This window comes from Zea mays, chromosome 10 (genome assembly GCF_902167145.1).
Source record: "Zea mays cultivar B73 chromosome 10, Zm-B73-REFERENCE-NAM-5.0, whole genome shotgun sequence".
NCBI lineage: Eukaryota > Viridiplantae > Streptophyta > Magnoliopsida > Poales > Poaceae > Zea > Zea mays.
Genome location: NC_050105.1, coordinates 38,383,509 through 38,455,033, shown reverse-complemented (window position 1 = coordinate 38,455,033; position 71,525 = coordinate 38,383,509). Strand labels below are relative to the sequence as shown.

At 48.3% G+C, this 71,525-nt stretch overlaps 1 protein-coding gene and 1 long non-coding RNA gene across 17 annotated transcripts; one reads left to right on the top strand and one right to left on the bottom strand.

Annotated features, from left to right (window-relative positions):
• Nucleotides 1-19,112: 19,112 nt before the first annotated feature.
• On the bottom strand, nucleotides 19,113-45,353 carry LOC100275449 (uncharacterized). Its single transcript, NM_001149516.2, has 10 exons — nucleotides 44,998-45,353; nucleotides 43,102-43,127; nucleotides 38,587-38,668; nucleotides 38,288-38,497; nucleotides 36,951-37,073; nucleotides 36,477-36,534; nucleotides 36,265-36,338; nucleotides 20,447-20,535; nucleotides 20,302-20,373; nucleotides 19,113-19,496 (listed from the first exon to the last, which is right to left on the bottom strand). Exons 1-9 carry the CDS (start codon nucleotides 45,091-45,093, stop codon nucleotides 20,304-20,306), a joined length of 828 nt encoding a protein of 275 aa, NP_001142988.2. The 5' UTR covers nucleotides 45,094-45,353; the 3' UTR covers nucleotides 19,113-19,496; nucleotides 20,302-20,303.
• Nucleotides 45,354-45,934: 581 nt separating this feature from the next.
• Nucleotides 45,935-53,807, top strand: LOC103641023 (uncharacterized). Of its 16 annotated transcripts, none has more exons than XR_004853125.1 (12): nucleotides 45,935-46,717; nucleotides 46,844-46,988; nucleotides 47,065-48,461; nucleotides 48,959-49,068; nucleotides 49,185-49,197; nucleotides 50,070-50,146; nucleotides 50,301-50,374; nucleotides 50,468-51,714; nucleotides 51,803-52,279; nucleotides 52,862-53,075; nucleotides 53,202-53,305; nucleotides 53,381-53,807. It is a non-coding gene; the product is annotated as an uncharacterized lncRNA (long non-coding RNA). The 16 variants fall into 16 exon arrangements; XR_004853129.1 differs by having other exon boundaries at nucleotides 48,959-49,197; nucleotides 52,862-52,938; nucleotides 53,014-53,075; nucleotides 53,381-53,649; XR_004853133.1 differs by having other exon boundaries at nucleotides 46,158-46,717; nucleotides 47,065-47,196; nucleotides 47,871-47,940; nucleotides 48,390-48,461; nucleotides 48,959-50,146.
• The last annotated feature ends 17,718 nt before the right edge of the window (nucleotides 53,808-71,525 follow it).

Genomic DNA, 71,525 nt, shown 5'->3' with positions numbered 1-71,525 from the left:
GCTAACTTAAGTACCAATTGAAATAAACATGAATACTAATTGAAATAAGCATTTGTGAAAATTTTGAATTGGTGGTGCGGTCCTTTTGCTTTGGGCTTAATATTTTCTCCCCCTTTGGCATTAATCGCCAAAAACAGAGAAGTTGAGAGCCCTTTTTACATTTTCTCCCAAATGGTAAAATAAATATGAGTGAAGGGTCATACCAATTGAGAGTTGTATGAGTAACGGCAAAGGGTAGATGATACCGTCAGAGTTGGAGTGGAAGTCTTGTCTTTGCCGTATACTCCATTTCCCTTTCAATGTAAGAATAAGGATAGAAATACGCTTGAAAGCATATTTGTCGGCGTTTCGAGACCGGGGGGTCCCTGGGCCGACGAGTGAGAATGTCACCGCGTGCCCCAGCCTAGATGGGTCGGCGCGAGGCCGAGCGCGAAGGGGGGAAGGAGGAGAGCTAGCGCCCTAAGTACATGCCATCGTGGCAGCCGGAGAGGATCCAGGTGTACAATGGGGATGTAGCAGAGTGCTAACGTGTCTAGCGGAGGAGAGCTAGCGCCCTAAGTACATGCCATCGTGGCAGCCGAAGAGGTTTTGGCACCCGGTTCGTGTGGTGTCGTGGCCGTCGGAGGAGCGCTGGAGCCTGGAGGAAGGACAGCTGTCGGGGCTGTCGAGTCCTTGCTGACGTCCTCTTGCTTCCGTAAGGGGGCTGAGAGCCGCCGTCGTCACAGAGCGTGCGGGGCGCCATCATTACTTTGTCTAGCGGAGCGAGCCAGATGGGACGCCGGTCTTGTTTCCCGTAGCCTGAGTCAGCTTGGGGTAGGGTAATGATGGCGCCTCCTGTTGACGTGGCCGGTCCGCGCCCTAGGTTGGGCGATGTGGAGGCTCCTCCGAGGTCGAGGTCGAGTCTGTCTTCCGAGGCCGAGGTCGAGTCCGAGCCCCTGGGTCGGGCGAGGCGGAGACCGTCGGCAGAGGCCAGGGCTGAGTCCGAGCCCTGGGGTCGGGCGAGGCGGAGTTCGTCGTCTTCAGGGGCTGAGCCTGAGTCTGAACCCTGGGTCGGGCGGAGCGGAGTTCGCCGTCTTCAGGGGCTGAGCCCGAGTCCGAGCCCTGGGTCGGGCGGAGCGGAGTTCACCGTCTTCCGGGGCTTAGCCCGAGTCCGAGCCCTGGGTCGGGCGGAGCGGAGTTCACCGTCTTCAGGGGCTGAGCCCGAGTCCGAGCCCTGGGTCGGGCGGAGCGGAGTTCGCCGTCTTCCGGGGCTTAGCCCGAGTCCGAGCCCTAGGTCGGGCGAAGCGGAGTTTCCTATGGTGCCTGAGGCCGGGCCTGACTGCCTCTCAGCCTCACTCTGTCGTGCGGCACAGCAGTCGGAGCGGTGCAGGCGACACTGTCCTTCTGTCAGGCCGGTCAGTGGAGCGGCGAAGTGACTGCGGTCACTTCGGCTCTGTCGACTGGAGGACGCGCGTCAGGATAAAGGTGTCAGGCCGCCTTTGCATTAAATGCCCCTGCGATTTGGTCGGTTGGAGTGGCGATCTGGCCGGGTTGCTTCTTGGCGAAGACTGGGCCTCGGGCGAGCCGGAAGTATGTTCGTCACTGGAGGGGAGCCTCGGGCGAGACGGAGATCCTCCGGGGTCGGCTGCCCTTGCCCGAGGCTGGGCTTGGGCGAGGCGTGATCGAGTCCCTCGAATGGACTGATCCCTGACTTAGTCGCACCCATCAGGCCTTTGCAGCTTTATGCTGATGGGGGTTACCAGCTGAGAATTAGGAGCCTTGAGGGTACCCCTAATTATGGTCCCCGACAGTAGCCCCCGAGCCTCGAAGGGAGTGTTAATACTCGCTTGGAGGCTTTCGTCACACTTTTTTGCAAGGGGACCAGCCTTTCTCGGTTGCGTTTTGTTCCGGTGGGTGTGTGCGAGCGCACCCGCCGGGTGTAGCCCCCGAGGCCTCGGAGGAGTGGTTTGACTCCTCCGAGGTCTTAATGCCTCGCGCAATGCTTCGGCTGGTCTGGTTGTTCCCCTCATGCGAGCTGGTCGTAGCCCGGGTGCACGGTCGGGTCCCAAGTTCTCGGGCTGGTATGTTGACGATGTCAACGGTTTGGCCGGAGCCAGGTTTACGAGAGCAGCCCCCGACCCTCTGCACAGAGCGAGAGGACGGTCAGGGATAGACTCGACTTTTTTACATACGCCCCTGTGTCGCCTTTCCGCAAGGAGGGGGGGAAGCGCCATGTTGCCCTCGGAGGGCGCCGAACATGGTGTCTCCGGTGAGCTGCTGGCGGGTAATCCAAGCGGACGTCCGTGCCCCATTTGTTAGGGGTCGGCTAGAGGCCCAGAGGCGCACCCAAAAGTACCTGCGGGTGATCTGCCGGACCCGGTCCCCTGTCGACGGGGTCCGAGGGCTCAATGCCTCCCTCTGATGGGATTCTGTTACAAGATCGTTCCCACTGGTCTCGGAAATGTCCTAGGGTACCTCGGGAGCGTAGCCTGAGCCTTGGTTATGTATCGAACGTACCCATGGTCATCCCTCGCTCTGTGTCTGAGGCGGCTGTGAACCCTTCGAGGGCCAGCCTTCGAACCCCTGATCAGTAGTGGGCGCGGAGCCCGAGTGGCCTGAGGCAGCCGTTGAACCCTTCCGAGGGGCTAGCCTTCGAACCTCTGACCAGTAGTGGGTGTGGAGCCCACGCGCTCTGAGGCGGCTGTTGAACCCTTCCGAAGGGCCAGCCTTCGAACCTCTGATCAGTAGGGAGGCTCGGAGCCTGTTTCCTTCACGGAGAAGGGTCCTTTTTGGGGTATCCCCCTTTCCCGGTCCCTGTTGTAAGAGAGAGAAAGAGGAAGAGGAAAAGGACACGAAATCGAATGACGTGGCGTACCTTTTTTTTGACGCGGTCATTATGGCGAAGGCGAAGCGTCGCTCGCTTCCCCTGCCAGAGGCGCCGCATGCCGCGGAGTTAATGCGACGGGGCGAGTGGTTCGCGGGGCGGCCGTTGCGCGTGCGCGAGCTGTTCGAGGAACGGAACACGGGCGCGCCGTCTTCACGCCGTGAGAGAGGGCTCTCTCACTGCCCCAGGATGGGACGTAAGCTTGGCTGACGACGTGACCGCTGCTCCTGCCTGCCACTGCCATTACTGCCGGCCCATTTTTGGCCGCATTGACCGTCGTGCCTGGCTGGCCCTGCTGGGTCGTACGCACGGTTGCCTCGAGTCGTGGTACTGGTTCCGCAGTCGAGGAGGCGTGGCAGTGATGCGAGTGGCGGTGCAGTTGCTTGCACGTAGCGACCGGTGCGCCAGTTGCATGACGCGTGGGTGTGGGCCCCCATGCTGGGTGCATTGGAAGTCGGAGGGGCGCGCCCACTTGGCGCGGTTGCATGCCGCCTGCATGGCTGCCTGCCCTTTCATCCGCTGGTCTGGGCGAAAGTGGAGGGGCGCTTGTAACCGCTGGGCGGTTGCATGCACCGCGCGCGACGGTTTGGCTTCTTCTGCCCCGGGCCAGCTTGCATGACGCGTGGGACCCAGCCCCCGCGCCGTAGGGGGGGGGACCTTGGAGCGTGCTGGAGAAGACTCAGCCCACGACGGCTGGGGACGCAGGCAGGGAGAGTCGCCTTTAAAAGGAGGGTGACCCCCTTGAAAGGCGACCATGTCTTCGCGCTCCCTTATGCATCGTGTCTTTCCACCTTCCGAGCCCCCGGATGGGGGACACCCGCAGTCCTTCCGCCTTGTCGTTGGAGGAACGCAACCCCGTGGGAGTTGGTACCTTTCAGCCATCGTTCGGCTTCAAGGATTTTCATCATGCAGCCCGGCTGCACCCCTCCGCCGGCGGTCACCCAAGACGGTGACCTCCAGTTCGATGGCGGGGGAAAGCAAGCCGGGCTGCGGCCTCTTCCCCTCCCTCAGCCTCAAGGATTTTCCTCACCGGTGCTGGGGAGGGGAGTGTGCCGAGTTGGGGTCGGCCCCTGCGTGGGTGGTGGCCCGCTCCTTCCCTCAGTGATCGGGGGGAAGGGCGCTCGCCGTTCGTGGCGCTGGCAGCTGCCGCGTGCCTGGCTCTCGGATCCGAGTGGCTTCGGAGCCGCTCCCGGCGCCGCCTTCCGCCACGGCAGCTGCAAGAGGTTCTTCCGTCGACGAGATAGCCGGGGCCGCCCATGGACCGACCTCCAACTCTACGGCCTTCTGCCCGTCCTTGCCTCATGAGTTTGGGCATGGGCGGGGGCCTCCTGGCAGCAGCATCCGCCCTGAGGTCATCGCTGCTGCTGTTCGGCCCCCCGGAGCAGAAGTCGTCATCGTCGCTGCTGCTGGAGCGGGTGACGGCGTGCCGTTCGTCGGTCTTCTGTCGCTCCGCAGGCCCCCCGATCGAGTGGGGTTGTTCGTACCTGCGGAGGTGGAACCGGAGTTCCGTTTGTAATGGCACCTTGAATGCCAGTGTTTTTGTTCATTGTGGCTGTCGAGGCCTGAACATGTATGTATCTTTGGCACGGAGCCGTGTTTTTTCCTCATTTTCGAGCACTAAGACTCGCCTGTTGGTTGTCTGAACCGCTTCACCAAGCGTCAGTCGCCCCGTGCAAAGGTGACGAGTGAGGTATCCGTATCCCGGAGGCGTAGAAGTCCCTCGGCTCGGTCGGCCTGTCCGAGGCTTCTCTTGCTTAGTTAAAGGAACCCCTCGGCCGCTCTTCGATGAGCCGAAGACAGGGGTAGCAGTGTCAGCACGGACAGAGGCAGAGTTGGCTCGAAAAGAAGACTTGGTCGGCCGGAGCCTGGTCGGGTCGTCCGTTAGCGGAACCGACGCCGGAGTTGATCTGCCGAGGCCTCGGGCCGGGCTGATGTCTTTGGGGGATAGCTGGCCGAGGCCTCGGGGTGATCAGCCGAGCCGCCTGCTCGAGCCGGATTTTTGGAGGAGACCCTGGCGGCGATGGCCCGGGCATGATGATGAAGTCGTCCTTCAAAGTGGAGATCCTCGGACCACGTCGCCGTCCGAGGCTAGGCCGGACCTCGCCGAAGGTGTAGTTGACGCCGAGGGTGCTGCTGCTCCCTTCAACCGTCAAGATCCGAGCCTGCAGGATCGGATTATCTTGTAGAGTGTGTTTTCTGCGGCCGCCGAGGCCCAAACACATCCTCGCCGTGTTGTAAAGCTGCGCTTCTTTTCCTCTTGTTTCGAGTATCTGGACTTTTTTGTCGGTAACAGAATTGTCTGTGCGAGCGAGAGATGCTTTTCACGGAAGGTGATGAGTGAGGTATCCGTATCCCGGAGGCGTAGGAATCCCTCGGCTCGGTCGGCCTTGCCGCTTACGCGCGCTCTTGCCCGTCCATGGGGTTCTGTCACCGACGCAGTCGAGAAGGCCCGAAGAATCGCTTCGGCAGAAGAGCTTTCGAGCGTGAAGACTTGCTCGGTCCGTGGAATCACTTATCCAAACGTGAGTTACTTATCGCAGAAGGTGATGAGTGAGGTATCCGTATCCCGGAGGCGTAGGAGTCCCTCGGCTCGGTCAGCCTTGGCTGCTTACGTGTACTCCATCGTTTTCAGGATCCACTTTCGAAGTAGTCGAAAAGCACGAAAGACATTCTGGCAGAAAGGATCTTTTTTCGAGGAAAAAATTCGACGCAGAGGGGGTTCCCCCCTTTTAGCCCCCGAGGGAGGGTCGGGCTTTGCCGAGGCAAGGCTGACCCTTCCTTGATGACTAAACTTTGCGTGGGAGCGAGGTATATGAACAACTTGAAAATATCTTAAGGGTAGAAGCGACGTAGCTGTTGGATGTTCCAGGCGTTGTTGTAGACCTCGCCTTGACTGTTGGCCAGCTTGTACGTTCCGGGCTTCAGAACTTTGGCGATGACGAACGGCCCTTCCCAGGGAGGCGTGAGCTTGTGCCGCCCTCGGGCGTCCTGTCGCAGCCGAAGCACCAGGTGGCCCGCCTGGAGGTCTCAGGACCGGACCCCTCGGGCGTGGTAGCGTCGCAGGGACTGCTGGTACCGCGCCGAGTGTAGTAAGGCCATGTCCCGAGCCTCTTCCAGCTGGTCCAGCGAGTCTTCTCGACTAGCTTGGTTACTTTGGTCGGCATAGGCCCTCGTCCTCGGGGAACCGTATTCCAAGTCTGTGGGCAAGATGGCCTCGGCCCCATAGACTAGAAAGAACGGCGTGAAGCCCGTGGCTCGGCTCGGCGTTGTCCTCAGGCTCCAGACCACCGAGGGGAGTTCCTTCATCCAACGCTTGCCGAACTTGTTGAGGTCGTTGTAGATCCGAGGCTTGAGTCCTTGTAGAATCATGCCGTTGGCACGCTCTACTTGCCCATTCGTCATGGGGTGAGCCACGGCTGCCCAGTCCACCCGGATGTGGTGATCCTCGCAGAAGTCCAGGAACTTTCTGTCGGTGAACTGGGTGCCGTTGTCGGTGATGATGGAGTTCGGGACCCCAAAGTGATGAATGATGTTGGTGAAGAACGCCACCGCCTGTTCGGACCTGATGCTGTTTAGGGGCCGGACCTCGATCCACTTGGAGAATTTGTCGATGGCGACCAACAGGTGCGTGTAGCCCCGGGTGCCTTCTGCAAGGGGCCGACGAGGTCCAGACCCCACACAGCGAAAGGCCAGGTGATGGGTATCGTCTGCAGAGCCTGAGCGAGCAGGTGGGTCTGCCTCGCGTAGAACTGACACCCTTCGTAGGTGCGGACAATTCTAGTGGCGTCGGCCACCGCCGTCGGCCAGTAGAAACCTTGTCGGAAGGCGTTTCCGACGAGGGCTCGAGGTGCTGCGTGATGGCAGCAAGCCCCCGAGTGTATCTCTTGTAGGAGCTCCTGGCCTTCGGCGATGGAAATGCATCGCTGGAGGATGCCTGAGGGGCTGCGGTGGTAGAGCTCCTTCCCATCTCTCAGCAAGACGAACGACTTGGCGTGTCGCGCCAACCGCCGAGCTTCGGCTCGGTCGAGGGGTAGCTCTCCTCGGTGGAGATATTGCAGGTACGGGGTCTGCCAGTTTCGATCAGGCGTGACCCCGCTTCGCTCCTCCTCGACGCGCAGTGCCTCACCCTCGGGGGCCGAGGGTACCTCGGGCTGAACCGAGGGTGCCTCGGGCCGAGCGGAGGGTGCCTCGGGTCGAGCTGAGGGTGCCTCGGGCCGAGCCGAGGGTGCCTCGGGCTGGGCCGAGGGTGCCTCGGGCTCGGGCGAGTCGTCGATCTTGACGGAGGGTTGATGCAGGTCTCGAGAGAAGACGTCCGGGGGAACCGTTGTTCGCCCCGAGGCTATTTTAGCCAGCTCGTCCGCAGTCTCGTTGTAGCGTCGGGCGATGTGGTTGAGCTTGAGCCCGTAGAACTTGTCTTCCAGGCGTCGAACCTCATCGCAGTAGGCTTCCATCTTCGGGTCACGGCAGTGGGAGTTCTTCATGACTTGGTCGATGACGAGCTGCGAGTCACCGCGAGCGTCGAGGCGTCGGACTCCTTGCTCGATGGCGATCCGCAACCCGTTGACCAGAGCCTCGTACTCGGCCACATTGTTGGACGCCGGGAAATGGAGGTGTAGCACATAGCGTAGATGCTTTCTGAGGGGCGAGATGAAGAGCAGGCCTGCGCCCGCTCCCGTCTTCATCAGCGACCCGTCGAAGAACATGGTCTAGAGTTCCGGCTGGATCGGAACTGTTGGGAGCTGGGTGTCGACCCATTCAGCCACGAAGTCCGCCAAGACCTGAGACTTGATGGCCTTCCGAGGGGCGAACGAGATTGTTTCGCCCATGATTTCCACCGCCCACTTTGCGATTCTACCCGAGGCCTCTCGGCACTGGATGATCTCCCCCAGGGGGAAGGATGACACCACAGTTACCGGATGAGACTCGAACTAGTGTCGCAACTTCCGCCGCGTCAGGATCATCGCGTACAGCAGCTTCTGAATTTGTGGGTAGCGGATCTTGGTCTCGGACAGTACCTCGCTGATGAAGTAGACTGGCCTCTGGACGGGCAATGTATGCCCCTCTTCTCGTCTCTCAACCACAATCGCGGCGCTAACCACCTGAGTGGTCGCGGCGACGTAGATCAAGAGGGCTTCTCCGGCAGCGAGGGGCACCAAGATGGGCGCGTTCGTGAGGAGCGCCTTCAGGTTCCCGAGGGCTTCCTCGGCCTCGGGGGTCCAAGTGAAGCACTCGGCCTTCCTTAAGAGGCGGTACAGAGGCAGGCCTCTTTCGCCGAGGCGTGAGATGAAGCGGCTCAGAGCCGCAAGGCATCCCATGACTCTCTGTACGCCTTTCAAGTCCTTGATGGGCCCCATGCTGGTGATGGCCACGATCTTCTCCGGGTTGGCTTCGATGCCCCGCTCGGAGACGATGAACCCCAAGAGCATGCCTCGGGGTACTCCGAAGACACATTTCTCGGGATTAAGCTTCACGCCTTTCGCCTTGAGACATCGGAATGTCACTTCAAGGTCGGAAAGGAGGTCGGAGGCTTTCGTCGTCTTGACTACGATGTCATCGACGTAGGCCTCGACCGTCCGGCCAATGTGTTGGCCGAACACATGGTTCATGCACCGCTGGTACGTCGCGCCCGCATTCCTCAAGCCGAACGGCATGGTGACATAGCAGTACATGCTGAAGGGTGTGATGAAAGAAGTCGCGAGCTGGTCGAACTCTTTCATCCTGATTTGGTGATACCCTGAGTAGGCATCGAGGAAAGACAGGGTTTTGCACCCAGCAGTGGAATCCACGATTTGATCGATGCGAGGCAGAGGGTAGGGAACCTTCGGACATGCTTTGTTTAGACCAGTGTAGTCTACACACATCCGCCATTTCCCCCCTTTCTTTCTCACAAGCACAGGGTTGGCAAGCCATTCGGGATGGAATACCTCTTTGATGAACCTTGCCGCCATTAGCTTGTGGATCTCCTCGCCTATGGCTCTGCGCTTTTCTTCGTCGAATCGGCGCAGAGCCTGCTTGATGGGTCGGGCTCCAGCTCGGATATCCAGCGAGTGCTCGGCGACATCCCTCGGTATGCCGGGCATGTCCGAGGGACTCCACGCGAAAATGTCGGCGTTCGCGCGGAGAAAGTCGACGAGCACTGCTTCCTATTTGGGATCGAGCTCGGAGCCGATCCGGATCTGCTTGGAGGCGTTGCTGCTGGGGTCGAGGGGGACAGACTTAACCGTCTCTGCTGGCTCGAAGTTGCCGACGTGACGCTTCACGTCTGGCACCTCCATAGAGAGGCTCTCCAGATCGGCGATGAGGGCCTCGGATTCGGCGAGGGCCTCGGCGTACTCCACGCACTCCACGTCGCATTCGAACGCATGTTTGTACGTGGGGCCGACGATGATGACCCCGTTGGGGCCCGGCATCTTGAGCTTGAGGTAGGTGTAGTTGGGGACGGCCATGAACTTTGCGTAGCATGGCCTCCCCAGTACCGCGTGGTAGGTTCCTCGGAACCCGACCACCTCGAACGTGAGGGTCTCCCTTCGGAAGTTGGAGGGCGTTCCGAAGCAGACGGGAAGGTCGAGTCGTCCGAGGGGCTGGACGTGTTTCCTGGGGATGATCCCGTGGAAAGGCGCAGCGCCTGCCCGGACCGAGGATAGATCAACACGCAGGAGCCCGAGGGTCTCGGCGTAGATGATGTTGAGGCTGCTGCCTCCGTCCATGAGGACCTTGGTGAGCCTGACGTCGCCGATGATGGGGTCGACGACGAGCGGGTATTTCCCCGGTCTCGGCACGTGGTCGGGGTGGTCGGCTTGGTCAAAGGTGATGGGCTTGTCGGACCAGTCTAGGTAGACTCGCGTCGCCACCTTCACCGAACAGACCTCCCGACGCTCCTGCTTGCGGTGCCGAGCCGAGGCGTTCGCCGCTTGCCCACCGTAGATCATGAAGCAGTCGCGGACCTCGGGGAACTCTCCTGCCTGGTGATCTTCCTTCTTGTCGTCGTCGCGAGCCCTGCCACCCTCCGCGGGTGGCTCGGCCCTGTGGAAGTGGCGCCGAAGCATGGTGCACTCCTCAAGGGTGTGCTTGACGGGCCCCTGATGATAGGGGCACGGCTCCTTGAGCATCTTGTCGAAGAGGTTGGCACCTCCGGGGGGTTTCCGAGGGTTCTTGTACTCGGCGGCGGCGACAAGGTTCGCGTCGGCGGCGTCGCGTTTCGCTTGCGACTTCTTCTTGCCCTTCTTCTTGGCGCCGCGCTGAGTTGACGCCTCGGGGACGTCTTCCGGTGGGCGGCCCTGGGGCTGCTTGTCCTTCCGGAAGATAGCCTCAACCGCCTCCTGGCCAGAGGCAAACTTGGTGGCGATGTCCATCAGCTCGCTCGCCCTGGTGGGGGTCTTTCGACCAAGCTTGCTGACCAGGTCGCGGCAATTGGTGCCGGCGAGGAACGCACCGATGACATCTGAATCGGTGATGTTGGGCAGCTCGGTGCGCTGCTTCGAGAATCGTCGGATGTAGTCCCGGAGAGACTCTCCCGGCTGCTGCCGGCAGCTTCGGAGGTCCCAGGAGTTTCCAGGGCGCATGTACGTGCCCTGGAAATTGCCGGCGAAGGCTTGGACCAGGTCGTCCCAGTTGGAGATCTGCCCCGGAGGCAGGTGCTCCAACCAAGCGTGAGCGGTGTCGGAGAGAAACAGGGGGAGGTTGCGGATGATGAGGTTGTCGTCGTCCGTTCCACCTAGTTGGCAGGCCAGCCGGTAGTCTGCGAGCCACAGTTCTGGTCTCGTCCTCCCCGAGTACTTTGTGATAGTAGTCGGGGGTCGGAACCGGGTCGGGAACGGCGCCCGTCGTATGGCGCGGCTGAAAGCCTGCGGACCGGGTGGTTCGGGCGAGGGACTCCGATCCTCCCCGCTGTCGTAGCGTCCCCCACGCCTGGGGTGGTAGCCTCGGCGCACCCTCTCGTCGAGGTGGGCCCGACGGTCGCGGTGATGGTGCTCGTTGCCGAGGCGACCCGGGGCCGCAGGCGCTGTGTTGCGCGTGCGCCCGGTGTGGACCGAGGCTTCCCGCATGAATCGGGAAGTCGCGGCGCGATGTTCCGAGGGGTACCCCTGCCTTCGGGAGGCGGAGCTCTTGGCCCGTCGGACCGCGGCGCCCTCCAGGAGATTCTTGAGCTCTCCCTGGATTCGCCGCCCCTCGGTGGTTGATGGCTCTGGCATCGCGCGGAGAAGCATTGCTGCGGCAGCCAGGTTCTGGCCGACCCCACTGGAAGCGGGTGGCGGCCTCACCCTGACATCGTCGGCGATGCGGTGCTGGATACCCTGGGGTAGATGGCGCACTTCTCCGGCCGGAGGTTGGCCCGCCCATTCCTGCCCGACGTCCCGGCGGATCGGCTCAAGCGCTCCTGCTCCCTCGTCGAGCCTGGCCGGCACCCCGCGGATTTGCTCGAGCTGTGGGTCATGACCCCCCACCGGAACGGGGACCACAGCTAGCTCCCGTAGGATGTCAACGTGAGGCACAGGCCTAGGGAGATCACCGTTCTCCGGCATACCAAGATGGTTGCCTTCAGAGGGACCCCCTAGATCGACGTGGAAGCATTCACGACTTGGGCCGCAGTCCTCGTCGCCGAGGCTGCGGCTACCGTCGGAACAGTCGGAAAGGCAGTAGTTGCATGCGGTCATGAAGTCCCGCATGGCACTGGGGTTGCCAAGTCCAGAGAAATCCCAACAGAAGTCGGGCTCGTCATCTTCCTCGGACCCCGAGGGCCCGTAGGTCGAGACGTTCGCGGTCCGGTCCCAGGGTGACCGCATACGAAACCCCAGAGGGTTTGGACTCACCTCTACGAGAGTGTCCGCCAAAGCGAAGTCGCTTGGCGGGTCGAGGCTGAATCCGAAGGGCGTGAGATGGGAACCGGTGGGTACCTCTTGGTCGACGGGAGGTGACGAAGTCACGTCAGGGACTGACTGCACCGTCGTCTCAGGTACGAGGGTGACGCCCAGCAAGCCTTTCGCGAGCGTGCTGGCGTCGTCCATTTGCTCGGAATTGGCGTGTTGCAGGGAGACGGCGCTCGTCTTCGTCTCAAACGCGAGGTCGATGCCCGCCGCGCCCCCCGTTGGGGCACCGGCGCCGTCGACTCGCTCGACAGCCGATGAGGTGCCGCCTCCTGCTTGGCCTCGGTTGCCCCGCCTCCTCCTCCGTCGGCGGGGGAGAGGGCGGGGTGAGCTCGAATGTTGCTCTTCCACCACACGGGGAAGACGTCGTCGATTCCGCCACCGACGGGCGGGCTGTCGGCCGCCATTGTTGCTGTCGCACGTCGGGGGAAGGAGTATCATGTCGTAGCTGCCGTCGAGGGACATGAACTCAAGACTCCCGAAACGGAGCACCGTCCCGGGCTGGAGAGGTAGCTGGAGACTGCCCATCTGGAGCTTGACGGGAAGCTGTTCGTCAACACGCAGCAGGCCCCTACCTGGCGCGCCAACTGTCGGCGTTTCGAGACCGGGGGGATCCCTGGGCCGACGAGTGAGAATGTCGTCGCGTGCCCCAGCCCAGATGGGTCGGCGCGAGGCCGAGCGTGAAGGGGGGAAGAAGGCGTGAGAGAGGTGGAAATCCCGCGGCCTTCGTGTTCGTCCCGTGCCCAGGTCGGGTGCGCTTGCAGTAGGGGGTTACAAGCGTTCCACGCGGGAGGGAGCGAGCGGCCTCACGCGAGCGCCAGTCCCGTCCTCTTCCCCGCGCGGGCCAACCTTCTGTAAGAGGGCCCTGGTCCTTCCTTTTATAGGCGTAAGGAGAGGATCCAGGTGTACAATGGGGATGTAGCAGAGTGCTAACGTGTCTAGCGGAGGAGAGCTAGCGCCCTAAGTACATGCCATCGTGGCAGCCGGAGAGGTTTTGGCACCCGGTTCGTGTGGTGTCGTGGTCGTTGGAGAAGCGCTGGAGCCTGGAGGAAGGACAGCTGTCGGGGCTGTAGAGTCCTTGCTGACGTCCTCTTGCTTCCGTAAGGGGGCTGAGAGCCGCCGTCGTCACAGAGCGTGCGGGGAGCCATCATTACTTTGTCTGGCGGAGCGAGCCAGATGGGACGCCGGTCTTGTTTTCCGTAGCCTGAGTCAGCTTGGGGTAGGGTAATGATGGCGCCTCCTGTTGACGTGACCGGTCCGCGCCCTAGGTTGGGCGATGTGGAGGCTCCTCCGAGGTCGAGGTCGAGGTCGAGTCTGTCTTCCGAGGCCGAGGTCGAGTTTGAGCCCCTGGGTCGGGCGAGGCGGAGACCGTCGGCAGAGGCCAGGGCTGAGTCCGAGCCCTGGGGTCGGGCGAGGCGGAGTTCGTCGTCTTCAAGGGCTGAGCCTGAGTCCGAACCCTGGGTCGGGTGGAGCGGAGTTCGTCGTCTTCAGGGGCTGAGCCCGAGTCCAAGCCCTGGGTCGGGCGGAGCGGAGTTCGCCGTCTTCCGGGGCTTAGCCCGAGTCTGAGCCCTGGGTCGGGCGGAGCGGAGTTCGCCGTCTTCAGACTTCCTATGGTGCCTGAGGCCGGGCCTGACTGCCTGTCAGCCTCACTCTGTCGTGCGGCACAGCAGTCGAGGCAGCGCAGGCGGCGCTGTCCTTCTGTCAGGCCGGTCAGTGGAGCGGCGAAGTGACTGCGGTCACTTCGGCTCTGTCGACTGGAGGACGCGCGTCAGGATAAAGGTGTCAGGCCGCCTTTGCATTAAATGCCCCTGCGATTTGGTCAGTTGGCGTGGCGATCTGGCCAGGGTTGCTTCTTGGCGAAGACTAGGCCTCGGGCGAGCCGGAAGTATGTTCGTCGCTGGAGGGGAGCCTCGGGCGAGACGGAGATCCTCCGGGGTCGGCTGCCCTTGCCCAAGGCTGCGCTCGGGCGAGGCGTGATCGAGTCCCTCGAATGGACTGATCCCTGACTTAGTCGCACCCATGAGGCCTTTGCAGCTTTATGCTTATGGGGGTTACCAGCTGAGAATTAGGAGCCTTGAGGGTACCCCTAATTATGGTCCCCGACAATATTAGTCTTAGCCTTGTTACAAGAAGAATAAGAAATATACATTTGTACCAAATGAAAGAGACATGATCAAAGGTATGTACATGAGCGATGTGTGCAATGTTTCATTCAAAGTTCCGAGAATCAAGTATATTTAGCTCATTCCTAAGTTTGCTAAATGTCTTTTCATCTAGTGGCTTGGTAAAGATATCGGCTAATTGGTTGTGGGTGCTCACATAAGCTATTTTGATATCCCCCTTTTGTTGGTGATCTCTCAGAAAGTGATACCAGATGTCTATGTGTTTAGTGCAGCTGTGTTCAACGGGATTATCTGCCATGCGGATTGCACTCTCATTATCACATAGGAGAGGGACTTTCCTCAATTTGTAGCCATAGTCCCACTTGCCTATGCTACTTACCATGGCTTTAATCTCTATCAAATAGACGTGAAAAGTGCCTTCCTCAATGGACCAATCAAGGAAGAGGTCTATGTTGAGCAACCTCCAGGCTTTGAAGATAGTGAGTACCCTAACCATGTTTATAATCTCTCAAAGGCACTTTATGGGCTCAAGCAAGCCCCAAGAGCATGGTATGAATGCCTGCGAGATTTTCTTATCACTAATGGCTTCAAAGTCGGTAAAGCCGATTCTACTCTCTTTACTAAAACCATTGCAAAAGATTTGTTTGTATGCCAAATTTATGTTGATGATATCATATTTGGGTCTACTAACAAATCTACTTGTGAAGAGTTTAGTAGGATAATGATTCAAAAATTCGAGATGTATATGATGGGGGAGTTGAAGTATTTTCTAGGATTTCAAGTCAAGCAACTCCAAGAAGGCACCTTCATCAGCCAAACGAAGTACATTCAAGACATTCTTACAAAGTTTGGAATGAAGGACGCCAAGCCCATCAAGACACCCATGGGAACTAATGGGCATCGCGACCTCGACACGGGAGGTAAATCCGTAGATCAAAAGGTATATCGGTCGATGATAGGATCTTTACTCTATTTATGTGCATCTCGACCGGATATTATGCTTTCCGTATGCATGTGTGCAAGGTTCCAAGCCGATCCTAAGGAAGTTCACCTTAGGGCCATGAAAAGAATCATGAGATATTTAGTTTACACTCCTAAGTTTGGACTTTGGTACCCTAAGGGATCCACCTTTGATTTAAAAGGATATTCCGATGCCGATTAGGCAGGGTGTAAAATTGATAGGAAGAGCACATCAGGGACTTGTCAGTTTCTGGAAAGATCCCTGGTGTCTTGGGCTTCAAAGAAACAAAACTCAGTAGCTCTTTCTACCGCCGAAGCCGAGTATATTGCCGCAGGCCATTGTTGTGTGCAATTACTTTGGATGAGGCAAACTCTCAGGGACTATGGCTACAAATTGAGCAAAGTCCCTCTCCTATGTGACAATGAGAGTGCGATCCGCATGGCGGATAATCTCGTTGAACACAGCCGCACTAAGCACATAGACATTCGGTATCACTTTTTGAGGGATCACCAACAAAGGGGGATATCGAGATAGCTTATGTTAGCACCAAAAAACAATTAGCCGATATCTTTACCAAGCCATTAGATGAGAAAACCTTTAGTAAACTTAGGAATGAGCTAAATATACTTGATTCTCGGAACTTTGATTAAAACTTTGCACACATAGCTCATTTATATACCTTTGATCATATATCTTTTATGTCTACGACTAATATGTTTTCAGGTATATTTCTATGCTAAGTCGTAGACTAAAAGGGAAATAGAGTTTTCGGCGAAGACAAGGCTTCCACTCCACTCTATCGTTATAATTTACCCTTCGCCGTCACTTCACATCACTCTCAAATTGGTATAATCTTTCACTCATATTTACTTGTACCAATGGGGAGAAAGTAAAAAGGGCTCACAAAGTCTCCGTTTTTGGCGATTAATGCCAAAGGGGGAGAGAGTATTAGCCCAAAGCAAAAAGACCGCACCACCACCTTTCGAAAATTTTTATTAATATATTTCAAATTGGAATGATTTTCAATTGATATATTTTCAAAATTATCATCTCAATTTCTAATTGATATCTATTAAAACCCTCTTGAAAACTAAGAGGAGAATTTCATTCAGGGGGAGTTTTGTTTAGTCAAAGGAAAAGCATTTAAAATAGGGGGAGAAATTTCAAATCTTGAAAATGCTTCTCGAAATCTTATTCATATACCTTTGACTATTTGCAAAAAGACTTTGAAAAGATTTTCCAAAAGAATTTGTAAAAACAAAACAAGTGGTGCAAATGTGGTCCAAAATGTTAAATAAAAGAAAGCAAACCATGCATATCTAGTAAGACTATAAATTGTTTTAATTCCAAGCAACCTATGCACTTACCTTATGCAAACTAGTTCATTTCTGCACTTATATATTTGCTTTGGTTTGTGTTGGCATCAATCACCAAAAAGGGGGAGATTGAAAGGGAAATAGAGTTTAACCTTTTTTCTATAAATAATTTTGGTGTTTGAATGCCCAACACAAATATTGTACTAACTAGTTTGCTCTAGATTATATATTCTACAGGTGCATAAAGCTTCAACACAAACCAATAAAAGATCAATGTTAGGGTTCAAAAGAAAGGAGCAAAAGAAACTGAAGAGTACCCTGGTCTGGCGCACCGGACTGTCCAGTGTGCCACCGGACAGTGTCCGGTGCACCAGGACCGTACAAGTCCAAACTCTTCACCTTCGGGTTTCTCCAGCGCACTCCGCTATAATTTACCGGACTGTCCGATGTGCCACCGGACTGTCCGGTGCACCAAGCGGAGCAACGGCTACCAGCGCAACGGTCGACTGCAACGGACACATGCAAACGCTACAGTGTGCGGACAGTTCGCGCAGAAGTTAGAGCAGCCGTCAGAGGCGCACCGGACAGTGCATAGTACCTGTCCGGTGCGGCACCGGACTGTTCGGTGCCACTAGAAGACAAAACTCCAACGGTCAAACCCTAATGGTTGGGTGACGTGGCTGGCGCACCGGACTGTCTGGTGCGCCCATCGACAGCAGCCACCCCCAACGGCTGTTTTGGTAAGAGGGCTATAAATACCCCCCAACCACCTCCACTCCAACCATCCAAGTATTCATCACTCTCCATTCAATACAAGAGCAAAGTGCAATACTCTAAGACACAAATCAAAGCCATTGATCCGATCAAAGTCTCCAATTCAATTCTAGTGCATTAGAACTTGTGAGAGGATCACTTGTGTTTCTTGTTGCTCTTGTTTGCTTGGCTTGGCTTTCTTTTCTTTCTCACTTCTTACTCTCAAGTGCTTTGTAAGCGAGGCAAGAGACACCAATTGTGTGGTGATCCTTGTGGGGTCTAAGTGACCCGTGAGATTAAGGAAGAAGCCTCACTCGGTCTAAGTGACCGTTTGAGAGAGGGAAAGGGTTGGAAGAGACCCGGTCTTTGTGACCACCTCAACGGGGACAAGGTTCTTTAGAACCGAACCTCGGTAAAACAAATCACGGTGTCATCCGCTTTATTTTCTTGGTTGATTTGTTTTCCATTTCTCCCGGACTCGATTTTTATTCTAACGCTAATCCCGGCTTATAGTGTGTTTAAAGTTGTAAATTTCAGTTTCCGCCTATCCACCCCTCCCCCTCTAGGCGACTTTCAGCCCTCAATTGACAAAACGATTGGGTTTTTTGAAGTGTCGTCTGAAAATGTATTGAAAATTACATATTCAGCATTCTTCAGGGTTTTACCTCCTAAGATTGTACATGAAGTCGTATAAATCCCAAGTTCCATGGGTGAATTATTTTTTTCTCGAACACGCAGGAGAACTGCGCATCATTATATTAAGTAGAGAGAGAAAGGTCTAAATAAGACCAAGAACAACGGCTATACAAAAATAGGGGTGAAAAAGATAGGAAAAGAGAAAAAAAGAAGAAAAAGGGGGGAAAAGGGGAAAAAGGGGAAAAAGGGGGGAAAGGGGAAAAAGGGGGGAAAGGGGAAAAAGAGAAAGACAACCAAGACCCCAATTCAAGGCCACAGCCTTCTCAGAGCCTTAGCACCTGCCAATTCCCAAAGCCTGGCATCCTCATGGATCTGCAAAACACAAACATTTCTGTGCTTCCATATCCACCAAGCCACGAGAATAACCAATGTGTTGAACCTTTCCCTGTGCAAAACTGGCACAAGACCTTCAGCCATACTCCACCAATCCTGGAACATTGATGTCTCTAGCCCTGGTGCCACAAGCTGCAGTCCCACTTTACATAAGATCTGCCACCATAAATTCCTGAAGAAGACACATGAGATCAAGATGTGTTGAATTGTCTCTTGCTGCTGATCGCAGAGAACGCATTTCCCTAGGTGGTCAAGACCTCTACGTGCTAGACGGTCTGTTGTCCAGCACCTATTAAGGGAAGCAAGCCAAATGAAGAATTTGCACTTAGGGGGCGCCCAACTCTTCCATATCCTTTCACCTACCTCAAATTCCACAGAACCAGCCAAGAAACGTTGGTAGGCTATTTTAGCAGAATACTCCCCTGAAGCACCTGGAAGCCAACGGAAAGCATCAGGTACTCCAGGTTGCAAATGAATATTCTAAGTTAAATCCCAAATTATTAAGAATTCGACAATCACTTCTGCCGGTAAACTGCCAGAGATGTCACCAACCCAACTGTTATCCCTGAGAGCTTGCTGAACTGTTTTCCTTTTTCTCAAACGATTTGAAACTCTATTTAACAGGGAAGGGGCAATTTTTGAGACACATTGGCCATGCAACCAGCGGTCAGTCCAAAACAGTGTTCCAGCACCATCCCCCACTATGGAGCATACTGAGGCTGAGAACATGGCAGTAACATTATGATGGACTTGCACATCAAACTCAGCCCAAGATCTGTCTGGCTGAGTTTTCTTGAGCCACAGCCACCTCAGGTTCAAAGCCCAACCAAGAATTTCAAGATTGTGTATTACCAAACCTCCCAGACTTAAGGGTTTAGAGACCTTATTCCACCCCACAACACAATGGTCACCTCTAACATCCTTTCTTCCCCTCCACAAAAAACCCCTTCTAATTTTGTCGATAGCCTTGACCACCTATTTAGGGCAAGAAATCGTAATATGGCGATAAATAGGGATGGCAGTGAGATCTGACAAGTGTCAGTCTTCCAACTTGGTTTATTAAAGGAGCCTTCCAGCCTGGCAGCTTGTTAGCAAATTTATCAATAACTTCCAGAAACACACTTCTAGACATTTCCTTAACAGACAGAGGAAGCTCCAAATATTTGCAAGGAAATCCAACAATGTTGCAAGGGAATAAAGATTGTGCCTCACCAACACATTGATCATTACATTGGATAGAAGTCATACTACATTCACTGACATTGGTTTTTAAGCCTGAGGCCTCCCAAAAATCCTTAAATTATCAATAGGACTTCGGTTATGGTTGACGATATAGAATATCGCCGTAATCTCACAAAGACCACACATGCTTGCCTCTCGAAGTTTGCATCTACATGTCGAAACAAAAAAGAAAGAAAAAGAAAAGAAAAGGTCGAAGCCAGCATTCCTCGACCTGCGGACATTGTTCCCGTCCTGGAAATGAGGGAAATTTCTTCCCTGCCCATAAAAACATTTCACACTGCATACCACGTTCCTTATCCAGCTCATCCTTGGCTCCATGAGCTCGAGAACGTTGTGACTGTTGGACTGCAGAAGGAACATGGACCACATGAGCACCAAATATAAGAAAAAGTAGGGAATTCAGTCGTTTGTGCTGGAATTAGACCACCAGGATCTGAATAGTATATATTAAGAAGACTTATAGGGTGTTTGGTTTAAGGAAAATAAGCTAGTCCATCACCTTCTTAGTCCTCACTTTTTTTGTTTGGTTTGTGGAATAGAATAAATTGATTCATCACTATCTTATTCTTCATAGTTAGTTAGTACTAAGATGAGGAATAAAATTATCCCACCAAATTTGAGGTATGGATTCATGATGCACCACCTTATCTTGAAAGTGATTCTTCAAACCAAACACCCCGGTATTGAAAGAGCTGCAACCCTAAACTAAGAAAGTCTATTGTACACTCCAATTGTTGAAAATCGTAACCATCGGTGCCTAGTTCTGAGCACACCCTGGCTTTATCCATGTCAAATTGATACAGCAGCTTTTTTTACATGTACCCTTGTTTTTTCCGTTTATTGGTCTCATGATAAGCATAGCAATATGACATGGGTTTAGTTAACAACTACAAACAACTAAATTACACTGGCGAAAATTCATGTCGTAAAATACTAGGGCAGTTTAAGACCTAGGGTATTGATTAAACTGTTTTGACAGCTCATTGTCGTATTGTAAATGGTTTGGTAGTCCAAGCTCCAGGGTAAAAACAGAGTAACAGACGAACTAAAGAGCTCGTGATCACAACATGATATTTTCTAATTTTACAGCATAGTTACTTGCTACAAGCAAAAGTCACACATCATTTTTGGGCACAGACAGAAAACTTACCACTAGGATGGCTTTTTCTTCTGCCCAATTTTCGAAAACCGTTTTAGATCTTGGGTACCTTTCCTCATTTCCCTGCACAGAAAAATATGAGTGTCCTGGAAATGCTCAGCACAAAAGATATGTTCACAAAGTAGATTAAGCAAACCTCTGGTGCAGGAACACAATTAGATAGAACAGCGGCAAAAGTATCAGCGTCAAAATGGAGAGAGCGAGGTATAACCTGTTTGTTTGTTTCTGCAGAAAAGAGCAGACAATAGCATTAAGTCCCTTCTGAACTTCTATTAAGATATAAGTATCTTTTCCTAGGATTTTTTTCTGGGCCATTGATGAAGCTTTGTTCAATTGATAATAATTATTTTATTGGGCATCTATATCTGTGCACACCTATGTGTACTGAGCAGACATTATAATGTGCACTAACTGACTATCTTCATCTTTGGAATTCTCTTTCTGGTATTGTGCTGCAACCTAACACTGAGGACCAACATATTTTTTCTGCTGCCTCTGATGGTAACTATTCTGCATGCTCAGCTTACAATAGCCTCTTTGCTGGTTCAATTCCTTTTGATCATCATAAAAGAATCTGAAGTCATGGGCTCCACCCAAATGCAAATTCTTTTTATGGCTGGTGGCACATGATAGATGTTGGACTGCTGATAGATTGGAGAGAAGAGGCTTGAATCACCCTCCTAGATGCCCTCTTTGTAATCAAGAGCCAGAGACCATTAACCACTTGCTGGTTTCATGTGTCTTCTCTAGAGTGTGCTGGTATAACATCCTTCGGAAGTTTGGTATTCACAGCTTAACTCCTATTCAGAGTGACACAATTTATATGCTGTGGTGGAAAAGAGTTTATACCATTACTCCTACTCAGAGTGACAATTTATATGTTGTGGTGGAAAAGAGTCTATACCATTGTGTCCGGTTGGACTAGGAAAGGTCTGGACTCCTTGTTTATTCTGGGGGCTTGGATGATTTGGAAACTCAGAAATAGAGTGGTGTTTGATGGTGTGACTCCAAGTCTCCCTGCTGTTGAAATCTGTTAATGAGGAAAGGGAGAAATGGCAAGTTGCTGGAGCAAGGGGCCTTTCATTTTTAGCTGGTTCTAATGCCGCTATTGGAGGGTTGTAGTTGTTTTTTCAGTGTTCTTACGGATCGTTTTATGGATGTGTGTGTCTGGCTACTGTAAGAAGCGCTTTGTATCGGGGTTCCTCTTGGGCTCCACCCATCTTTTCTCTTCTTAATATAATAATGGGGCGCAGTTCTCTGCGCTTTTCGAGAAAAAAATGTGTGAAAATATTGGATTGCAAAAATAGTAAGTGATAGCACGAAATATTGCTTGTATACGACTGAATAGTGGGAGTACAAATATATACGCCTCTACAGATCGTGATCCACCTGATTTATGGAAACAATGGTTAGGGAGACCATCTGGGAGATCAGGCACTAAAATGAAACAGACAAGGAAGGAATCAACTGTCGGCACCTAATCAGGGAGATCAGGCGCTAAAAGGAAACAGCCAAGCAGGAAGGAATCAACTGCCAGCACAAAGGAAGCCTCCTAACTAGGGAAGAAAATAAATTGTCTAACACCCCCACCTCCACCCCCCACTCCTTGCAATCAAAATGTTTATGGGATAAGACTGGAGCGAAACTCAGAACAGAGGTGGGCAGCCCCTTAGTGAAGATGTCAGCAAACAAAGATGTTGTCGAAACATGGAGAACGCGAACATCACCAATAGCAACGTGGTCATGGACAAAATGAAGATCAATCTCGACATGCTTCGTGTGTTGATGCTGAACCGGGTTAGTGGACAAGTAGACAACACTGACATTATCACAATAAACCAAGGTACTCTTCGTCAAGGGACCATGAAGCTCCTCTAGTAACTGACGGAGCCAACAAGCCTCAGCAACATCATCAGCAACTGCCCTGTATTTAGACATAGCACTAGATCAAGATACCATGATCTGCCACTTGGACCACGGGTCGAGGTTGACACCAAGGAACACAGTGTAACATGAAGTAGACTTACGAGTGTCCAGGCAACCAGCCTAATCAACATCCGTGCATACTAGCGGAGCGGAGGTCGTGGATGGACAAAGAAGATCGTGACCAAATGCCCCATGCAAGTAGTGCAGGATGCGCTTAACTGCCGAGAGGTGAACATCCCAGGGTCAAGCATATGTAGACACTTGCTAGATAGCCTAAGAGATGTCAGGCCAGGTGAAGATCAAATAAAGTAGATCCATTGCCAACAACAATGGAAGAAGGGCACGATGGGCAAAATAAAGAGATGTTACCAGTGTCGAGAGTCATGTGACTAGAGGCATCGGAATCCACGACCCAATCCATTATGCCGGGAGGATTGAGGGCCTTGGTGTTGAAGTTGCTGGTGAGGGACTACTGATCCCAGGTTCTAGACCACGGTGTTCACATTGCATCCTTTTGAACAAGGACCGTGGTGGACTGCTGAGTTAGCCCAAGCTAGTGCTGGACCGGCTCGATCTGTGGCGATAGTAGCCACCCATGGTTGAACTGGGCGAAGTGGGCCGGCAGGGACACATACTGGGTTGGGGCAACGAACAGGGCATGTTGCGCAGGCTAGGGTGTGGGCATGCGCGGCGCTTGGCCACCTTGGTGTTGCGGCGCACCCACGAGACCGGGCCACATGGTGAGACATCAATGGCTGCACTAGAGGAGCCTCCGCCACTAGTGGAGCTAGAACTACTATCGGAGGGCGCCTAGGTCAACTGGATCCGCTAGGGGGCGTCAAGCCCCCAGAAGAGGGGATACTAGGGGAGCAGAGCCATCGGAAGGCCGTGGTGGAGCAACAAAGGTGGTTACCGATGGCAGAGCAACGACAATGGCGGTTGTCGGTGGCGGTTTTGGCACGCTGGAGTCAATCTCAAGGATGAGGTCGGCGCGAACATCGTCGAAGGAGGGGAACGACATGGAGCGCTTGATGTGGACCTTCATGTGGGCAAATTTCTCGTTCAGGTCATGCAACACGTTGAGGATGAGGGTGCGGACGCTGATGACCTTGCCAAGGTCACCAAGAGCATTAGCCATCCCTTTCATCTTGCGGCAATAGTCGCTGATAGAGAAGTTTGTATAAAGACACAAAATTCAACGTCAAGGCGAAGAGCGTGAGCTTCACAATTGTCGAGGAATTGCTCCTTGATGGCGATCCAGAGGGGACGTGCTATGCCGTTGGGGTGCAGGCGGATTCCATCAGCTCGGTGGAGAGCATGCCAGCACCCGCGACAAGATGATGGTGTCCATGCGCCGCAAGGATGGCACAGCAGGGGAGCCGTCAGAGACAACGTGGTCAACAAGGGCGTACCACTCGGGCGAGGAGGGCGAGGTCACACCAGCGATTGTAGTGGAGGAGATGGTTTCCAAAACCACGGGTACAAGGGCACAAAGGTTCTAGATGCCCGCTGCCTGAGCGTGGAGGTTGGTGACAGTGGCGACCTCATAGTTGAAGTCTTCACCAGTTTTGACCTCGTCATCAGGGTCGTTGTTGAGAGGTGGGAAGGCAACGTCACGAGTAGCGGCTGTAGCGCATTCGAGATCGATGGTAGCTTGGTGTTCCCTCGCAAGAGGGTCATGGGCGGCGCGGACACAATCCTAGGTGTCAGTGATGGCCTTGGCAACCTCTGTGACACCCCTGGTGTCTATTTCGTGTTATGACGGGAGATTTATCCCAATCTTGGATGCTCGGTGAAAATTTCTATTTCTCGCTCGCGTATGTCTCTGATTATCCAGATTATTCATTCACATTTCACCGAACTCAGAGTTATTCAGTCTCACAGAAGGCCGAATTTGGAGCCTGTTAAAAACTTTTATTTCTCGGCACGAATGCAAACTCGAAATTCAATCTCGACTTATAAATCTCACCCAAACTTCTTTATTCAAACTTTTCGACAAGAGTTAGCAAATCTGTATCCGAGTCTGATTGCTCGATATTCAATCCATGTCCGAACCAATCTAAATCTAAAATGAAAAATCTTAATTCGAGACGTTGTTTTTATTAAGAGAGAGAACCTTAATTCGAAAATCTTAATTTGAATATGAAATGAGCGTATGTTTATAACAGCACACAATTTTCACATTTGTCGGCACGAGCAAAAGCGACAAAAAAACGGAACAACTCATATTATTTATTGTTAATTCAAATTACGAGGAACTAATTTGAAACTATGGTCAAATTGAGTCAAACCATTTTAAAAAGGGAACGCGAGAAAATTTTTAGGCAACGTCATCTAGAATCTCTGCTAGATTAATCGTGTTTGTCGTTTCACAATTGCGAGCCATATAGTACGATCACATCAATAATTTAGTATAAGAAGGGTTTAAACATTAATCTAATTATTATTTTTATTAATGCATATCCTACGTCATGTAAGTGAGAGAGAAATAACAAATAGAAAAGGGAAAGGAACAGAAGCGCTCGTGTAGCAGCCTGCGAGCGCAGGCTTTGGCCTCTGCGTATCCTGCGCGGGTTGGCCACCGCTGGGCATGGCCAACGAACAGTCGCCGTCGCACTGCCCAATGTGCAGTGCCGTCTCTCCCAGCCACTCGCCGCACAGCTAGCCTCGCCTTTAAAGCCCCATGCATCAGCCTGCCTTGCTCCATTTCTTTTCATTCGAACGCAGGAGCACCTGCAGCAGCAGCCAGCATTCTTCCTCCTTCATTCGGCTCCCTCTTCTCTGCCCAGGGACAGCGCCCTTCCTCCCCTCAGCCACCATGGCGCCACCCTTTCCCTCGGCGCATTTTCCCCAGCGGGATTCCTCCTCTCCCATGGAAATCAACAACCCCCTTCTTCCTCAACTCGAACCCATGCAACAGGGATCTCTTCCCTCTCCCCATGGCGCGCAAGCCCCGAGCACCACTGTCGTCGACGACCAGCACTTTCCCCATGGCGCCCCTGCATCTCCCATGGCGCAGGAAATCTCCAAGTGCAGGCGCCCAGGACTCCCATGGCCGCCAGCCTCTCCATGCAGCCGAGCTCCCTTACTCCCCAGCCATGGACAAGCCTCCGGTGTGCATCGAGCTCCCCCACGGTCGAGCTCCCCTCTGTTGTTGTGGCCAGCGACTCCTTTAGGCGGGTCTTCATCCTATCGCGTTGGACGCCGCTCCTTTTCCTCGGCCACCGTCGAACCAGCGTGGACCCGATCTGCGCTGCGCAGCAGCGCCGGTCCATAGCAGCAGCCTCGACATCCCCTCTACGTCGCACCCTCGACGTGCTCGGCGTAATGCCGCAGCAGCAGCGACGCCCTCCGCTGCGTCGCGCCCGCCAGGTCAGGCCACCCGTCGTCGATCTGCGCAGTCCCTGTCGCGATGCCGTCAATCCGTGGTGAGACCTCGATGTTCCGTGTTCCTTGATTTTATAAAATAACTGAACTAATAAGCTATGTAATAATTGTGTATGTCGTTTAATCGCAGCCCCTTGTCGTCGTCGCGCTTCGCGCGTCGTTTCTCGATAAGAGCCAAACCGACATGCATGCATGCGCAACTCCACTCGGGTTTCGGCCAGGTTGTTCGCTTTAGAAAAATTGTGATTTTGTTTTATTTACGATTCAGTCGATGGCGTGAATATGTGCGTGAAAATATATTTGTATGAATGGAAGCGTGTAGAGAAGAAAATGAAGTAGAAAAGAACTCGGATGTTTTTATATTTTGATAGGAAAATTATGCGATGTGTTGTTTGATGCGAAGACTAAGTTACAAAATGCGGATTATGTTTTGGGAAATGCATCGATATGTGTTTATGTGAAAAGTGTATTTGTTTTATGCAATGTGATGGGATTCATGATTATATAGGGAGTATATTTATTGATGTGACGAGTAGTTTGGAAAATGCTAGTTTGCGTGGAGGATGTATTGTTAAGACATGTGTCGGAGTTCATATACTAGTGGATACACTACCTTGATTGAAGTGTCTCGAGTGCACGCCACAATATGGTTGTATGCGAGACAGGGTAGAATAAGGTGTGCTCGACATGAATGTTCGGTCGATGTAGGTAGAAATTGTTTTGTCTTATATAGAGAGGTTGTGACATGCCAAAGTAGTCGTCGCTTTCTCTATATTTATAAGTCGAGTCGTGACAATGCGTATTATGCGTTCGTTAAATTATGCTTCGCATATAGTGTATGATTGTACTCACGATTTCGAGCAGACACTTCAAGTAAGTCAAGTAGGTTTGTGATACAAGTTGTGTAATGGAGTTAGTTGTTTTAGGATAATTATTGAAATACTCGGTTCATATGATAAACATGTATGCGTTCATGATTTGGGAAGTAAATGCATGGTGATTGTGATTTGGAGATTAGTGGTTTACGATTCGTATGAGTTGGTCGGTGATGCGAAAATACTTGTGAATATGGTGTTTATAAAATTGTTGTAGTGTATGTTGTGTCTCGGATTGCGATAATAATAGGCAAGCAGACGCGTGTATGTTATTTAGCGGGCTATGTCGTTGCTCTAGTTAGCCGAATTGTTAGATGGTTTGGTTAAGCTCGTAATCACGATGATTTGCTTGTTATGGTCTAAATGTGCATGGTTATGGTCGCGGGTAAAAATTTGTAGTGTTCATGTGATGTCTAAGTAAGAATGCAAGTTAGTTTGTGAAGGGCGCAATCGATAAACACATATATGCCGGGTCTGAGTATTGTGGTGAATGCATTTGATAAACGTGTATGGTAATTCTAGTGCACGGAATGACATGGATAAAAATTAGTAAGTCTACTTGTTAGTCCTCATTTGATTAATTTTACTCTAACAAACGGTAAAGTGTTAGAGTGATTCCAGTCTCTAGAACATGGTAATTCTTGAAGTAAATAGGAGCTGAAATTTATTAGTTGTTGTTTTGGGCTGCACGCACTGTTTTCGCTGTGTTGTTTGTTTAATGAACTAAATTGTGTTTTCTGTAGAAAAGCCATATAGAAAAGTTGTATATAACTTTATTATCTTACTTGTGTTAAAATTTGATAGCCATAAGTCTGATCGTTTGAAAGTTGTGCTTTTCACAAATTCAGTAACGGAATCTGTCTAATTTCTGTACGAATTTCAGATATTGCACTGTTTGCTTAAGTTAATGTTACAATCTGTTCATGATCATTATAAGAAAGTTGTAGATGCTTTTCTTATCTTGCTTGTGTTAAAATTTCATAACCACAGGCTTGATAGTTCAAGAGTTATGAATTTTACAAAATGGTTGTTGTGTTCTGTCCACTGTCAGAACAGATTTCAAAAACTGAATTGTTTGACTTGGTTAAATATAGAATCGCTTCTTGGTGATTATAAAAGTTATGTAGTACTGTTGCTAAGATTTCCAAAAAGTCTTGGATCACTCTTTTTAGTGATCTGAAGATTAAGTTATGGATGTTTAAAGTGTGAAGACTGAATCTGTCCAGTTCTGGACAACAAAGCCTTCTAATGTCTTTTATCCTAAATTGCATATTGCATCACCTTGAGATGTTTATAAATGATTTGTAGAAAATTTCATTAGCTTTCCAGAAAGTCTAGGATCACCTGTTTTGGATGCATGAGTCTCTGGTTATGAATTTTTGAAACAAAGGGCCTGAATCTGCCCAACCTGGACAGAGCTGTTATTTTTGCACAATTCGACCTTGCTAAAAGTCTAATCATGTTGAGATGATAATACCAAAGTTGTAGAGCGTTTCCTAAGCTTTCCAAAAAGTATTTGTTCACTATTTTTAGATAAATATCTTGTGAGTTATGACTGAAACAAGCAACTGTTGTGCTGTTGTCCTAATTTTGTTATGTTTGGTGGATTGCTCTACTCTGTTGTGTTTGGCTCGAGTCGACTGTTTCCTCATTTCGATTTTGGTTGAACACGCAGTAATGATAATATAACTAATATAAGTAAGACTAAGTATATAGGTAACTAGTACACGTCTCGCTAAATTAGTGAACTAAATTGGTTAAGGTCTAATAAGTGTTTGCCTAGTGAATAATTGTAAAGCCCAATTAAGTGTCTAGTTCCTTTTCAACTAAGTCTGTCTATATATAAGTTGTAGCGAACTTATGGACTTAACTAATTTAATGTTAGGTAACTAATGGATGATTAGAGTGAGCGTGGTGAATGCGCGTGTTAGAAAGTGTATCCTGGCTGACGCCTGGCAGATATGCCGGCCGCCCTATATGGAAGTGTTGTCTCTGATATAGATAGAGAGGATTAGGGGAGGATCTCAATCACTATGATTGAGGATCTGATTGTATTCTAGATCTTTCCTTAGGTGTAGATGGCTTCCTTTTACCTCTCACCTTCCTCCCCTATATATACTTGTACATGTACTGTCTATCATCATCAATATACAAACACACGCTTCCAACTCTCTCACATGGTATCAGCCGCCTAGGTCCTGATTCCTGCCCTCCACCCCAGCGCGCCTCCTCTACGGCGCTGCTTCTCCCCATGGCCGACCTCCAGCCCACCTCTCCGGTCATCACCGACTCTGACAGCGACGCCTCTACCCACTCTGAGCGCGCGGCCCTGGCTGCCCGTGAGGCGGCTTTGGCTCGCGCCGCTGCCGCAGAGCAGGACGCCGCCCTCGCCCAGCGTGAGCGCGACGCCGCCGACGCCCGCATCCGCACGGCTCTCGCCCGTGCAGCTCACGAGCGCGCAGCGGCGGCCCTCTCTCCCCCCATCAATGTCATCACCTCCGACGGCACTGGTGCTGACTCCGTCGCCCAGCTTTCTGCCGCTCTTCTCCAACACGAAGCGGCTGCTCTTCTCAATCTGCACGCTCAAGCCGTCGCCGTGCAGAACATCCGGGCCCTCGTCCCACTCCTCCTCGACGTCAACTCTACCTTCTACTCTCGGTGGCGTGAGTCCTTCCTCCTAACCCTCACCAAATTCTCTCTGGATTGCCACGTGCTTTCCGATGTTGTCCACCACTCGCCCGACTGGACTCGCATGAACGCCGTTGTTCTGTCTTGGATCAACGGCTCCATCACCGACAACCTCGCCGACACAATCTCCGAGCGTGGTGCATCTGCTCGCGTCCTGTGGCTCGCCATCGAGTCCCAATTTCTTGGGAACCGCACGACGCGCACCCTTTACGCCGACCAAGCTTTCCGCTCCTTCACTCAGGGCGACCTCTCCGCTGCTGATTATTGCCGCCGCTACAAAAAGCTTGCCGAAGATCTTCGCGATCTTGGCGAGCCGGTCTCCGACAAGACCCTTGTCCTCAACATCATTCGCGGCCTCAACGAACGCTTTCAAGCGCTCGGCCTTCACCTCCGTCGCACCTCTCCTCTACCCACTTTTTTGCAGGTCCGCGATGATCTTACTCTCGAGGAACTCACCATGACCAATGCTGCTCCTGCAGCAGCCCTCGCTGCTGTTACTACACCTGGCGAGAACGGCAGCTCCAAGTCACCTACACCCACTGCTCCCGTTGGGCGCTCTTCACATCAGCGCCCTCCCTCCCACCATTCCGGGGGCGGTTCCGGTCATGGCTCCTCCTCCGGACAACGAGGCAAGCGAGGCAAGCGCGGTGGTAGAACCTCCAGCCACAGCAGCAGCGGCATCATTGGCCCTGCACCATCTTCCAACTACAACTACTACAACCCTTGGACGGGGGCCATCTACATGTGGCCTGGCCAACGTCCACCTTCGACTCCTCGTCCGCCTGCTGCCTCGCCCCCACCACCGCATGCCTTCGTCGCCGACACTCCTGGTCAGTGGGCAGTTCCCGCTGCAGCATATGGGCCGCCCCCTGCCTACGCCGATCCTTCTACGCCTGCACCCGTCTGGGATCAACACACCCTCGCTGCCAACTTCCAAACTGTCACTCTTCAGCAGCCGCCTCAACAAGAGTGGCACTTTGATACTGGTGCCTCCAGTCACATGACATCTGACGCTGGTATAATATCTCATCCCCCCTCTTCCCAGCATCTTCCTACTCATATTGTCGTTGGCAACGGTCATCTAATCCCTGTTATCTCCACTGGCACCACCCGTCTTCCCTATAATCTTTCTCTTCACAATGTTTTAGTTTCCCCCTCCCTCATTAAGGATCTGATTTCTGTCCGTCAATTTACCACTGATAATAATTGCTCTGTTGAATTTGATCCTTTTGGCTGCTCTGTGAAGGATCTACCCACTCGGCGCGAGATCTTCAGATGTAACAGCTCTGGTCCACTATACCCCCTGCGGTTCCCGGCCTCTGCTCTTCTTGCATCTACCCTATGGTCCAACGACTTGGACATCCCGGTCACGCCGTTTTATCACATTTAGCGCAGTCATCCGCAATTTCTTGTAATAAAAATACTAGTACTCATCCTTGTCATGCTTGTCAACTCGGACGACATGTCCGTCTACCATTTCCTACTTCTTCCTCACGCGCCACCTGTAATTTTCAGTTAATTCACTGTGATCTCTGGACCTCACCCATCACTAGTGTGTCTGGCCACAAATATTACCTTGTTATCTTGGATGACTGCTCTCACTATTTATGGACTTTTCCTTTACGTCTCAAATCTGACACCCTTTCCACCCTAACCAATTTCTTTGCCTACGTTCGTACGCAGTTTGGTGTCCCTATCCAGAGCATCCAGTGCGACAATGGTCGCGAATTTGACAACCTTCAAGCCCGCACTTTTTTCTCCTCCCATGGAGTCCATCTGCGCATGTCTTGCCCCTACACTTCAGCTCAAAATGGTAAGGCTGAACGTGTCATCCGTTCCATCAACAATATCATCCACACCCTCCTCTTTCAATCCAGTGTTCCCCCCAGTTTTTGGGCTGCGGCTCTTGGGACCGCAACATATCTCCTCAACATACTACCCACCAAAACACTCGCACTCTCTACACCACACTTTGCTCTCTTCGGCCACAACCCATCCTATGAGCACCTTCGCGTTTTTGGCTGCAAATGCTACCCCAACCTTTCTGCCACCACTCCACATAAATTATCCCCTCGCTCAACCCTTTGTGTCTTCCTTGGCTATTCCCCCCACCACAAAGGTTACCTATGCTTTGATCGCCAATCCAATCGTACCATTATCTCCCGTCATGTGGTTTTTGATGAAACCTCGTTTCCCTTTTCTGAGGCTTCCAATCCACCCCCACCAGCGGCCTTCGACTTTCTTGATGATTACTCTAACCCGGTTGCAGCTCCTTTTGGACTGTCGCCCGTGTTTTCTTTTTCAGGTACTCGTATGCCACCACCACCCCCACCGGTGGCTTCTTCGCCGGTTGTGCCACTCGCTCCTTCAGAGGTGGCATTTCAGCCACCTGCCACGCCAGCTGGCCCCACCCGCCCTCCGCTAGGGCCGGTACCGCCATATGTTCCGATGCTCCAGTCTCCTGACCGGATGGCTGGTCTCCCAGGCGCATCGTCACCAACAATACTGCCGCCTGGGTCATCTGCCGTGCCTGACGTCCATAGAACGACAGCTCCTGCTGATCGTTTCTGCGGACGGGTCTACTCTCGACGCCCGCCCCCTACTACTGCTCCAGCACCTTCTCCGACGACCGCCACTGCACCCCCTATTCCTGCTGGTGCAGTTCCTGTTGCTCCAGTGGTCAACCACCACAGGATGACAACCCGTGGCAAGAGTGGTCTTCGATTCCCCGCTCTTTTTGAAGCCGCTGCCTTGTCCCCCATTCCGAGGACATATCGAGCAGCTCTTTCTGATTCCAATTGGCGCTCTGCCATGGAACAAGAATATTCTGCTCTTATTGGTAACCACACTTGGGACCTTCTGCCTCGCCCACCGAATTGCAATGTTGTGACTGGCAAGTGGGTTTTCAAACACAAGTTCAAAGCTGATGGTTCTCTTGAGCGCTACAAGGCACGATGGGTTCTTCGGGGTTTCACTCAGCGCCCTGGTATTGATTTTTCAGAAACTTTCAGTCCAGTGGTCAAGCCAGCTACAGTCCGAACCGTTCTTTCCCTGGCTCTCTCGCACAAATGGCCGATTCACCAGCTGGATGTCAACAATGCTTTTCTTCAGGGGACCCTGTCAGAGACTGTTTACTGTGTTCAGCCCACCGGTTTTGAAGATTCCACTCATCCTGATTATGTGTGTCGTCTCAATCGGTCACTTTATGGCCTCAAACAGGCCCCTCGTGCCTGGTACAGTAGATTCGCTTCCCACTTGATTCAAATAGGATTTGTTGAGGCCAAGACTGACACTTCATTGTTCGTCTACCACAAGGGTACAGATGTGATTTACCTTCTTCTTTACGTGGATGACATTGTGTTAACTGCTTCGTCCATGCCCCTTCTACGGCGCACTATTACTGCTCTCCAACAGGAATTTTCACTGAAGGATCTTGGTCCTCTTCATCACTTCCTGGGCATGCATGTTCAACAGTCTGCCTCTGGCATCACTCTCTCTCAGCGCTAGTATATGATTGAGATACTTGAGCGAGCTGGTATGAGTAACTGCAAACCCTGTACAACCCCTGTTGATATCAACCCCAAACTTTCAGCCGACGGTGACCCTGTCTCCGATCCCACGGAATTCCGCAGTCTTGCAGGCGCATTACAGTACCTCACCTTCACCCGTCCGGATATTGCGTATGCTGTTCAACAAGTCTGTCTCCACATGCACGATCCTCGGGAACCTCATTTGGCTGCTCTCAAGCGCATCCTGCGCTATATCCGAGGCACTCTTCAGTTGGGCCTTCACCTCAGCTCTTCTTCGCAAATGGAACTTGTGGTTTACTCTGATGCTGATTGGGCTGGCTGTCCAGACACTAGGAGGTCTACTTCTGGTTATGCTGTCTTCCTCGGTGCTAACCTCGTCTCTTGGTCTTCAAAGCGCCAGAACACGGTCTCCCGCTCCAGTGCCGAAGCCGAGTACCGTGCTGTTGCCAATGCAGTTGCTGAAGTATCCTGGTTACGACAGTTGTTGACAGAACTTCATGTTCCTCTTCCCAAGTCCTCATTGGTATATTGTGACAACATCAGTGCTGTTTATATGTCCTCCAATCCTGTTCAGCATCAGCGTACCAAGCATGTGGAAATTGACCTTCACTTCGTCCGAGACAAGGTCGCCCTCGGTGTTGTTCGCGTGCTACATGTCCCGACGACTTCCCAGTACGCCGACATCTTCACCAAAGGCTTACCATCAGCAGTTTTCACTGAATTTCGGACCAGTCTTAACGTTCGCTCCACGGACGCTAACACTGCGGGGGGGTGTTAGAAAGTGTATCCTGGCTGACGCCTGGCAGATATGTCGGCCGCCCTATATGGAAGTGTTGTCTCTGATATAGATAGAGAGGATTAGGGGAGGATCTCAATCACTATGATTGAGGATCTGATTGTATTCTAGATCTTTCCTTAGGTGTAGAAGGCTTCCTTTTACCTCTCACCTTCCTCCCCTATATATACTTGTACATGTACTGTCTATCATCATCAATATACAAACACACGCTTCCAACTCTCTCACAGCGCGTACTTGCGGTGTCGTATTTGTGTTGCGTAAATAAATAAAAATGTTGTCTTCTTTTTAATGGTGTTAATGTTGAACGCCGATAACGTGTAGATAACTAATGCTAGCGTGTGGTTGTTATGGTGTCTTACAATTTAATGTTTAGTTCGCTACCGTTTATTTTGGGATTGTCTTGTGATATATTTCATCATATTCATACATATGCATCCTGCATCTCATTTAGGACCGAGAGATGATGATCGTGTCAGTGATGTGGTGCCAACCACAAGCTACAGTTGATGGACGAACTGAAGAAGGATGGACTTAACCAATGGATGTTCGCCAAGCGAGTGTCATATAGCAAACACGATAGTGTTGAATTCCAGGCAAGCCCCGGTTTTATACATAACCGTTATATATGCTATTTTACTGCACTTAATGTTTGTAGGCTTGTACCGTACACTTAAGTGTAAGAGTTGCCTGAAACCCTAGTTGCATGAACTCAGGATTCCTTTTGAGATGGATACTAGTATGCTAGGTCGAGTAGCTGCTTTGCTAATTAGGGATCTCGGTGGAAGTCGAGTGATTTTTTTAGCACTCGCGCGAGGTCAGGAATTGGTTGTGTCCATTTTCGATAACAGAATGATGATGGTCTATGGACACGGATCCATGGGATGCGTTGTCTATTAGACGAAATTGGAATAAGGATTAACGTGCGGATACCTGTGTCAAGCGTTTGAACGTACTAAACACATGTCGGGAAATATGGTAACCGGTAAACCTAAGACCTGAGTGAAGCCGAGCGCGGACTTTCCCCCTCACTTGTCCTGAGACTGGGTCTCCCATTCTAGATATGGTGGGTACAAGTGCGGCCACTGCACGGCGGCAGCCGGGGTCAGTGGAGCATTGTACGCCAAGGCGGTGAGCCCTGGCCGCGAACGGGGGATCGATGGGGACGGTTGATATGTGTGGGGACGGAGTGCCCCTACATGTCGTGTGTTTAGGTTTACCTTGCAAGGTTAAAACTCGATTCGAATCGTCTGCTTCTCGCAGGTAATGAGACTGCTTGATCCATTGTACTGTATTGAGTAATAAGTGGAAATAAGGTCACTTACAAAAGATGTTGATTGATATAATGTTTGATACCATGTATGAATAGCTAGGTACTCATCTAGTCTAAAATTATTATTCTAGAACCTGAAAAGCTAAAACTTGATTTTAGACTCAGCTAGTGCTTTTGGCAAACCAAACCCTCTCAGCCAAACAGCTTCATGGTCTAGAGGTAGAGGAGTAGACTCCTCACACCGGGTTAGTCTAGCTGAGTATTAGTATACTCAGCCTTGCTTGTGGCATAATTTTTGCAGGTACCTCCTTGATTTGGTTGATGGTGTGACTTGGCCTCCATCCCTGCCACCGGGATAGACGATCGAGTGGGTTACTGCTTCCGCAGGAGAGGACCAGGAGGAGTAGCGTGGCCAGGCTTCGCCATGTTACTTGGTTTTCTCCGTTAGTTATTTCCGCTGCATTAAAAATTATGGTTACTGTTTTTGAAACTCCGATAATGTAATCACTACTGATACTTCTTAAATTTGTGGTATTATGCTTTATTGTATTTCTCTGTGCCTCACATTCGAGTGAGCTAGTGGTGTTCGATCCTTGGTAAGTGGCTTTATCGGACGAGAACCGAGGGACTGACGGGTTATTCCGATTTAAGTGTGTTGCTGCCTTTTAAGGTGCGACTTGGGCACTTAAGCTGGAATAATGTGGGCGGTTCCGCCACAACCTCATCAGCGACGGTGACCAAAACCTGGCGGGCCTTCTCCTGTGTAGCCACGTCCTCGGTGTTGTTGGTCACCAGGAGTGGGCGGAGAGTCATCAGGTGGCATAGTAGCGTGGCACCGAGGAGGCGGAGCAGGCAGGTGAGTATTAGCGGAAGCGAGTTGTTACGAAATCGTGACGCTCTGATACCATGATAGCACAAAATATTACTTGCATAAAACTGAATAGCAAGAGTGCAAATATATATGTCTCTACCATATTGTGCTCCACCTGATTTATGGAAACAATGGTCAAAGAGACAACCTGAGAGATCAGGCGCTAAAAGGAAACAACCAAGGCAGGAAGGGATCAACTGTAGACACATCTAATTAGGGAGACAATCTGGGAGATCAAACGCTAAAAGGAAATAGGCAGGCAGGATGGAATCAACTGCTGCACCTAATTAGAGAAGGAAGCCTAATTAGGGAAGGAAGCCTCTTAACAAGACTTTTTTAAGGAACAGGAACGAAACTACCAATTTCATTGATAAAGAAAAAGGTTTTACAGCCCGAAGCATGCTAAAATGAAAGGCAGTGCATTATCAAGAAACTAAAACCCTAGCCAGAAAAGGAACCAAATGATGCCATCTCATTAGAAATGCTATCTACTGCTTATAAAGGCGGCATCTATCTGATGTAGCTTCATTGTTTAATGCAAAGCTGAATAACCTGAAATAAATTAAGCATTCATAAACTGTAAGATCTACTGGCAGAAATTTGCTCACCCTGCCACCTTTGGGGAAAGGTTTTGTTCCCTTACTGCAAGTGTGAGCATCACAAAACTGGCGCAAGAAAAATTCTGCGGGACAAACTACATCAGAAAAAGATCTACAAAACCAGCTACATCTGAAATATATACAATGCTAGCTGCATTGGAAAGAGGCATACAAGGAAAATATGAGTGAATGATCATTACATTCACTCACATTCCACTTACCATGAAGACGGCTGGCAGCAAGACCTTGATTAATAGGAAAGCAACTGTCTGCAAGGCTCTGTCGTAAATGTAGGGAGTTACATGTTGCTTGCTATCTCACAAACACATGTAGAAGCTAGCTAAATAACACATTTATTGTTTGCCATATGAAACAAAGTACAAGACAAAACTAGCAAAAGTCATGGTTTGGCCAGGGTCAAGTGTTCCTGCTTGTATGAACTGCTGCTTATCAGTATCACATTCACAATAAAAACAGTGATTTTAAAGAAGCATAGAATATGTGGAACTCTGTTTAATGAAGACCTAAAATATGCAGAATATCATACAGAAAACCAAAACATGACACAAACAGCACAAGCTAAAAATGCACAATCAAGTTATCAGAAAAGGATTGGTATCTTGCACGCTACCAGAATAGCAGAAACCCAACCAACCAAACAAATTTATATCAGATACAAAAAAAATGATAAGAACCTCACAAAGATGACGATTCCTTGTAGCTGCAGCTGCATTGCATTTACTTTTTGGTTTTTTGAACTGCATCATCAGATCACAATGTAGTGCGCCGCATAGATCTGCCATGCATCTTCCTTCACTCTAAGAAAATAGATCAGAATCTATTACTTTACGGATGGTAAATAACTTTTTGATTAAGAGAAATACAGCCACCTACACACCTCATGTGCAGTAACATAAAGTTGCATCAACCAGTATAAATAAAACAAGTTAACTTGGTACCTTTAAGTGCATAGACAAAAAAAAAGGTTTATAAATTATAAAAAGGCTCTTCCTATCTCTTCTCTTTTCCGGCAAGAAAGCAGATTACTTTAAATCAGTTACAGTTTTGGGTTATACATAACATCTCATTAGTTGGCTTCATCTGAAATTAATGAAACTTAGCTAGACAGCTTTATGTATCTTATAGAACTGTCGCTCGAGAATGAAAGTTACAATTTACATTTTTCAAATGGAGTCGATGAAGAATACATTGTATGACCACGAAACAAATGTTTTTTTCAAACACAAAGGAGAGCTAATATTAAGAGGTTTAGAACCCACGCAAGCCCAACACAATCACAGCTTTACATAAAACACACATGTGCCTTTGGATTTTGGAATAGAAAAGCACATGATGAAACGCATACGCACCATCACGCGTATGTTGAAAACTGTAGTGCAAATTAGTGTGAAAAAAGAGCTGTCCAGTAATCCTCGTGTTCTTTTTCAAGTGACCAGCTGAAAACAAAACCTTATTTTATATTCAAGGATCTACACAATGCAAGCACTGATTGTCAAATTTGTCACCAAGTTGAAAATATTTCATTATTCACTTAACAAGATATGTTTGCTAAAGTCTCCTGTGTTTTCGAGAGAGAAAAGATATATTTTGCTAAAATCAGCAATGTTCTCACAACATGATATCAGTGTCAAAGTTTATACAATTATACCCTACACAGTGATGCAATAGAAAGTCAAAATAAGACAGTTTTGGAGTGCTTCCATTACAGCAATTTACAGTTGATTATGCTGATAATAAATGCAAATATTATAGAGCAGTACCTACCATGAATACTTGGAAGCATAGAGTCCTACTTAATTGTTGCAGAGGATCATAATTGTTTACATGAGGATTAGATTGTCATACATTTGTGTATAACTGTAAGCTTTTATATTTTGTTTCACACTGTTGTGTTGGCTACTAGCTGTTACAATGAAAGAAGGTATAGCTTGTGATTACAATACAAATAATATCAAATTCATGATAAGTAAGCATATACTAAAGAAATATAATCACTGTTATGTAAGCATACATTATCCACAAGATTCTTGTGGCGATTTTCAAAATGCTGATCAATGAACTTCTCTGCTCGGAAAGCTTTCTTGCAAAAGCCACAGTGCCACTCATTAATATCAAAATGAATCTTATGTTGCTCTTGCTCCCGAAACATGTCATTATCAGGACGAAGTCTACATTTGCTTGGGAGTTCATATTTTTCTTTTTCCACGAAGGGCATCAAATACTGCATAAGAAATGGGAGTTGACATGTAACAATGTTATGGATGCAGCAATGCATATAAAATCACAGAACTGTTAGGTTGCATCTGCTACCTCATCAATAGCTTCCCAAGCTGCACGGCTCCTTTCCCTTGAGCAATGCACCTCATGTGCGTCTGGATTTGTTTGAAGAATTCTGGAATCAAGCAAAATAGAAGAGGACAATAGTCCATGTCTGAAACTCTACGTAGAAATCTAAATAATATTTCTCAAGAGAGTAATTCCATCTTTGTTTCATAATTTCATTAAAGCTACAAGGAATGAGCTACTTTAGGATAATCCTGGTGCGAACCTTATAAAATGTAATGGCATGCACAGAACAAAAACATTTTACTTTAAGTGGAATACACATAATAAAACAACACATGAAAAAAAAAATAAGTGCTTGAATATGAAGGAGAATAGAATTGGTGTATTGCACTAGAGTGTAGGACTTGGAAGACAAGGCAACCCAAGCATACATATGGCAATCTACAATACACTATCTAAACTACCAAATATACTCTAACATCCCCCATATTCGTAACGGGAACATCGCAGACGGTTAGACTGGAGAAGAGGAGCCAAAGGCTAACACTCCCCACAGTCGTAGCAACGGTTTAAACAAAGTTTAAACGTAGTTTTAAACAACATAGGGAAATTTCAATATATCATAATTTCAGGCAATTATATCAAGTCAAATACCAAACAACCAACATAAGTTCACATAATAATATTGTGCAAAATAACGTGTCCACAACCACATTACCACAATTACAGTGGAGCACCCTTCATCAATCCTTCTTCCTTCAGCAAGCGAGCAATAGGAGGCTAGATTACTCACCAGTGGAGCATACGCCAGCGGATAGTGGGACAGTGGGACAGTCAGTCTCTGTACTCTGTAGTCCTGCCGCAGTGGGACAGCAGAGGCGGGGCTAGAGGGGCTGGCAGCGCCGGACGGACGGCGCAGGAGGGAGGACGACCTGGAGCGCGGCGGCCTGGAGCAACGGCACGCAGAGGCTCTGAGGCGGGGCTGGAGGACGGCCTCGAGAGCAGCGGCCTGGAGGGAGGACAGCCTAAAGAGCAGCTGCCTGGAGCGGCGGCGGCCTGGAGCAGTGGCACGCAGAGGCGGGGTTGGCGGCGCCGGACGGGAGGCGCAGGAGGGTTGGAGCAGCAGCAGCGGCGGCCTGGAGGCTGGAGCGCGCCCTGGAGTGCGGCGGCTGGTGAGAACGCGAGTTCCTAATTGGGCTGGTGATAGTGCGGCCTGTAGTGGCGGCCTGGGCGGGCTGGGCAGGAGTTTCTAATTGGCTGGGCCAATTTCTAGCAGCAGACGCATTAAACGCCCGAAACGCGGCGTTTCACTCTATACCGCGTTTAAACGTCAAAATGCGACGTTTTACGACGAATCGTAAAACGTTTTGTCGTTTCACTTTCTGTCAGCGTTTTATAGTTTAAACGACGTTTAAACGTCGTTTTAATAAGCATGTAGAAATCAACAACAAGCTCATGCGGATGATAGTCCTTTGTACCAATGTCGAGGTAGCCGAGCTCAAGGGCACATTTTCTGTGGTCGAAGAAGCCATGCTGAAGATAGCCGAGGTCAACATAGTTATGGTTGGGTTGCCATGTTGGAGCTATACGCGCACAAGAGGTGCCATGGTGATAACAGAGACATGCAGAGGCTATCGTCGTGGAAGGAGGTGATGTCGAGGTCCACGTAGTCAAAACCGTTGTAGACGAAAGGCGATGATGCGATCAAGGCAGACGAGGTAGGAACAGGAGGGTCAATGCCGAAGTCGATGTAGCCAAGCTGCCTAAACCAAGGTGTGGCTTGGGTTCGCAAAACCCATCAACACATCAAAGACAAAAGCATGCATTGGTGTTGCCAATACCAGACGTACAAGGTAGAAAGCCCCAACCATGTATCAACATCTGAGGGACTAGCAGAGATCTCGATGATGGTAGTGGTCTGCAGAACAACGGGGTAGAAGGTGCCGACATAGCACACGATTGTCTGAAAAGACAAAGTATCTGGGGATAAAACAACAACGTTGACGACGTGGTTGTGCTAGACGAATAAGAAGCAGTGTGGGAATGAATGCGTCAAACCGAAAGGTGAGCAGTTCAAGCGCGGTGGGTGCTTGAGAGTGAGTAGTTCGGATGTAGAACATGGTGGCAGCAGTGGATGATCAACGGTGGCCTCACGCTCATAGGTAGCGCTCCAAGTTGATAGCGAAGACCTGATCATAAAGACCTTTTGCGAACGGATGGTGAAGCAAAGATTTCGCAGAACAGTCGTCGATGCACGAAGAATGGCGATGTAGATACAACGACGAAGCAGACATCCGGGCAACAGTGTTGCGGCTCGATGAGGCAACACAGTAGGAAGCCAGTAGCCCTATTGCACGAAGAAGATGCACGTAGGACTCAGCGATGATGTCACGGGAGCCATGTGGATCGCACATATTCGGTTGTATGGACCGAGTACGCACAAGGTGGAGCGACGATGGAACAAGTCGATGGAGGCATCCCAATCTATGGTGGATTGGTGTCGATGACAAATCGACGGTGTAGACATGCGAACTGAATGATCGAGATGCAATGCAGGAATACGTCCCCTCAACATCGCATGCCCCAGTCAAACTGCACAGACGAAGATCTAGAAGCAAGTGTAGCCAATGTTTAGGCCATAGCAGGTACATGTGAGGTCGATGGGTGGTGGGCGACTCAATACCGATCAGTGATCGGGCAAACCAAAAAGGATATAACATCTCATGTAGGAGCCCTTGGTGCGCGTAGCAAAGCCCCCCCAGTCCTCTTACCTCTTCTTGACCCACAAGGTGAAACAATTGAGAGGGAGAAAGACAGGGAGCAGGGGCGAGCAATGCTAGCGACGAGGCAAGGCCTGGCCCGATGGGGTGGAGGGCGTGTGGCCTAATGCAAGACAGAGGATCCAAGGCGGAGCGCGCCCGCACGGTCGAGGCAGAGCGCGATTGCGCAACCTAGGCGGATCATGAGGCGGAGTGCACCCACACCACAGAGGTAGACCATGCCCATGCAGCTAACGTCGCGCGCCGCCAGACCCAGGCGGACCACATCGCTGCTCTTCAGTTCGCCCAAATGGTCGAGTAGAGGGACACTGCCGTGGGCCTCAAGATAGTTAGGCGCTATGCAGCGCTAGTGGGCAAGACAAGACACTATGCCGAGGGGACCAGATGAACGACGAGACATGACCCAACGACGAGAAGGTTGATGCAACGATGGACAACCGACCGACGACGACACCCAAGTAAGACCCATCACGATCTGGTGTTGTTTGACAACAACAATGGTTGTCGGATCAATGGGATCGGGTGCCAAAACGGTGGCCTGTCCCTGGTGGAGATAGATCTCTCCCGGGGGACGCGGAGTTGCAGAAGTTGGTGGTAGCTAGGGTTAGGATCTAAACCTAGACTTGTGATACCATGAAAGAGATTAGAATTACGGGCCGTTTGGATCCCTTCATTTTAGAGAAATTGGAATTCACTCAATAAAATAACTTATTTAGTTTGAAATTTGACATTCCACCACTTTCTAAAGTTCAGAAATAAGCATATCTCAAATTCATGGGGTGGATGATGGGAAATGATTTTATGCATTAGTAGAATTTGTTTCTACTCTGTAACTTACATGACACTCTTCGTCTTACTCCTTTATAGTAAAAATGTAGCACATAAATATCTCTGACATTTTGCTAATAATAGTATACAAATATATTTTGCATAAAAATCAAATTAGCTTAATTGATATAAGTCAAAATTACTATTATTAGAATGGAATTCAATTCCAATGATCCAAACGGGACGTTAGTGTAATTGGATGGTTGTTTTGCATTGAGCCTTTAGGCGGTTTATGAATAGTACAAGGTTATTAAGGCATCGCTTAAGCGACGCTTAAGCAGTAAGGCGAGTCTGGACATGCAAGGCGCCCTCGCGAGATTAAGGCGCGGGCAAAACAGGAGAGGAGGCGGCGCGCAAGGCGCAATAGTGGAAGTGCATGGGTTGCGCAACAAGGCGTGGCACATGGCCCCAGTCGGACAGTTAGAGGAAGGAGAGTTGCAGGGGAGGGAGAGAGAGGAGAGCTTGGGGGGAGGAAGAGGAGAGTTGAGGGGAAGGGAGAGAGCTCCTGGCGACTACAACTAGGAGATGTTTGTGTCGTGATTGATCGAGTTTTAACCCTAAAACGGGTGTGTGGGCTAGGCTCACTAGTTGTGGGCTATTAACTTATTTTTCTTTTTTCCCATTTCTCTCTTCTACTATGCTGAAACGGCCCTAGTAGCCATTACAGGTGTGCTAGCTTGCTTATTAACTTCGAATTAGTGATATACAAAAAAAAAATATTTAGTCTATTTTTTATATTTATCTATATAATTAAGGTGTCACCTCGCCTTACACTTTACCGCCTAAAATATAAAAAGAGGGTCGGTCTCCTTACCCCCTTAATAACTATGGTAGAGTACAGGACTTGGGAGACAAAGCAACCCATAGATATATGACAGTCTACGATACACAATATCTAAACTACCAAATATACTCTAACAGAATACAGTACCTGGATCCAACAGCTTCACCGAATTCCTAAAACATAGAAAAAAACAGTGTCTGCATTAGAAGTAAGTACGAGTACATCAAAGAGAACAATGGAGAAAAGGCAACACTAAAGAATTGCATATCGATTGTACCGGTACAATAATTTTTCTAGGAAGAACCATTGTAAGAATTATCAGCCTTACTTCCTGTACCACTACAAGACAATAATTGCTTATGTAGCGACACAAAGGCAAGTGATCTAGGACACAACATTGATTTTTATGACATTTCTCAGTGATTTTCTGACATTTCTTAGCAGTACCATAGGTACTTAGTTTCTAGCAATGACTAGGGTGTATTTGGCAGGGTTTAGTTTCTCATAGAAACGTAGAGGTATCAAATCATTCGATTAATCATGATTAGTCGTCCTAATCGGTATCCTGGACTCAACTAGGGGCTATGACTCAAAAAAAAACCTCAAACGGAGGGGATTAAGCCACCCCAACAACATTCATATAAGAAGTCATGAAACCGCAAGTTCTGGTCGAGAAAGCCCCCAAACCCTAGCCTCCCATCACTAACTGACCGACTCTGCCCACTCTGCAATAGCCCCCAGGCCGGAGGGTGGGGCACATAATTTCTGTAGCCCAAGAGCGGGTGAGAAACAGCGAGGGGATTTTTTAACCCAGGTATGAAAATTCGCTTCCACTAGAAATTGAACTCAGAACCTGAGAGTTTGCTACTACATCACCTAACCAGTTAGACCAGGGGTTGTTCGCAGGGGAGCTACAACTCAATAAGTTGATTAGTTTCTGGCCATCCGATTAATCATTGACTGATGACGATTAGTCGTCCGACTAGGAGGTGGACGACTAGAAACATAATGGAATTTCTGGGCAGCTTAGGACATGAGCTACATGTGGGATGGCTTAGGTCACTTGGGATCATGTTGTTTAGACCAATTTGCATCCCTACATGCAGCCATCAGCCTATAGTTATCTTCATGCTTGATTTGTACTCTAGAACATATAGTGCATTAGTATATATTTGGTCTATTGGTCCTGATATATATAGGACGACTAGGACCGACCTGATGGCCGACTTGCGACTAGTCGTCTGGTCGGTCCCATGGTGACTAGGATCGACTAGATGGACTTGATAACTTTAGAGAAACGTGTATGAAGAGAAACTGATTCTGTTTCTCAGGAGAAACAGCTTCAGGCTGGTGGGAATTCTGCTATTTCCGGAGAGAAACAGTTTTAAGAATCCCTAACCAAAGCACTCACCCTAAGTATAATTTGCTGCAATTCTGGACCAGTGATTGCAAGATAACCAATCTCATACTTTTGTTGTTAGTAAAAAAATTAGATAAGCTCAACCAGTTTTCAAATTGCAACATGCCATTGATCCTTGTAAGAAAATGAACACTTCAGAGGGTAAACTAGGCATGGAAACTAGTCAGATAAGCTTGCAGCCTTGCACAAGTCAAATATACTAATATGGCGCCTCTAAACTCTGAATTTTTAAAGATAGTTGGTGTGTAGATACAACAGGAAATAAAACCATACTGCTCTAAACTCAGAGGCAGCAACTGTCCTCAAACACTAATATAATCCATCGAGCAAGAAATAGCAGATAACGACTGCAGTTATCTGGCTGCAAAAATCCAAACTAAGAGACACAGTAGATTATCACAGCATGCATGCAACCACAGCAGCTGCAGCTGACGAATAAGTGCAGCCGATCAGCTCAAGCCCAACTTTGTGTATCCTTTGCCTTACTGATTGAATCTAACTGATGCAAACTTAATCATTCCTGGAGAACATTAACTTGTGCTGTTGTGCACTACGGAAAGGGAAAAGCATGAATTGAGCGCACAAATCTAGAATTCAGCAAGAGGAACTCGGAGTACTAGTACCTGGTCCTGATGGGATCCGTCGACGAGCAGAAGGGAGGAGACAGAGAGCAGAGCGAAGAGGAGAAGGGACGCCTGGTGGCCAGCACAGCAAAGCATCCTCGAAGTTCCCAGATCCCTTCAGCGCGTCACTGGAGGTCAGCACGATGAGCTCCGGGCGACGGCAGGATAGAAACCGGCGGCGCGAGACTGAAGCAGAAGAGAGGAAGCCAAGGCGACACGCGTGCCGCGCTCGCTTGGGGCAGAGTCGGGGAGGCGGGAACCTAGTCGCCGGAGCAGAGGTTCGGCAGCCGCCGGGGCAGTGGGGGCACTTGCTTTGGGCTCCCGGAGACTGGCGACGACTGTACGCACTCTAGAAAATCGCGTGGAATTCAAGTAAGCCCATCTGACGGCCCATCAAACACGCGCCGGCAAAAGTCTAATTTACCTCCCTTTAACTAAAAAAAACATAACGCCCCGTTTGGATCACTGGAATTGAATTCCATTCTAATAATAGTAGTTTAGGCATATATCAATTAAGCTAATTCACTTTTACACAAAATATATTTATATACTATTATTAGCAAGATGTCCTAAATATTTATGTGCTACATTTTTACTATAGAGGAGTAGAACGAAGAGTTTCATGTAAGTTACAGATTAGAAACAAATTCTAATCATGCATAAAATTATTTCCTATCCTCCACCCTATGATTTTGAGATAGGCTTATATCTGAACTTTGGAAAGTGGTGGAATGCCAAATTCCAAACTAAATAAGTTATTTTATTGAGTGAATTCCAATTCCTTTCAAATGAAGGATCCAAACGCCCCGTAAGCTTATTTCTATATGTAAAAGCTCAGCACAATCACACGCAACCGAAGCGTCACGTCGCCTTAATTGGGACTTCGGATGCTGGGTGACTCCACATCCGAATTACTTCTATATTTAAAAGCTCAGCAATCACGGGCAACCGAAGCGCCACGTCGCCTTAATTGGGACTTCGGATGCTGGGTGACTGCACATCCGAATTTCGGATGCTTTTTGGGAAGGTTTTTCAAGCCGACAACACATTCCATGCCTGCCACTCCTCAAGATCCTTGGTTCTGTAAAGCACTCCTTGCGTAATGTCTGCTACTTCTTAAAACCTTAGTGTAGGCGTCCACAGCACCAACCGTGCACGGTTCTGCCATCTACCCCGCGATGTCCGCGCCTGCCCCCGCCTCCCCCGTCCGCACCGTGCACCCGCCTTCGCCGCCCGTTGCCGAGAAATCTGCGCCGGTCACCGAGAAATCCGCCCTCTCCTAGCCGCCCGCAGATGGAAACCCTACGACCCCTCCCTCCCCTCACCGCCTCCCCAGCCCGCAGTCTCTCCTCAACCTCCCTGCCTCCTCATAAATCTCCTTCCTTCCCTCAATCGCACGCCAGGAATCTCACTCGAAACCCTAGCGCAGCCGAACCCCACTGTCGTCTTCTTAATCGCCATCGTCTTCGTCGTGTTCCTCCCAGGGTCGGGCATCATCGAGAGGCCCAAGCTGACGCTCCTCTCGAACCGCGTGGGAGAGGGACGCGTCAGAGGCAGGATTGAGGACGACAGCCACGACGAGCGATCTGTGGACTATGGGAGCGTGCCATGAGATGTACCCATTGGCTTTTACGCCGCCTGTACCACCGGAGGAATCGCCAGCTGTGGGCTCACCCACATGGTCGTCACGACGCTCGGCCTCGCCAAATGCAACATGCAGGTAAGGGCAATAGCCTAGATCTATGGCCCTGGTGCTCCACGAGCTCTTTTTTTGAAAAATCTCGTGCAGTTCTGTGGAATTTTGGTGCCTTTAGTTTTTTCTTAGTTATGTTCTTCTTTTTCTTAGATATGCATGGGGTGGTGAGACTCATCACAGTGTTGGGAAAATAATTGACATCGAGAGTGATGGCCTGCTCACCATTGATATTCCTAATTGGGCAACACCATGGCAGGCAGATCCATCAGACATGGAAAAGATTGAGAACTCTAATGTATAAACTTTTTAATATTTATGTTAATGCTTTTATCGACTTTCTTTGGATCCTTACCTTCCATTTTTATTTGCAGGTGAGCAATTGGATTAGAGTCAAAGCGATAGTTCCTTCACCCAAATATGGATGGGAGAATGTGACTCGTAATAGTATTGTGATAGTTCATAGTCTATAGGATGAGAAAATGTTATGTAATTCTGACCAGCAGGTAAAGATTGATGTGTAGCTAATTATAACCATTCCGTTACATTTGAATATCTGACTAACGAGAATTTAGAGATATTTTCCATGGAGCTGCAAAATGCATAAGATCTTTTTGTGGGCATTTTGATCTATATTAATGTTGTAAAAAGGTATTTTGACAATTCTTTTAACTGGAAACAATCTTCATTCAATTGGCGACCTGTAGTACAATTATATACCTACATTGTTATTATTTTACATAATTTTTTTTGGACTGATATGGCCTTGAATGTCCTTTATATTCACTCTTGACTGTTACAAGTGTCATCTAGCTAGAAAACACATTTGTAGTGTGGTGGTTGGTCACCAAGTAGTGGGACCAACTAGCTGGGTAATAACAGTGGTCATCGACCTTGGTTACCCTATGCCCTATGGGGTGAGGCTAGGACTCAGGGTCTAAAAATTAGCATAACATCTTTTTGTGGGCATTTTGATCTATATTAATGTTGTAAAAAGGTGTGTTTGACAATTCTTTTAACTGGAAACAATCTTCATTCAATTGGCGACCTGTAGTACAACTATATGCTTACATTGTTATTATTTTACATAATCTTTTTTTGGACTGATATGGCCTTGAATGTCCTTTATATTCACTCTTGACTGTTACAAGTGTCATCTAGCTAGAAAACACATTTGTAGTGTGGTGGTTGGTCACCAAGTAGTGGGAGCGGAGATCGGATCTGCAAGGAGCTGATTCCTTCTCTCGCAGGTGAGGGTGCCCTTGCTTTCTTCGATGGACTCCTCATGTTATTCTGTAAATCTCAGCTTTGTTATTAGCACTAAATCAGATGTTTCTTTCGCTACTTGGAGTCGTGAATTGGTCTAGCAGGTAAGCATCCAAGGAATATTTTTAGTTCAACTTTCAGCAAACAATACAATCGTTACCTATCCACTTACCAAATGGTTTACTCTGCACGTGTTATTATCTTGGTTCAATCCTACGATTAGGTTTGGAATTTTGGACTGCTTGGTAAATCCTAAATTACACTTTTTTGTAAATATGTATCTTGATCAATATGGATTCTTGCGACAGTTGATATCCAACGATAATAGTTTAGGTGCATGTTTAAATTAATAGAACAAATAATATAATGAAATTGTTTTGCTGGATTTGCTTCTCATGGTTTTACTCTGCAAGTTTAACCTGCAAATTTTCAGTAATTTTCTGTACCTTCTCGCTGGGGTGGAGCGGAGATCGGATCTGCCAGGAGCTGATTCCTTCTCTCGCAGGTGAGGGTGCCCTTGCTTTCTTCGATGGACTCCTCATGTTATTCTATAAATCTCAGCTTTGTTATTAGCACTAAATCAGATGTTTCTTTCGCTACTTGGAGTCATGAATTGGTCTAGCAGGTAAGCATCCAAGGAATATTTTTAGTTCAACTTTCAGCAAACAATATAATCGTTACCTATCCACTTACCAAATGTTTTACTCTGCACGTGTTATTATCTTGGTTCAATGCTACGATTAGGTTTGGAATTTTGGACTGCTTGGTAAATCCTAAATTACACCTTTTTTGTAAATATGTATCTTGATCAATATGGATTCTTGCGACAGTTGATATCCAACGATAATAGTTTAGGTGCATGTTTAAATTTACAGAACAAATAATATAATGAAATTGTTTTGCTGGATTTGCTTCTCGTGGTTTTACTCTGCAGGTTTAACATGCAAATTTTCAGTAATTTTTTAGTGCCCTTCTGATTCCTTTTTTACAATGATGTGGCAGGAACTTGATCATGTTGTGCCTCTGATCAGAGCTTTGGCTCTTCTTAATTCTCATACTTCTTCTACCTCAAGTTGGTAGGCTCAAGACTCTTGATTCACTAAAGAATATAGGTGTAAACCCCTATCCTCATAAGTTCCTGGTTAGTTTTGAGCCTAGAGGAATATGAATGCTGGCTACTTACTGATAATGTTTTCTTTTGTGTGCAAACATGTCCTCTGATGCTTAGGGTTTTCACAAGGGTAAGCATGCTTATGTCTTCTTGTTTCTATCTTAATGAATTTATTTATTGGTTACCCTGTGCTGATTAGCACTTCACTTCAGTTTAGATATTTATATATTGTGGCATTTTTCTAGGACTTCGGTTAACATGTTTAGACATTGTTCTTGTGTTTCCTAGTGGGGGTGCTTAGATCCAGTTGAGATCTATGTCCGTGTATTGGTCGTTATTTGTTTTCTCTAATTACTCGGTGGCTCTGCATAATGCTGTAGGATTTAAAATTTTCAAAGTATGCTCTCTGCTTTAAACATGTAAAAATACACTCATGTTTTATCCACAAATTTGTACCAGTTTTGTTTGATTACTTACTTCGCTTATCTTGTCATGCTTGTGCTTGCTTGGCCTGTGATCGCGTTGTTGTATATTAGAATAATGCAAAGGAGATGCTATGCTATAAACTTTGCCTATCAATGTATTCATTCACAAACTCGCCATCATTGCATACATATTTGGTTTGGAGAAATCGAGTGAGATCCTCAATCCAGCTCTAACAATTCTCCTTTTATTCAGTCGATGCACTGGTCAACAGTAGCTTGGCGAAATTGGGCTATGAGTATGTTATTATAGTTCTAGATCATGATCCATAGCTGAAAGGTTTTTCATATCTTCTTTCATATGATTGTTGGGCAAAGTCTGCCTGGGACTACCAGGTTAGAAGATCAAGTTTGCCTATAGATGCACTATTCTAACCACTAACCACCCCAATAATTTTCAGCGTTAATATCAGTGCAAGAAAAAATACTCTACTTTTATTTTCCTCATACAGGATGACTAGACTACATTTTAGGATTGAAGGTCTTTCACTATTGATAAATTTGCATTTTTATTGCACAGCGAAACTTTGTTGCAAATAGATAAAAACCTTCCCATCTTGCAAAAGGGTTGAAGCTTGGCCTCTACAATGACGCGGGGTATGCTATGCTGCTACGTATCGAAAACCAATTTTATTATAATATATAAGTGCCAGTTTGTTGTCGTCCTAGAGTAACTGTGATCTTCAGTACTCAAGAAAAACAATAATTTGTAATAGCAAACCTTAAACTGAATTGATATTGTTCATTGCAGGACACAAACCTGCAGCCAAAAAATGGCAGTATCACTTGATCATGAAGACCAAATGTGAAAATTTTCATCTTGGGGTAAAATCTCGTTATATTGCTACCTAGACGACTAAATATATAGTGACAAAAATGTCTAATTGTCTGATATTCTGAGTTCCTGGTATCCTGCAGCTAAAAAATGCTAGTATCACTTGATCACAAAGAGCAAGATGTGGAAAAAAACATCATGGGTAAATCTATTTATGTTTATTTCCTGACAACTGTGACAAGTCAACAGTGACAAAAGTATCTGATCGTCTCTTGTTCTAAGTTCCTGGTATTGTTCCAACTCTTCTTCATTCTATTTAATATCTGATCATCTATTTATTGTACGTACTGATTAAAAATATGATGACTATAATAATGCTGGTAGGAGTGTGACAGAGATGTAAACAAGAACAATGATTCCCTGAGTTGTAGTTGGCGGGGTCAGAGTCGATGAAGAATCTATCATCGTTAACCCATGTCCGCCAGAATGTGACATTGAATGGAGTGACTCTGTGCTAGATGACATTGATCATGTAGTCTCAAACATCTGAGACGATATCCAGTCTATCTGAGTTGTGTTGCCTGATGTGATGTAGGTAATCCAACTTGCTGCAGCAGGCGAGGAGCGAGTGCCCCTGCTAGAAGAGTGCTAGCTCTACGCATACGGTCGCTTGACAAACATGTGTTGTTAACTGTTGTATACAATGTTACTAATTATTGTCCTTTATTCTCTTATGCTACTTCTGTAGTTGATGCTCACATTGTTCTCTCATTTCCGTCTAAATTTTGTATGTTATGCCAAAAGACCATATGTTTTTTGTAGTTTTTTTTAAAAAAAACTAGCTCTCTGTTTTTATGATTGTGTCGTCGCAACGCCAAGCCCTCTGCCGCCTCCACTGTTCGCCCTGCCAACCTAGGTATGCGAATCTCCAATCCATGTGAGGATTCAGAGCTAGACTAGATGTAGCTTCCGGCCTATATGATTAGTTGTACTTGTATTGTAATCGATCAGTGCAGGCACCGCAGATGTGCTGCCGTATGTGGGGAGCAGACAGTCAATTTACGTCTAGGTCTAAATAAAATAGTAGTGATTAAATCTTTGAATCTGTAGATCAAACCATCTCAAGTAATTTTAGTTTTGTTATGAAAATTTTTAGCTCAGATGAGATAATTGCATTTTGATTATTAAGATTTAACATACATCTGGTTCTATGAGGAAGGAAATCATAAGTGGAGATTGAAGTTGATCAACTTGACACTCGAATAAAAGAATCAACAAGTATTGCAAGTGCTGAAAGTTGTGACTGCTCAAGTCCAACTGCTTTATCGCACAAGTTCTGGTGAAGATACTTATTCTAGAATCTTCAAAAGCATCAACGTTAGTGTTCAAGGTTAGTATAACAAAGGAATTCAATTTTCCTTCACATAACATGTTTAGTATTACTGAATGTTATTCCGATTTCTTCTAAAAAATTGCAGAATTCAAAGAGTAACTGAAGATGGAAGACTAAGATGACATTTATGGAGATCTATTTTTGTAAATGGGCTTAGTACCTGTTTCTGTTTGGTAAAGGAGGTAACCGGTCAATCCTATTTACTTTGTGACACCACATCAATCATAAAGGAGGTAACCGATTTTCTTAGACTGGCATTCATATAGCCAGCCTACCACACAATCCCCATCCTCCACTTCAACAACCAATTTCTAAATGGATCCATCAACCAATTTCTAAATCGATGATTTTTGATTGTTTGATTTTGGTGTAGACTCTCGATTTAAACAATTTCAAGTGCCTGTAGAATGTAGTTTGGATGTGAACTGAAGTAGTGATAGTTGCTACTGACCTGCCTTCATAATTTTTGCAAATGGTCTGGGATAGTTCGGTGATGCTGTTCATAATCATGTGCCTTCATATTGAGGAAGCATGCAACCTGATACAAAAGCATAGATGATGGGTAAGAGTGTTTGTGCTTATGCTCAAATGTTAGATATGCTTTTTTCAAATATCGACAGCCATATGGACACATATGTTAATGGCTGCCAAAAAAACTTTAAAGTCCACATGTTAACTATAAGTTTAGACATCCGTGGTAGGACATTTATCATTTTAGATAGCTACAAACGTAACTTAACTTTCAACTACCTATGTACCAGACCCATCACATGTCTATGTTATCATTTTATTCAGATCGTTCATGATTTATAGTTAACATGTTGTCGTGGCTCAACATTCCATCTGGTCCAGTTATGGAAGGTCCATTTGATTCATGTGTGCTCCTAGATTATCATTTGCACCTGACAGTAATATGTGTATGTACTACAATGATCATCTTCTGTTGCCAGTCTAGCGCATGTTATGCTTCTTGATGTTATGACTTCACATCAATCTATCCACCCATCTACTGTTAGTCATATGCCATTTTTACCACCGTGAATTTTACCGTTGCAAGTATGCCATAGCTTGTCTTTCTTGCTTCTTAAGACATTGTTCCGCCTTATGGCACTTATGGAAATTATTTTATCTGAATATTTGCTAGGATCATGGATAAGCATTTGAAGACCCTTGCCCCAGTCTACGTGGGAACAAAATTCGTCAAGCTTGATGCTGAAATCTGTATACTACCACTTGGCTATAAACTACATCCTTTTAATAATCATGGAGCCTAATTCCATATGTAACTAACTGCAGAATGCTCCATTCTTTGTGGCCAAACTGGCAATCAAGACACTGCCATGTGTAATATTGTTCAAGTAAGCGCACAAGTTTTATGTCGCTCCTGCCCATTTGATAATGTTTATTGTTGTTTGGTACCCTGCAATCTTCCTGCCTCACATTACTTCCTGCTTCACCATACTATGACCCCTGTCATTTTTCAGGAAGGGAATTGTTGTTGACCAATTAGTTGGGTTTCAAGATCTCAGAAGTAAAGAAGATTTTCTGACAATAGCATTGGAACATATTCTTATTCTCAAGACGAAAGGTAACCATGGAAACCATACAACAGTCCTTTACAATCTGGGACGGCAAATGTGTTGACAGTCAAAAAAATTTATAGGGATAATCGATGAGAAGAAGACAGATAACGACGATGACGATGAAGAAAGCGAGGCTAAGAATAGGAGGGTTAGGTCCTCAACTGCTCAAGACTCTGACTCAAACTGAACCTGAGATGAGGATTGAGGACGCACCGTTTTTTGCACTTTGGATTTTGTTTGTTTATTTGTTTGTTCTGTGTTTGTGTTGTATTGTACTGTAATTGATTTTTGTAACCATGTATCGGTACCAGACACCACAACAATAACATGTACAAGAGATTCTTTAGCATCCATTGTGTGTAAAAGCTAGGGTTTGTGGCTGCCTTTTATTTCGTTTTTCCTCAGCTGTCATAGGATGGTACACCACAACAAGAACATGTACAAGTATGCCATAGCTTGTCTTTCTTGCTTCTTAAGACATTGTTCTGCCTTTTGGCACTTATGGCATATGACTTTTTCACAAATGGATTACAAAACATTTTCTCATAACAGTATAACACACATTCGCACATAAATTATCTTAGTATTATATATGTTTTCGTTGCAACGCATGTGCACTCACCTAGTCAATCAATCAAGAAGACAAACAAATGCACTGGAGTTAGGGCTGGAACTATAGGACTGTAGAGGATATTGAGGACCAGGGTATGACGATATGATTTTCTCACAAGACATCATTGCATTTGTAAACATAAATTAGTTGTTGAAAGAGAATAATTTCAAGTGATGCTACATTACTGCACTGACAAGAAAGAGCAAGTGCCAAATTCGGATGTCAGGTAACCTACACGTTCATAAGCTCCAATCCACTGACCCAGAATTGTGCTCGCTCTACCAATAATCTTCTCTACTACATATTAAGATTCTAGTGTGGGCGCCCAGGCGACACCATGCCCCGCTCGCCCCCTTCATGCCCGCGCTCACCTGCCTCCGGCTCCTTCGTCTCCCCACAATGGCCGCATCCCCACCACAAAATTTCCGCGCTCGTGACAGCCGCCCGGAGATTGCTCCCCCTCCCCCCTCTACCGCCCCCGTCGTACCCGGCTCCATGCATCGCTCCTCGGCCTTGGCGCCACACCTCGCCCTTGTCTCGTCATGCCCCCACGACGCCCTCCCCCCTCCTCGACATAGATCCCTTGCCGCCGACGCCGTCCAATGACCAGCGAGCACTCTCCACCCACTACCCAGGCTTTGTGCAGGAGTGCTGCCAGGCTCCTGCGCCATGACCGTGACCACGTTGCTCTTGGGATCCGCTGCCGCCTCGCCGCGTCTCGGCTTCACGGCTTCAGCGCCGTCCGCGTCCCACTGGAGGCGTCACCTCACCTTCGTCTTTAGGTACGTGCACGTACGGACACTCACCCACCTCCTCATTCACTCTCAGCGCCAATGGTCGTGGTGGCGTGGTCCATGCATGGCCGACCGCCAGATGCTCGATCTATTGCCTGCACGGTTGCACTATGCTGCCATGGTCCATGGGAACAACGGGATGCGTATAATATTATCTCAAATCCTAGTCGCTGCTTGAACTGTTTTGTTGTCCCTATGGCAGGAGACGTGATTGTTATTCCTATCCTATGCACATAGCCTCCTCGTCGTCGTTTGTCATCAATCTCGTAGCCCCGCTACCGGAGCATGGATACCAGGGGAGAGCAGTCTAAGGCAAATTTGCCAGGTTGGAGCAGCCATAGGAGCTAGGGGGCTACAGTCACAAGTCCTGCTAGCCAGGGTGGAGCATCATAGGACCTCCTAGTAGTCCAAGGCAAATTTGCCAGATGGGATGGAACTTGGTGCCACCACTACCCTACACCCTCTGCACTGCTGCAAAACCATTTACCTGGTACTTCCTACTTCCCCATCAATACTAAATTGTAGAACAGCCAAGGGAGCGATACAACAAAAAATGCTAGGTGTGTATGCATGACTGTCTCTTTCAAATGCGCAAGTCAGGCATGCCCAGGGCATTCACAATGTCGCGGGGGAGAAGGACTTTGGCGATATTCATGGCGCACGAACTATTCTTGCTCCTTTGGGTTGGAACCAGGTAAGATTCTGCTCTTTCTTTTTTCTACAACTGAACCAGTTCTTGAGCACTAGAGTAGTAACTGTTCATTGGGTGTTATTTTCTACCCACAAAACAAGCTGCACAGATGGAGTTGTGCTTCTACTAACAGATTTTACTTGAGCCTAAGCCTAGCAAGGTAGGTCCAAATTGCACACGTTTATTCTAATAACTGATGTTGGCTATGCAGTAACTAATGTAGAATTAGCCATGAAGATTATTCTATACGCTATCCTTTTCAATTTAACACACAAAACATCACTTGTTCATGACAAAATAGCTTAGCCATGGAAATAATTCAAGTGCCATTCATGACATCACACATTTCTCCTATAGTAACATCTTTTTTACACTCCTAAGAGTAAGGTTTCATGTGCTGATGAATTGATGGTTTTCTTACATGTTTGATCGCATTGCATTTCTATCAAATCCCAGTGAGAAACTTATTTTCATTAAACGAGTCACTTAGCTGTGTAAAGCTAAGGCAGTTTTCCGTTAGGAATGCGGAATTGCTACATAGAGGGGCATCAGACCATGGAGCCATGCATATTGCAGAGCTATAAGTAGTGTTGATGGGAGCGGTAGAGATTCCATGTCCTTGTTTTGCTGCCCAATTGTCATAAAGAAAAAAGGTTGCCCGTTGTTGTTGTTTTTAACAGCTCAATTTCATCTGTCACTCTCCATACATTTCGCTGCTTTACTTTTTTGATGTATATTACCAAAGTCTTTTTTCGTTTCCATTTTTACAGAAATACTTTTGAAACTGAATCTAATAATGACACTACTACCTAATGTAACAAACAAAAAATTAATGTATACAACAATAGTAAAAGCCTTGGCAGTTTTTTTAAAGATAAAAAATTGGAAGTTGGACCCCTCATTTAGAATTATATTTGGTTTAGGACTAAAGGCAGTACTTTGCAATAATGTACTCTGAAGGCCATATGTTTGTTGATCATTGAGAATGGTATATACAGCCACAAAAAACTGACAGTAGCATAACACTCAGAAGAGATGTGCAAGTCTATACATGCCACATTTAAGAATTTGTTTGCTCACATACAGTGACTGTAGCAATAGCAAGGACCCAAGGACATAAACTATATGACAGTCAGTAGACATTCCATGGAATATATGATGTAGGAACAGATGACTATGTACCTCCCCTTGTGTTCCATAAACCCGTGTGTAGTAGTTTGTTGGTGCCGTGATTTACCAAGTTATTAATAGTAGAGTATCGAAGTATTGACCTATGTGCCATGTTCATCAGGCAGGGTAACCAAACAAACTGTAGTGACCTACTAATTGCTTGGTTACCAAAAACAAAAGTAACTTGCTGGTATTTACAGATTGTAGTGTTACTGTATCATTTTTTGCAATCGCTGCTCATGATACGGAGAATAATAACTGACTGGAAAGGAATAATTATAGTAGACAAAGCAATGCATTTTTCTTCTTTTCTCTGACCTATTATTGAATCCATGCACCTTTTGTTTGAAACTTTAAAATTGATCTTTGTATTAGTATAGTTCTCTATTGGTTGTTGGTAAAGATTTTGAGATACTGAGGTCGATAATAATATATGTGAAAGGGAAATAGGCTTACACCTTTTCCTAATTGATTTTGGTGGTTGAATTGCCCAACACAAATAATTGGACTAACTAGTTTGCTCTAGATTATGAGTTCTACAGGTGCCAAAGGTTCACAACAAACCAATAAAAAGACCAAGAAAGGGTTCAAATAAAAAGAGCAAAAGACAACCGAAGTGTGCCCTGGTCTGGCGCACCGGACTGTCCGGTGCACCACCGGACAGTGTCCGGTGCACCAGGAAATTCCAGTCTGAACTTGCCACCTTCGGGAATTCTAGGAGCTGCTCTGCTATAATTCACCGGACTGTTGTGGCGGAACTGCCCGAATTATTCCAAGTTAAGTGCCTGAGCCCTGCCTTAGAGGCTAGACCACACTTAAATGGGAATAATCCATCAATCCCTCGGATCTAGTCCGACACGGCCACTGACAGGATCAAGTACCACAATCTCACTCGAAGGTGAGTCACAGAGCAAATACAATAAAGCATAAAACCATACATGAAGGAGTATTAAATTATTACATCACCATCGGAGTTTTTCAAAAGTAGTCATCATTGTTCGAAGTGCAGCGGAATAAAACTAACGGTAAATAAACAGAGAGATGGGGAAGCCTGTCCCATCACTCCTCATGCTCCTCCTCAGCCGAGGTAGGGTCCCACTCGACAGTCCAACCCGGTGACAAGATGGACGACCAAGTTACTCCAGCAACCATGTCCTCCAGAGAACCTGTAAAAAATTATGCCACAAGCAAGGCTGAGTATACTAATACTCAGCTAGACTTACCCGGTGTGAGGAGTCTACTCCTCTACCTCTAGACATGCAGCTGTTTGGCTGTGGGGTTTGGTTGCCAAAAGCACTAGCTGAGTTTCTAAATCAAGTTTTTAACTTTGTCAAAATTAAGTGTGACTCTCTTAAGGCTAAAGATGTACTATCTATTCATACATAGTAACAAACATTTTTAGCAATCAACATCTTGTATCATCTCAGCACAATTCCACTTGTTACTCAATGTAGCAGCATGGATCAAGCAGTCTCATTAGCTGCGAGAAGCAGACGATTCGAATCGAGTTTTTATCCTTGCAAGGTAAACCTAAACACACGACATGCCGGGGCACTCCGTCCCCACACACATCAACCGTCCCCATCGATTCCCCGTCAGCAGAGAGGGGCTCACCGCCTTGGCGTACAATGCCTCACTGACCCCGACTGCCGTCGTGCAGTGACCGCACTTGTACCCACCATAACCGGAATGGGAGACCTCATCTCAGGTCGCGTGAGGAGGGCAATCTGCTTCCAGGTTCAATCAGGTACTAGGCTTACCGATTTACCATATTTCTCGGTATATGTTTAGTACGTTCAAACGCTTGACTCACGGTACCACACCTTAATCCTTATTCCAATTTTTATCCCGTGGACAACCAATCCCCCTGGATTGTTGTCCACAAACCAGCATCATTATGATAAGAAAGTGGATACAACCAATTTCCTGACCTCGCGCGAGTGCTAGAAAAATCACTCGACTTCTACCGAGATCCTACTTAATAAAGCAGCTACTCGACCTAGCATACTAGTATTCATCTCAACAGGATTCCTGAGATCATGCAACTAGGGTTTCAAACAACTCCTACACTTAAGTGCACATTCAATCCTACAATCAATAAGTGTAGTAAAATAGCATAAATAACAGGTTATGCATAAACCGGGGCTTGCCTTCCAAAGCAGTGGCAGGCAGATCCTCTGATGCAGACTCTGGTGCTGGATCTGGGGCTACCTCCTGAGCAGCTCCTTGCTCCGGCACGAGGACGTACTCTCCGTCAACAAGGTTATAGTCTAACGAAATGCAATGAACATGTATGTCATGATTATGCAAGATTTAATAACATTATGTTGAGAGAAGAAACACTAAGTTAAGGAGTAACTTAGGGTTTGCTTGGTCATACGGGGCCTTTAGTGGTTTATGCTTATCACTCCTAGGTTTAGATTTTTGTTGAGGATAAACATAGTGGATTTGCATTGCCTTTATATTTCAGTGGATAATTTACAAGGGTTCTAGGATGAAACTAATTTCCATTATTCATTTTCCTTTCTTTAATTTTCTACTTATGGTTTATAGGGTAGGTTTGAACTATGACAGTGGGTTACTATTTTCCAAAAATTCCATAAAAATTACAGTGGGTTGCCATTTTCTATTCTAGCCTGTTTTAAGAATTTGAGGCTCTACATGTGAAGGTTTTGCTTTAGACAAAAATAACAAGAGTTGTGTAAAATGGGCCACTTAACACTACATATCCTAATTAGGGGTGGGTTCTGTCCTAAAGGTTATTTTTGCTGGCATCTAATAGCAATAATAGGCTTTTGTGCCAAAAATCACAGAAAGCTAAAGGATGGTCATTTAGTTATGATTTTCTAAAGTTAAATGTCAAAAAGGCACTTTCTACTACATTGTTATTTGAAAAATGTCAAACAGCAGATTTCATATTTTTCCTAAGTTCTTATTAACCAAACATTAGTTATCCCAAGGGTTGGGGTGATTTCACCTTGAGGTTATTTTTGTAGGGTTTTTCTAAGTTCTCCTTGTTTTATTAAGATAAAAGGTATTCTACTTATTTTATACTAAACCAGGGTATGATAGATTTTTCCAGTGAACTATATTGAATAAGTACCCTAACAAAAATAGGGGTGCCCTTTGGTTCATTATTTAAATCACATTTTCTATTTTTCTTAACCTTAAGCATATTGTAAAATAAGGGGTAAAAACTAACTTAATGGAGTGGACAGAGAGATTCAACATTTTTAATTAGGTCAGTAGGTGGACATAGATTTCTCCAAATTTTTATAACCCTAGTCAAATAATATAACTATTTTTCTTTCTATTATTGAGCTTTTGGCCAAAAATATAATTAAATCAGAGCTTTAAAGTTTTCTATAGTACATAGGGGGTTTTATATTTTTCTTAAGTGGGTTACATTATTTAGAGTCTGTCAAAATTGGTTTGACCAAATTTTGATGAAGTAAACAGAAGTTATGAATTTTTAAAGTCTCTGTTCAATTTAAAAACAAATTTAATAAGAGTTTCCTGGAAAAACAGTTTACACCGAGGTCCCTGGGTTTAAACTAAATCAACCCACTCAAATCTACCCCTGAGCCACTATTCCCCTGAGTCGCTGACAGTTCAAAAAGCCCCCTGACCTTCTCTTCCTCTCACCTGCAGTCCCTCCCCCAATGTAAACAGTACCCGCGGGAAAGAAAAGGGTGGCGCGGCTTACCGGCGGCGAGATAGGTCCGGCGAAGGGCAGGGTTGGCTCGGGGAGACTCTGGCGGTCACAGCGATGTACGGCTCGACGGCGGGGATGGCCGGAATCGCTCGGTCCTCGTGCGCAGGCGGGTGTTCTCGTCGGCGGCGAGTGTGCCGGCCAAACCACGGCGACCTATTCCAATCCAACGGCACGGTGAGCTCCCTGGGGTGATGTAGAGGCTATCTGTGCATTGAATCGGAAAATGGCTCAGTGATTTACCCGGTCCACGTGCGCCGGCGGGGGGAAGAACTCCGGCGAGCACGGTTTCGCTATTCCGGTGACGCGGGTCCTCGGTTCAAGCTTGAGTAAGCTTCACGGCCTCACCAGGAAGCTATCTGAAGGCTTGGATCGAACAGAGGAGGACAAGAAAGGGGCTGGCCACGGTGGTTGCTCTCGGGCGGCACTGGCGGGTCGCGGGGAGGTCGCCGGAGCTAAGGACTGGCTCGGGGAAGTCAGGCGAGGTACAGAGGAGGCAACGGGGAAGGCAGCCGAGCACTGGGACAGGCTTTATAGCCGTGGCGCGGGCGTGGTCACGGGCGGCCGCGGGCGCGCGGGGGTTCGCGCACGGGCGTGCTTTGAGCGCGCCCCCGGGTGTCAGCCCGCGTCGAACACGTGGGAGCTCGCTTCTGCCATGGTTCAACGGCGGATTTGAGCACCATAGCGTGCGTATCTTGGCAAAGTCACTGTGTACGGTCGATTCCCTGCTCCATATCCTACCTTTTTGCTGTGAGTTCCAAGTCAAGATATGGTTGGGGTAGGGAGATAGAGGGGTGAGAAGTTGGCTGTGTCAGCTAGGTCCAAGCCGAGACAAAAATGGTGCCAAGTCATGTCAAACGCCCTAGGGTAGGTGTCACCTCTTTCGAGGGCATTCTAGGGTTAATTTGGCGCCACTTTGTCAATTGGGTCGAAGTGTTTTGAATTTTGGATTAAGGTGAACATGTGGGATCTTTGTTCAAGGGTTAGTTTTTAGACTTAGGCAAATTCTGAATTTTCCCTTGTGCTCAACCTTGGGTGAACTTTTTGGGGCTTTTCTGAAATCTTTTTGGGGTCACTTTATTACTATCATTTGTAGGTTATGAAGTATACTACAACTTTTATATTTGGCTCAAGCCATGATCATAAGGTTTACATGACCTTTTGATCCTAGCTTCAATTAGGGTTCCTATTGCCCAAGAGGGGTTTGCTTTAGGGTTTTGGGAAATCCCCCCCTTGGATGTGCATGACAAGCTAGGGCATGATATCCAAGATGGTTGGCACTTGTTTAGGACCTTGAATTCCAAGTTTGATGTACTTTGCCCAAACCAATTCTCATGTGATAATAGGTTAAAAGGGGTAGCCCTGGGTGGACACCCTGAGTAACACCTGGGGTGTTACAGCCCTCCCCCCTTAAAGGAATCTCGTCCTGAGATTTGAGGTAGAGTCCCTTGGAGGGGTGCCTGAAGGTGTGCTACTTTTTCTTTACTCAAGTTTCTCTTGTCAACTGCTCTTCGAATGTCATTCTCTTTGCAACTTCAGAATGAAGCCCTTTTTAAGTTAAATCCACAACTTAGACTATCCTTGTTATCTAAGTTTTTCTTATAATTGAATTCAAAGGGCGGGTGGGGTTTTTGGGGTTACGTACCGACTCCTTTGGCTAGAAAGTCGGGGAAGCGAGAGCGTAGAAAATCCTCAGTCTCCCATGTAGCTTCTTCTGCTGAATGGTGACTCCACTGAACCTTATACATTCTGACCGACCTTGCCCGAGTTGATCTCTCCTTTTGATCTAATACCTTGACGGGGTACTCTTGGTAGGACAAGTCTGGTTCTATCTCAATGTCTGGTTCTGGCAGCACTTCAGTGGGTAGGCGAACACATTTCCGCAATTGAGATACATGGAACACATTGTGAACTGCTGACATGTGAGGTGGCAATTCCAATTGATAGGCTACGGGTCCACAAGCCTCCTTGATCTCGTAGGGTCCAATGTAGCGAGGAGCTAACTTGCCCTTGATCCCGAATCTCTGGACACCCTTGGTGGGTGACACCTTAAGATAAACATGGTCTCCCACTTCAAAATGTAGAGGCTTCCGCCTCTTGTCATGATAGCTCTTTTGTCTGGCCTGAGCAGCTTCTAGGTTCTTCTTGATAATTCTGACCTTTGCTTCTGCTTCAAGTACCAAATCTGGCCCAAAAATTTCCCTTTTTCTCCTGCTTGAGACCAATTCAGTGGGGTCCTACACCTTCTCCCATATAAGGCTTCAAAAGGTGCCATCTTCAGGCTGGACTGATAGCTATTATTGTAAAAAAATTCTGCCAAGGAAAGACACTTGTCCCAATCCTTCCCGTAGTGTAGTGCACATGCTCGCAACATGTCTTCCAAAATCTGATTCACCCTTTCTGTCTGGCCATCTGTTTGGGGATGGTATGCTGAGCTTCGTATGACCTGGGTCCCAAGTGATTCCTGCAATTGTTCCCAAAATCATGCCACAAAAGGTGCTCCTCGGTCTGAGACTATAGTCCTTGGTATCCCATGCAGACGAACTATCTGGTCAATGTAGATCTCTGCATACTTCTCTGTCCTGTGGGTGGTGTGCACTGGCAAGAAGTGAGCGGTCTTGGTCAACCTGTCCACAATAACCCAAATGGAATCATGGTGCCTGGAGGTATTGGGCAATCCTACGATAAAATCCATACAAATGTCCTCCCATTTCCAAGATGGTATGGGAAGGGGTTGCAAAGGGCCTGCTGCCTTCAAGTGGCTAGCTTTTATCCTCTGGCAAGTGTCACACTCGGATATGTATTTGGCAATTTCCCTCTTCATTCTGGTCCACCAATATAAAGATCTGAGATCATGGTACATCTTGTTGCTACCAGGGTGCATGGAGAATTTGGAAAGGTGAGCTTCATCTAGTATCTTCTTTCTGAGCTCTGGGTCCTTGGGAACAACCAATCGATCTCCAAACCATAAAATTCCCTTGCTGTCCTGCCGAAAGCACTTGTATTTTTCTGCTTTTTGCTTGATCATTTCCTTGATAACCCGAACACCCTTATCCTCAATCTGTGCCCTGACTATTTGCTCTTGCAATGTGGGTTCCACTGAGATATAGTTTAGGTCACCGGAAGAGACAACTTCCAGGTTCAACTTGCACAATTCATCGCACAGGGTGGTAACTCTTGCATCCATGCTCATACAATTGCATTGGGCCTTTCTGCTCAAAGCATCTGCCACAACATTGGCTTTGCTAGGATGGTAATGTACCTCTAAATCATAGTCCTTGATTAACTCCAACCATCTCCTCTGCCTCATGTTCAGATCTGCCTAAGTGAAGATGTATTTGAGACTCTTGTGATTAGTGTAGATGTTACAATGAGCTCCCATCAAGTAGTGTCTCCATATCTTAAGAGCATGAACCACAGCTGCCAATTCCAGATCATGTGTGGGGTAGTTCTGCTTATGGGGCCTGAGTGCTTGGGAAGCATAAGCAATGACCCTGTTCTCTTGCATCAAGACACATCCCAATCCAGTACCAGAAGCATCACAATAAACTTCAAATGGCTTGGTGTTGTCAGGTTGAGCCAGCACTGGGGCTGTGGTCAAATGCTGCCTCAAAGTGTGAAAGGCATCCTCGCACTTTTGGCTCCAATCATACTTGACTCCCTTGTTCAACAGTTCAGTCATTGGTTTGGCAATTCGGGAGAAATCCGGAATAAATCGTCGATAATACCCTGCCAATCCCAGAAAACTCCGAATCTGCCTCACTGTAGTCGGGGGTTTCCAATCCATCACCTCTTGTACCTTCTCAGGATCAACTGATATCCCATCCTGGGAAATTGTGTGACCCAAGAATTTAATCTCCTTCAGTCAGAACTCACATTTAGACAACTTAGCATAAAGATGATGATCACGCAGTCGCTGAAGCACGATGTGCAGGTGCTCAGTATGTTCGTCTTCATTCTTGGAATAGACCAGAATATCATCAATGAAAACGACCACGAAGTTATCCAATTCTGGCATAAACATTGAGTTCATCAGGTACATAAAATAAGCCGGGGCATTGGTCAGCCCAAAATACATCACCAAAAATTCATACAACCCATATCTGGTAGAGAAAGCTGTCTTGGGAATGTCACTGGCACGGATCTTGATCTGATGGTAACCTGAGCGAAGGTCTATTTTGGAGAATACCTTGGCTCCCACCAACTGATCAAACAGAACATCAATGCGGGGCAGTGAGTATTTGTTCTTGATAGTCACCACATTGAGAGGGCGGTAGTCAACACACATCCTCAAACTTTCATCCTTTTTCTTTACGAACAAGGCGGGACATCCCCAAGGCGAAGTACTTGGGCGAATAAACCCCTTGTCCAACAATTCTTGCAATTGCTTTTTCAGTTCTGCCAATTCTGCGGGAGGCATCCTATAGGGTCTCTTGGAGATAGGAGCAGTCCCGGGTTGTAATTCGATGGCGAACTCAATATCTCGATCAGGTGGCATCCCTGGCAATTCATCCGGAAAAACATCCGGGTAGTCACGGACCACTGGGATCTTTTCCACTGGGGACTCTATCATAACGAAGGCACAGGAACGGGTACATCCCTGGTCGGGCAAATATAAAACAGTCTCGCCATAAGCAGGGGAATGAATTTCAACGATCTGGCTGCAATATCCAATACTGCCTGATGCCTGGTCAACCAGTCAGCTCCCAATATAATATCCACGCTATCCAATCCTAAGATGAGAAGGGTGGTTCTAATCACTAGACTACCAAATTTTATAGGCACTTGCCTGTTGATTTGATAAGTGGCAACTCTGCCTCCTGGTGTTGAAATGGTAATGCCCCCATCGGTGTGGTGAAAGGGCAACTGGCACTTGGCACTAAATTTGGCACTGATAAAACTATGCGATGCACCAGAATAAAAAAGGATAATAGCAGGATAATTCAAAACTGTAAAGATACCAGTCATGACGGGTGCTCCCTCTGGAATATCAGCCATGGTGGTGAAGTTTAGCCTGCCCTGTCTCACTTGCACCTTCTGCCTTTTGCCTTGGTTCTGATTAACATTCTGCCCCTGCCTCTGATGGTTCCTGGGGCAGTTCTTGGCGTAATGTCCGGTGTTGCCACACGTGAAACACCTGTTGTCATTTGCCTGGCGGTACTGCTGCTGCTGCTGGTTGTTCCTCTGAGCGGGAAACTGGGTACGGTTGGGTGCCTGCTGCTGCTGCTGTGGTCGGATCACCCATCTCCCTTGCTGCTGCTGGGGTCCCCTGTTCTGAGTGTCGGACACAATCCTGAAGCGCTGTGGCTGAGCTGAAGGTCCTGCCACAGGGGTCTTCCTCTTCTTTTCTGCCTGTCGAGCTGTAATGCAGTCCTCCTGGGAGATAGCCATATTGACCAACTCGTTGTAGCTGTTGGCCCTGACGGTGTTGAGACGATCACGGAGCTTAGTGCTGAGCCCCCTCCTGAACCTGTCTCTCTTCTTTTCATCCGTATCTGCGTGATATCCAGCATACTGGCACAAGTCATTAAAAGCCTGGGCATATTGCAACACTGTCCTGTTGCCCTGAGTGAGTGCCAAAAACTCGTTGAGCTTTCGGTCCATAATTCCGGCTGGTATGTGGTGTCCCCTGAAAGCTGCCTTGAACTCTCTCCATTCCACCTCTCTATCCTTTGGCTGCATGGCAAGAAAATGGTCCCACCAAGTCCTTGCGGGTCCGCGAAGCTGCTGGGTGGCGAACCTGACTTTAGTGACCTCAGAACAAGCTCCATGGAGTAGCGGGAATTTGGATTCCACCACTCGCAACCACACATCTGCATCAAGTGGGTCCTCTGCCCTGGTGAACAATGGTGGCTGGGTGCTGAGGAACTCCTGGTAGGTAGCTGCCGCGGGGTGACGCTGATGGTCTCCACCACCATAGTGCTGAGGTGGTGGCTGACGCTAAGCTAGCTGCCTCAAGATCTCATTCTGCTGAGCCATTAGCTCCTGCAGAGTGGGAGGCGGTGGCGGCGGTGGAGGGACGCGCTCATTCTGGCCACGACGCTGCCTCCCGGCCATCTGAAAAACCACATACATACTTAACACCATATCTCCAAGTTCAAGGCTTAATCGCGGCGAAAAGAGTTAAAAGCAAGATGATAGATTCCAACTTAAACAGAAAGGATTTAAAAAGGCATAAATTTTTTTCCTTCCAAATTTAAAACTGATAACAGCATCCATCCAACATGCTTCCAAGAGAGTTTATCATGATTACATCAATTGTCCCAAAAAGACTCAACTCTATCTAGCCTAGTACCCCAAGGGTGCAAAAGCTAAGCTAGCTGCGAGGAGTCCTACCATCCGACTTCTAACTCTGTCCTGACACCTAGTGAGCGAATGAGGCAACACTTGACTCAGGGGAAGGTGGTCTCCCTGAGCCAACAGTGTCCACACTAGAGGCAGGCTCCTCTCCTTCCTCGATGTCGACGTCCTCGTTGGCCTCCATGTCCTGGATCTCCTGGTGATGCATATCCAGGTGCTCATTAGCCTCGGCAAGCTGCTGCTGGGTGTTAATGAGCTGATCCTCGAGAACCTCGATGGTGTTCTCCCTGGTGCCCACTAGCTCCTCCAACTCTTGGATATCAGTGGATAGCTGCTCCACCTACAAGTCCTTCTCCACCATTTCAGTGGACAAATCAACCACAAGCTCCTCCCTGTTGTCCAAGGTAATCTTTGTTGCCTCCAATAGTGCCATCAGATGGGACATCGCCTCACCGCGCATCACTTGCAGACGGTACAGAGCATTCATGCACCGTACGGTCAAGTGCGCAGTCTGTCCTGGGTAGATGGCCCAGATATCCTTGGCATGCTCCACCCTATCCTTCCACATTGTGTCGTCCTCCCTTTCGGCGGGGAACAAGCCAATGGGGTGGGTAGCCAGCTCCAAGGGATGGAATCCGCAGAAAGTGGTCAACCCGTGCAGAGCGATCGCCTCAATCGTGTCCTCAGCTCGGTATCCAAAAGACTCGGAGTCCAAAGAGCGCCATCCTGGCTGCAGGGGATGAGGCTCCAAGGTCATCCTCACCCTACAATGGGGCACTCGGTGCTTCTCAAACTGCTGTACCGCGTACTGAGGGGGTGTCGTGTATCCGGCCCCCTGAAGTACCTCCCACAAAATGCGGTGAAAGCCCTCTCGTGCAAGCCCGTCAGTGTGGGACAGTGCATTTTCGTCCTCTGAGGATCCGTGGGAAGTCATCTGTGTACGATTAAGCGTAAGTAAAAGAAAAAGAATTACAAAAAGAACAAGGAAAACAAAACTCGGCCTTTCTCTAGTTAAATAAAAAGGTACTGGGGACCTAGTTGGTTATTATCTTGTTTTTAAGTCTTTACTCAATTATCCATTTGTTTAATTTAGAAATGCACGCATGCTCGTCCTGAATGACCTCACAACAAGATAAAAGGAATAGGGAAGAACTCCCATCCTGTAAAAGTGGCCTGTAGGGCCTAATTACTTAGCCACCTAGCTACCCTTCTATCACCCTAAGGCTTCACGTCCTAGGTCTATCCTGCTTGTTCTACTATCTATCCAACATTGTTTCTATCAAATTTTATTTTGGAAAATGATGGTATTTACATTTTATTGATTCCTCTGTGGTGGTACAAGCTCCGATACCAGCTGTGGCGGAACTGCCCGAATTATTCCAAGTTAAGTGCCTGAGCCCTGCCTTAGAGGCTAGACCACACTTAATTGGGAATAATCCGTCAATCCCTCGGATCTAGTCCGACACGGCCACTGACAGGATCAAGTACCACAATCTCACTCGAAGGTGAGTCACAGAGCAAATAAAATAAAGCATAAAACCATACATGAAGGAGTATTAAATTATTACATCACCATCGGCACTCCGTCCCCACACACATCAACCGTCCCCATCGATTCCCCGTCAGCAGAGAGGGGCTCACCGCCTTGGCGTACAATGCCTCACTGACCCCGACTGCCGTCGTGCAGTGACCGCACTTGTACCCACCATAACCGGAATGGGAGACCTCATCTCAGGTCGCGTGAGGAGGGCAATCTGCTGCCAGGTTCAATCAGGTACTAGGCTTACCGATTTACCATATTTCTCGGTATATGTTTAGTACGTTCAAACGCTTGACTCACGGTACCACACCTTAATCCTTATTCCAATTTTTATCCCGTGGACAACCAATCCCCCTGGATTGTTGTCCACAAACCAGCATCATTGTGATAAGAAAGTGGATACAACCAATTTCCTGACCTCGCGCGAGTGCTAGAAAAATCACTCGACTTCTACCGAGATCCTACTTAATAAAGCAGCTACTCGACCTAGCATACTAGTATTCATCTCAACAGGATTCCTGAGATCATGCAACTAGGGTTTCAAACAACTCCTACACTTAAGTGCACATTCAATCCTACAATCAATAAGTGTAGTAAAATAGCATAAATAACAGGTTATGCATAAACCGGGGCTTGCCTTCCAAAGCAGTGGCAGGCAGATCCTCTGATGCAGACTCTGGTGCTGGATCTGGGGCTACCTCCTGAGCAGCTCCTTGCTCCGGCACGAGGACGTACTCTCCGTCAACAAGGTTATAGTCTAACGAAATGCAATGAACATGTATGTCATGATTATGCAAGATTTAATAACATTATGTTGAGAGAAGAAACACTAAGTTAAGGAGTAACTTAGGGTTTGCTTGGTCATACGGGGCCTTTAGTGGTTTATGCTTATCACTCCTAGGTTTAGATTTTTGTTGAGGATAAACATAGTGGATTTGCATTGCCTTTATATTTCAGTGGATAATTTACAAGGGTTCTAGGATGAAACTAATTTCCATTATTCATTTTCCTTTCTTTAATTTTCTACTTATGGTTTCTAGGGTAGGTTTGAACTATGACAGTGGGTTACTATTTTCCAAAAATTCCATAAAAATTACAGTGGGTTGCCATTTGCTATTCTAGCCTGTTTTAAGAATTTGAGGCTCTACATGTGTAATGCCCCGAATTTTGAGTTGAATTTTTTTTCTTTCTTTATCGCTCGCTAAATTCGGGCGTTACCTCCCTTTCTCATTTCTTTTCGCAAAAACCCCACCTATTTCCAAAGTTTTCAAGTCATAGGACAATAATAAACCCTAGAGATTTTCTACCTTGTTTGTTGCATCATGTTGGATCACGAGTTTTTGTTGTTTGATTGAGAGAGTTTGGGAATCATACATTCTAGTGATGGATTATGGCGAGAATAGGAAAAAGAATAAATAGAAAACCCTCTTCTTCTTTATCTCGGGCCGTTTCTCCTGCGCGCGGCCCAGTTTGGCCTTCTCTCCCCCCCTTCTCTCTTGTTGTGGGCTAGCTCGGCACGGCCCAGCCGCCCTCCTCCCCCTCGCCTTGGGCCGTTCGGCTGGCGCGGCCCAGCCTGGCGCGCAGCCGTCCCCCACTCCCCTCCCCGCTTTGGGCCGCTTGGCAGCCCACTCGGCGCGGCCCAGCCGCCTCTGCGCGTGGGCGCGACGTGCGCGTCCGGCTGGTGCGGGCGGGCGGTTTCTGGCCGCCGCCTCTGCGCGCGGGACCCGCCTGGAAGCCGTGGAAAATCGCCTCCTGTTCATCCCCTCCAATCCCGCAGCGTCCGTTTTTCTCTCACCTCGCGCAGCTCGCCCTTCTTGCCTCGCGCCCGTGCAAGATCGCCGCCGCAACGATCGACGAGGTGAGCTCGTCCCCGTCTTCCCCCTTCCCTTCCCCTTCTTCCCCTCTCTTCTTCCCCGTCGCGCGCGGCGTGTTCTAACCCCGGTCCGCGGCCTCGATCTTCCCTGTCGCGCGCGGCCCGCCCGTTTCTCCGGCTCGGCCCGACGTTCGCTCCCCTCGCCCTGCGCCCAGCGCGGCGAGCCCGTTGGGGCGCGGCCTCTGCGCGTCCGGCCTCCGGCGCTCGGCCATGGGGCGCGGCCCCTGCGCGTCCGGCCTCCGGCGCTCGGCCATGGAGGCGCGGCCCCTGCGCGCTCGCCTCCCCTTCCCCTTCTTCCCCGCGTCCGTCTAGCTGGCGTGCCCGCCAGCGGCCCCCGGCTCGCCCGGCGCGGCGTGCCCGCCGCAGCCCTGGCTCGGCGTTGCGCGCGGCCGTGGCGGCTTGCCCGCCCGTGGTCGACCCGGCCCCAGCCTTGCGCGCAACTTGGCGTGGCGTGGCGGCGCAGCTCGCCTGCCCCCAGCTTGGCATGGCGGCGTAGCTCGCCTGCCCCCAGCTCGGCCGTGGCGGCGCAGCTCGCCTGCCCCCAGCTCGGCCGTGGCGGCGCAGCTCGCCTGCTCCCCAGCTCGGCCGCGGTGGCTGGAGTTCGGCCACGGCGCCCCGCCCCGCCCGGCACGGTTTGTTCGCGTGGCTCGGCCGCGACGTCGCGGCGTGGCGTGCTCCCGGGCGTCCCAGCTCGCTCGCGGCATCCCGCGCGCTTTGCTCGTGGCGGCCTCGTTCACTCGCTCGTGTGTGCGGCAGTGGTCCGCGACCCCGCTCGCTCACTCGCGTAGTCTACTCGCCCGTACAACGCCTAACCATCACGCTTAGCCATTTATCTTTTAGATGGGAATGGTCGCGCTACGATGTTCTTCGCCAATTAAAAGTGTTAGTACTAGTCGAACTGTGTCGAGAAGCGGCAATAATTAGGCATGGGTTACTTATGCTTAGATAATAGCTATCTTTACACTTATGTTTAATGTCTGTTAGTATGACTACATGAAATGTAGTGGCTAAGTTCGTTCTCCCTCTTATCATGAATATAGCGAGTTGTCGAGTATGGTAAGGGTTACGTTATTCTCACTACCTCGAATGGTCGTTAGCGCTAAGCCATATGTCGTGTGTATGATTATGGGTTTCACCTTCTTGTATGGTGTATTGTTTACCTCTCTGTTTTGAAATGTGAATGTATGATTGTGTTCACATAGAGAGCGACCTGGTCGAGGAACCCGAAGAGCTCGCGGGAGAAGCCCCTGGGCAGCAGTCGGTTGGTGGAGGCAAGTGTCCTTTGACCTATCTCTGTCCTATTCATTATTTAATTCACCTCCCGCTTTACACATTTATGCCTAAGGACTGACTAGCTTTTGTTATCCATATCCTTGTTTACCTATATGGGTTGGATTATTATTAGTTAGCTTTATGCTATTGCTCAACTCTAATCAATGAACATGATGAGATTATCTATGATACGCCGTTTTCCCTTCTCTTCTTATGATGTTGTACTTATGGCCTTTAAGGGGGCTCGAGCGGTTTCTCGA

Bases quoted from the DNA above. Each gene is read 5' to 3' on its own strand.
- LOC100275449 (NM_001149516.2), bottom strand. From the start codon at position 45,093: ATGCTTTGCTGTGCTGGCCACCAGGCGTCCCTTCTCCTCTTCGCTCTG. The intron at 43,128-44,997 runs GTACTAGTACTC...TCTATGTTTTAG, and splicing joins ACGGATCCCATCAGGACCAG to GAATTCGGTGAAGCTGTTGG. The intron at 38,669-43,101 runs GTACTGTATTCT...GCTTGATTCCAG, and splicing joins GGTGAAGCTGTTGGATCCAG to AATTCTTCAAACAAATCCAG.